This window comes from Berghia stephanieae, chromosome 4 (genome assembly GCF_034508935.2).
Source record: "Berghia stephanieae isolate SIO BIC M18660-M18661 chromosome 4, UCSD_Bste_1.3, whole genome shotgun sequence".
Classification (NCBI taxonomy): domain Eukaryota; kingdom Metazoa; phylum Mollusca; class Gastropoda; order Nudibranchia; family Aeolidiidae; genus Berghia; species Berghia stephanieae.
The window spans coordinates 94564803-94633667 of NC_088363.1; the positions used below are offsets into that span (position 1 = coordinate 94564803).

At 37.0% G+C, this 68865-nt stretch overlaps 5 protein-coding genes across 5 annotated transcripts in view; 2 read left to right on the forward strand and 3 right to left on the reverse strand.

Annotated features, from left to right (window-relative positions):
• LOC144971600 (tripartite motif-containing protein 2-like) overlaps positions 1-7498 on the reverse strand; it is an 81433-nt gene extending 73935 nt beyond the window's left edge. The window contains exon 1 of the mRNA XM_078912671.1: positions 6281-7498. The gene's annotated coding sequence lies outside the window, so the exon portion shown is untranslated. The remainder of the gene's footprint in view (positions 1-6280) is intronic.
• A 16125-nt stretch (positions 7499-23623) lies between these two features.
• On the reverse strand, positions 23624-29106 carry LOC144972128 (uncharacterized). The gene is made up of 5 exons (XM_078913208.1): positions 29029-29106; positions 28137-28311; positions 27171-27252; positions 25386-25535; positions 23624-24507 (listed from the first exon to the last, which is right to left on the reverse strand). Exons 1-5 carry the CDS (start codon positions 29054-29056, stop codon positions 23920-23922), a joined length of 1023 nt encoding a protein of 340 aa, XP_078769334.1. The 5' UTR covers positions 29057-29106; the 3' UTR covers positions 23624-23919.
• A 3206-nt stretch (positions 29107-32312) lies between these two features.
• Positions 32313-39088, reverse strand: LOC144971602 (uncharacterized). The gene is made up of 3 exons (XM_078912674.1): positions 38960-39088; positions 34975-35038; positions 32313-33743 (listed from the first exon to the last, which is right to left on the reverse strand). The coding sequence occupies exons 1-3, from the start codon at positions 39003-39005 to the stop codon at positions 33413-33415; spliced, it is 441 nt and encodes a 146-aa protein (XP_078768800.1). The 5' UTR covers positions 39006-39088; the 3' UTR covers positions 32313-33412.
• A 2220-nt stretch (positions 39089-41308) lies between these two features.
• On the forward strand, positions 41309-57410 carry LOC144971601 (uncharacterized). The gene is made up of 5 exons (XM_078912673.1): positions 41309-41409; positions 42129-42303; positions 51027-51108; positions 55370-55495; positions 57167-57410. Exons 1-5 carry the CDS (start codon positions 41382-41384, stop codon positions 57380-57382), a joined length of 627 nt encoding a protein of 208 aa, XP_078768799.1. The 5' UTR covers positions 41309-41381; the 3' UTR covers positions 57383-57410.
• Positions 57411-66115: 8705 nt separating this feature from the next.
• The window catches only part of LOC144971603 (uncharacterized), a 12091-nt gene continuing 9341 nt past the window's right edge, over positions 66116-68865 (forward strand). Inside the window, exons 1-2 of the mRNA XM_078912675.1 lie at positions 66116-66143; positions 66729-67551. Coding sequence (XP_078768801.1) covers positions 66753-67551 — 799 coding nt within the window. The 5' untranslated portion in view covers positions 66116-66143; positions 66729-66752. The remainder of the gene's footprint in view (positions 66144-66728; positions 67552-68865) is intronic.

Here is a 68865-nt window from a genome sequence, read left to right on the forward strand (position 1 = left end):
ACAGAACATGTTATTTCAGAAAAGTTTTGACTTCAAAGATCGATCTATTAAGATGACAACTTGTATAAGTCTTAAAGCCCATATTTCTATGAAATCCTGGAAGCCATCTTGATAAATCCAGATATGACGCAAATTATTCTGGTACATCTGAATTATCGTATTTTATTTTGTTTTGATTCTACATCAGTAGTTTCGCACGCAAAACAATTAAATAAATACCGGACCATCTACCGATTGAGCTATCGGGTTCCTAAATGTATCAATCTGTCCTCCCCCTCCCTCTCCTCCTACTCCGTCGAGTTCAAACCCTGCTCCATGCTATCTCCGTTATTTGTGATGTCAAGATAATTTGCCGAATGCCGATCAAAGTAAACATAAAATATTATGTGGCTGTGCTAGAAAAACAATGTTCTTACCAAAAAAAAAATAATTTAAAAAATCGGGTGCCGAAATCCTCTGGTTGAAAATCTATTTGTTTTGTATTCTATGTAGATTCCAATTGGATTGAATTCCCCTCGGGGCTTTCCAATATCTCCCTCTGGAGTTGTCAGCACTGGACTCTTATGAATAAATAAAAACTTGTCAATTAATGAAATTAGCTGTTATCTAATGGTGTCTATACAATGGTATCATTATCAACGTCATCGTCATCTAATGCTGTATGTAAACTGGTGACCTTGGATTGTATAGGGTCAATTCAGTATGAATTGTAAAGTGTAAAGGGTTAATTTGGTGAAATGGTTAAAGGTGAGTGAATGGGAGCGTGACAGTTGTCGTGCAGACAAAGTGATAGAGGAAAGAGACACTAGGAAACGAGGGGGGGGGGGGGGGGGGGGGGGGCAAACGTGGTGGCGGTGGTAGTGATGATGGTGATGACTGCGATGATGATGATGACGTTGATAATGAAGATGATGCCGTATAAATTATAACATTATATACACAACGAAATAATTGTATAGTCGAGAGGTAACGATCAAAAATAAAAAAAAATTTAAAAAAAACAACAAAAAACAAAAACAAAAACCAAGACAAAAATACATAAAACAACCAAAAGAGAAGAATTCAGCAAAATCCGATTATGAAGAGAACGACGATGACAAGGGAGGGGGGAAACCAGGAGGAGACGGAGAGGAGAAGTAGGAGGTTGTGGTGGGGAGGGTGAGAAGAAGAAGAAGAAGAAGAAGAAGAAGAAGAAGAAGAAGAAGAAGAAGAAGAAGAAGAAGAAGAAGAAGAAGAAGAAGAAGAAGAAGAAGAAGAAGAAGAAGAAGAAGAAGAAGAAGAAGAAGAAGGAGGAGGAGGAGGAAGAGGAGGAGGAGGAGAATGAGAAGGAGGAGGAGGAGGAGGAGAAGAAGTAGAAGAAAGGAGGAGGAGGAGGAGGAGGAGAGAGAGGAAGAAGAAGAAGAAAGAAGAAGAAGAAGAAGAAGAAAGAAGAGAGAAGGAGGAGGAGGAGGAGGAGGAGAGAGAAGAAGAAGAAGGAGGAGGAGGAGGAGGAGGAGGGGGAGAAGAAGAAGAAGAAGAAGAAGAAGAAGAAGAAGAAGAAGAAGAAGAAGAAGAAGAAGAAGAAGAAGAAGAAGGAGGAGGAGGAGGAGGAGGAGGAGGAGGAGGAGGAGGAGGAGAATAAATAATCGGGATAACAAATTTAAAGTTAGAATCTAAAAAGTCCTACTCTACTATGATAATACACACTACCATAGCTGCAATGGTATGCTTGGTTTGTTTCATATTAACTACTTATCAAATTTTAATATACTTTAATCAATGAACCACATGAGTGTAATCAAATACATATTATATTATGTTATATACTCAGTCAACCATCAAATTATATGGGGGGCAAATTGACCTTCCTGATAAAAACAGCTGGTTTGATCATTCAAAACATGTCAGGTTTATACGTCACTAACCGACACACACACGCTTATCATTAAAACATGTGACCCACCGCCTCCATCTGGTATGATGTCGGAGGTCAATCAGGTAGTGAGAATGTACTTTTTACAAGGTCTAGATTCGATGAGTATGTGTGACCAGATGGCTCAGTGGTAAGGTGTCTCCATGGCTGGCCTTGTCACAAAAGTCAAGCAATGTTAGTCGAGGTCGGTGGCTGGATGAAAGGCAGTGATCGCGGAGAATTCTGGCCAAAAGTTGTGTTCTTGGGTGAGGCAATTAAAACTCGACCCAAGTGAGAATGAGTACCCGACTATAGGGAATGAGATTAGCGGAAGAGTAGCGTCCCTTGATTGGACGTCACCCATAGTCTGTGACGTCACCGGCGGAAAAGTTATTAGAGAGAGAACGTCATGTTGGTTGTGCGCATGCGTCTCTCGTCCTCGCGGTGACAGGTAATACTAATTTATTTGTATTTCGCTTAACGTCCACCGATGTGCTCAGACTCAGAGGCGTTCTACAATGTAATGGTCTACGGATTTCAAACAACCAAAGACACAATCACACATACACAGAGTAGGGGTGATGTATTTATTTTCTCATCGTAGATCTTTGCCGTTGTGACAAGTGTGTAGTAGATTTTTAAATTTACACCGAATAATGGAATCGTCCAAGGCGTTGATGGATGTCACGCGACTCCTATCCCCCCCCCCCCCCCCACACACACACACAGACATATAATACCGTATTAAATCGATGGGTCACACATATATCATAAATTAGAGTTGAAAACCCATAATACCGGTGTGATCAGACATGTCAAAAATCGAAACATTTATTTAAAAATCAGATTTCTTTTTTCCAATGCTAAAAAACCTTTTCCAAAGGCCATTCCGTGAATTCAATACATTTTTGACCAGTTGGCGGTGTTGAGGGAGGGGGGAATCTTAATCTATCGACATTTTAAGTCAATTCTTTTTATTTATTTATTTCATTATTTTTATATTTTATTTTTTTCCGGCCAAAATGAAAAACAGTAAATGTGTTATGCAAGTCATTTGTTAGGGTGTGAATGTCAAAGGTCAGGCGAACCGGGTAAGGGGAAATAACCGAAACAAAGGCTGACAAGACAAATCGTATTCAAATGATGGGAGTTCATTCTCTTTAGATGGACTTCCTTACATTTATTATTTTCCCCACCTCTCCCTCTCCAACCTCGGCCCATATTTATTTCTGTTTATCCCTTTCATTTATTGTATACAAAGAAAAAAAGTGCCAGTTGTTCTACCGTATGCATTCTCAACTAGTGGGTTTGGAAAAAATAAAAAACAAAAACAAAAACAAAAACCCGTTGGCGAACTATGTCGAAAAGTGTCGTCGTACCTAGTGGTGCGGTGTCTCGCCCTGTGACAGAATCAAGCGATGCTGAGCATGGTCGGTGACTGAATGATGATATTGGTTGCAAATTTCTGGCATAAGAATTGTGTCTTTGGGTAAGAATTTTAAACGCAAACACCAAAAATGATGATGTCGAAAGTACTTTAGCCAAAATGAAAACGTCGCCAGAGCCAGAGTGTCCTAATCAATGTCATCACTCAACCATTGATGGCTCTCACAATCGCTTGATGATATTGTTACTCCACTAAACCATCATCGGCCCTAATGACAATTGTAATTGCCCAGTCCAATCGTTTCACAGACGGATTCATTACAAAGGTGACGCTTTCATACAGGGCATACAATTATCATGACAGAAAGATTACAATAAATAAAGATGCGGACAACTGTCGATATTTGACCAAAAAAAAAAAAACAAAAAAAAACAAAACAAAACACACACAAAAAAAAAAACAACAACAACAACTACACAAACATTTCTCGAGTATTGAGTTATTTAATAATCTTATTTTTAAAGGGTTTTACGGCACTTGCAACACATTTAGGTCATAACAGCGTCAGTAAAAAGTACTTGAGGAAAAAGTAAGACAAAGGGGAATTGGTTCAAATAGGGAAGGGATGTAGATTCCAAGAGCACACTATTAGTGTACTTAGTTTGAGATCACATGAAAGTCTCACCCAGACACCAGCACAAGATCCCACTAAGAGGAATACACTCAATTAATGACTACAATTCAAAGGTTAAAAATATAAACAACAGTACATAACAAAGAGATGATTTATAATTTTAAAATATCATCTCCCAAAGCTATAACTTTACGTTCGAATGTTTCCCTCCCAGCCAAGGACTCCGGCCAGGTTCAGGACAAAACTTAGTAATCTCATTCCAAGACAAAGACAGAAAGCAAGTGAAAAACATGTAGCTATAATAGGGGTATAGATGACAGCTTTTACCTCCCGGCCCACTCTTATCATTCATCATCTGGAGCAAACGTTTACTCCTTTTCTTCACTTGTACTCTCTCTCTCTCTCTCTCTCTCTCTCTCTCTCTCTCTCTCTTCTCTATCTCTCTCTCTCTCTCACTGTGAGTGTGTGTGTGTGTGTTTGTGTGTGTAAGTGTGTGTGTGTGTGTGTGTGTGTGTGTGTGTGTGGTCAAAGTCAAAAGCCATAAAGTAAGAGGAGGATGTGTGGGGATAAATAAGTTCCTCCGAACATCAGACCGTGAATTGGGGATATTATATTTATTATGTCAACTAAGCATTTTTCTGTCTAAATATAAAGAAAAAAAGGCGCCGGTTAATCGTGGCTTTTCCACTGTTTTGAGTGGCATTTATTAATGTGCTCAAACCTGCTCCACCATCGCCGATTCGAAAAAGTTCGCGTGTCATTTTGACACTCATTCGATTGGGCCACACAAGGCCTTCTCCGGGTGTCAATACTGGATTGAAACTTGGGAATGACAGCGGTATGGCCTTTCGTCTTGTAACAAAATCAAACTGCGTTGACAGTGGTCAGTGATTGGTTGAGTGACAATGATAGGAAAACTCTGGCCCGGAGCTTCGCCCTATATACACATCGCTCAACTCGAATCAATTATGAATGTGTACTTTGGCCATTGGGCTATAGGCAATGAAGAATAATATAAGGAAGATAGAAAAGGACGCCTAACAGACAGCTTGTGCTGGATGAACTGGGAATTTGTTTCCATTTGGAATACGGGGCGAATATATAAAATCTCATAAAGCGCTTTGAGTACCCATAGAAACGTAGGATATATAAGTTTTATTAATTCATTTTACGGGCCACAGCAACCTTTGCTATCGGGATGTGGCCGAGGAGTTGAATAGAAGTGTAGACAACATATTATCTTGTCCTACGTGTTCAGTGTTGCTGCTCACTAAGGACTAATTGTAAAGTGATTTGAGCACATTGCGTGGATATTACTCAACACGAAAGCTAATTTTCTCTATGCTTTTTTCCCCAGTGACAATACGAGGGAATCTCCTCTTGGCGTAAATAGAATTACAAAATGTGATAAAACAATTTGATAAAAGGCAGATAAAATATAAATAGACACAGTGAAAGTAAATATCTATAATCTTATTTCATATGTTATTACGACTCTCAATTATCTTTTTTATCATGAAAATGTGTTATCTCGTGAGTAAATAAGCAACTGTGTATGAAAATATCTAGTAGGCAAATAGTACGATGACTGTGATATCGGAGAAACTTTTAAAGGAATTACAACTAATGGCGTAGAATACAACCAATCAATTATGAACTCTCTCTCTCTCTCTCTCACTCTCTCTCTCTCTCTCTCTCTCTCTCTCTCTCTCTCTCTCCCTCTCTCTCTCTCCCTCTTCTCTCCCTCTTCTCTCTCTCTCTCTCTCTCTCTCTCTCTCTCTCTCTCTCTCTCTCTCTCTCTCTCTCCAAACTTGAAAGGGATAAGTATAAAACAATGTCCCATTAACGTATATCAAACCAACTTGGAAAAAGAATTAACTCCCCTTAAAAAAACAGACCAAAAACAAATAATATTTAAAAGGCTTTGACAGTGGCGCTGGCATCATCTCAAAGTACAAAGCAATGCATTTAAGATTTTCTAATCAAAAAGACACCAATTTAACCACAAAGATAAAACTTTGAAATTAACATAAAAAAGAAAAATTAAACGATTGAAAACGGGGGGCTCATCGGTACGGTCTTTGCTTTGTACCCGAAACGTACCGAGTTCGAACACCCGCCGTTGCGCTGTGTGGCCTTGAGCAAGTCACTTCGCCCTAGCTTTATTTTCGGTGCTGCACTGCGGCTGACGCCTGGGTTATTCCAGTTTTCCCTTGGAATAGACCCTAGAGACAAATCTCCCCTTTGGGATGAATAAAGGGAATTTTTATTTATTTAATATCATATTCGTCGTATATTGCTTAGTGGAAAAAACTTCTGAGGTAATATATATAATTTTAATAGTATTGTAGTATTGTGAAAGACTCACTTGGGCGATGCTCTCCTCCTTCCGCCGTGGTTGGTGTTGTTTTAGGATCCAGTTACTCCAAGAATAAACAACAAACAATTTAGGATACACGTTAAGACTACTGGGAAGTATAATATGGTGTCACCAGATGACCAGGAGAACCATCTATGAACATCTCATGCCACGGATATTTCACGATAAACAACACACATTGATATTGACGATACAGATATTATCATAACACTAAGCACTGGTCCATTTATTTAGTTGGTGATTTATGAAATTCGATGTGACTTTGAAAAAAAAGAAAACACATTCCAATTCTAATAATATACTCCTTCTAAGTCACTACAATGAACTCAGGTTTAATCATCAAACATGTTCTGGTACTGACTGCGTGGAATAGGTCAGGACGTGACAAACTACGTCATAGGCTATCTATTATTTCCATACACTTAAAATATTATGAAATTCGACGTACCAACAAGATCTAAAAATAAACTCGTGGTTGATAACACTATCAACATCAGTGTAGTTGAATGATGATGGAGAAGTAACAACTCCTTGCTCTAATTCTAATGGGTGATCTTGCACCCAGATCTGACACATCCCGAAGTACTTATATATAATTGTAATGCACCCCGGTACCTCATTTATATGGTACTTGGTACTGATTTGATTTATCAGTTCTTCGGACAACCCTTGTCTTAATTCAAAGCACGAGGTAAATTCTGTAAATGAGAACAAATGCTTATATTCTTAGGAAAGAATAGATTATAATTGTGGTATGCGGTGAAGTATAAAGCTCATCGATTCTGCCTGTCACAAGAATCGTAATCATCACACGTATTATGTAATCTTGTTGGCTTATTATAATATTATTATTTGAGAACAGTGTTAGAACTATGGTCACCTCTATAGCTGTCTAAATTGGACATCAAATGGACATCAACCGCATGCCCTATACTGACCAGTGGTTTATCCTCACCGGTTTGTTGACGACGACGTCATGTTATTATTACGTCATCATTGGGTCAAGTCCGTGTACAATGTCCATTTGAAACATTCACAAGCATAATTTTCTTAAATTGTGATTGTATACAATTTGTGTATCTGTGTCTAGAATTTGTCTATTTCTTACAATATCACAGTGAAAATAATTTCACGAAGGCGTGAGTTGAAAAAAAAATGATTCTCTACTTGTATGCATAGATCACTTTTTTTGTTTCTGTTTGATGCAAACATATATATATATATATATATATATATTATATATATATATATATATTATATATATATATATATATATAATATATTATAAGGTAAAGCGTGTTTCCTTTGCCAATACTTATGAAATGCACTTGAAAATTAGTTTGCATCGAGGTAAATCTGTCGGGGAAAGCCGATTGCCTTCATCACGATGATAAGCACGTTGATAAAGGTGAATATCGAATAGCGTGGCTTGATATGTTGTAAATAATAATAATAACAGGAAGAATAATAATATCTTGAGTCGGGAAGGATTCAAAACCACAAAAGTTGAAACTGCTCCTGAAAAAAAGACCAGAGGGAATGGAAGAGGGAATGGAAGAGGAATTAGAAATATTGACGTGTAACATTATAATTAATTAACATTAAAAAAAAAGAAAAAAAAGAATCGAGCTTTTAAATAGCGCAATATCCACTAAATGTGCTCAAAGCGCTTTACAAGGGGTCCCTGGTCTCCAGCAACATTTAACATGTAGGACGGGACATGACGCCTGTTAGGCGATATTACAATTGTTCGGACAGAGACAACGCTATTAACGGCCAGGTACTCGTTTAAATGTTCATTGGTTGAAACAAGCGTTCTTGTTGGCTACATGTCGTGGGATTATGGGAATAGCATTGGTCAAAGAGTAAGCGTTTTTCATGGGCTACGTGTCCTACAAGTATGGGATATCATTGGTCAAAGAGTAAGCGTTTTTCATGGGCTACGTGTCCTACAAGTATGGGATATCATTGGTCAAAGAGTAAGCGTTTTTCATGGGCTACGTGTCGTACAAGTATGGGGTATCATTAGTCAAAGAGTAAGCGTTTTCATTGGCTACGTGTCGTACAACTATGGGGTATCATTAGTCAAAGAGTAAGCGTTTTCATTGGCTACGTGTCGTACAACTATGGGGTATCATTAGTCAAAGAGTAAGCGTTTTTCATTGGCTACGTGTCGTACAACTATAGGAATGTCATTAGTCAAAGAGTAAGCGTTTTTCATTGGTTATGTGTCTGTGTCGTACAAGTATGGGATATCATTGGTCAAAGAGTAAGCGTTTTCCATTGGTTATGTGTCGTACAAGTATGGGAATAGCATTGGTCAAAGAGTAAGCGTTATTCATTGGTTATGTGTCGTACAAGTATGGGATATCATTGGTCAAAGAGTAAGCGTTATTCATTGGCTACGTGTCGTACAAGAAAAATCAGGCCAAAAATCAGGTTTTTAAAAATATTTTAATTGGCTATGAGGACAAATTTCGTTGGTAGAACAGCTAGCAGTTTCATCGGACCAGAAATTTCAATGTCGCTATTCACGGTTTTTTTTCTAAAATATGAGTCGCTATAGAGGGTTTTAAAAAAAAATACTAACAATATATAAGGGTAAAAAAGCGGGATCTGGCCGCCATGTCGCTATAACGATTGTCGTAATAGAGAGGTTGCCCTGTAGATTTAAATGGTATTGCCTACCATTTCCAATTCACAATCACAACGTTTTGAAACTCACGATTACAACGCTGACAGCTATCATGGATTATATTCTTCACACAAAATAACATTTATTTTTTTTTAAAGTAACAAATATAATACCAGAACTTTTACAATCACTTAATGCGTTATGGTATTACGTTCGTTCACACATGTGTACATAACCCAAAATTCTAATGTTTGTTTGTTTTTTGTTTTTAAGGGTTTTAGGGCGCTTGCAACAAATTTAAGTCATATCAGCGCCAGTAAGAAGGAGGAAAATGGGAAAGTAAAAAGTTCTAGAATAACAATTAAAGCACCCAAGAAAAGGGAAGACAAAGGGGAATTGGTTCAAATAGGAAACAGATGTAGATTCCAAGAGCACACTATCAAAGTACTTAGTTTGAGATCACCTAAAAGACTCGCCCAGACAACAGCACAAGATCCCACTAAGAGGAATACACTCAAATGTTTAAAAATCATGTGATAAAAATACAAAATAACAATACATAACAGAGAGATGATTTACAAGGAAAAAAATATCATCTCCCAAAACTAACCATACATTTGACTGTTTCCCTCTCAGCCAGGGTATCCGGCCACTGGACAAAACCAAGTAATCTCATTCCAAGACAAAGACAGAAAGCAAGTTGGAAAACAGATATAGAGGGAAAGAAGACACCGTAAGTGCCTCCCTGCCCCATATGGGAGCTCAGGAACCCCACCCAGGCACCGAGCGAGACTCGAACCCAGGACCTTCCGATCCGAAAGGGAGTGTCATACCATAAGACTACATAGCCGCAAGTAAGATTAATAGATATTTCTCAACCAATAAGTTATATGTATGTGCAACGGTTTCTGTATAGTACATAATCTAGAGTGTTATGACAAGTGCATCATCATAGCAGTAACAGACTGCAGTAAGACTTGGAACACTGACGTTGGACAAAGCAGCAATTGGAAGTGTATTGCATAAAAGTCATCAAGCGGTCAAAGACCCCAGCCATTCGGGTCATATGTTTCGGGCAGACAGCAATATCATTTCTCCCCTTCAACCTAATGCAAGAGATGATAAAAGTAATACTCTCTGTACAGGAAGACGACGTGCGGTCAAGACTAGCTAAGTTATTTTAGAATGGCCTTTCGTAAATGGTGGCAATAAATAATTTGTTATTTATGGCATACACACAATGCATCGTATTATAAAGCTTGGTGGTATTGGTGTGTTGTTTTAGCCATGTATTCCTTTATAGAAATGTGAAACAACATGCTTAGAGCATTCATATTTCCATTAATTATTAAGTAGTCATAAAGAGATGTTGATGTCTGTACAGCGATAAAATGCACATTATTTATTTTGGTTTGAAAACTTTTATACTTCTACTTGTCGTGAACTGTAGGAGAAGTGGCGAGTAGATGAGGACAAATAAAAGTCAAATAATTTTCACCTCAGTATAGATGTGGATTAAGATCCTGGCAAACCTGACAGATAGTAATAACGTTTTTATTTAATGAACTAAGTAGTAATGGCTCGAACCCAGAACCTTCGGATCCGACGGCGAGTGTCATACCACAAGACCACATAGCCGCACACACAAACGTATCATTTGGGGCCAACCAAAAAACAATACTATCCACCATGCGTATCAATTGAATACAATTATAAATGACAATTCATGATTGGAACGTTGAAAAAGCTGAACAATTTGAGATACTAGACAAAATAGAGAAATGATGACTCCCCCGGCCCCCCATCGTCTGTATTTCATATTATACACGACTATCATTACCACAGCTACTACTACTACTACTACTATTACTACCGCAGCTACTACTACTATTACTACTACTACTACTACTACTACTACTACTACTACTACTACGACGACGACGACTACTACTACTACTACTACTACTACTGCTGCTGCTGCTGCTGCTGCTGCTGCTGCTACAGCTACTACTACTACTACTACTACTACTACTACTACTACTACTACTACTACTACTACTACTTACTCCCACAGCTACTACTACTACTACTACTACTACTACTACTACTAATAATAATAATAATAATAATAATATAATATAATACTATTACAACTACTACTACTACTACTACTACTACTACTACTACTACTACTACTACTACTACTACTACTACTACTACTACTACTTACTACTACTACTATACTACTATACTACCACAGCTACTACTACTACTACTACTACTACTACTACTACTACTACTACTAATAATAATAATATAATAATAATAATAATAATAATACTATTACAACTACTACTACTACTACTACTACTACTACTACTACTACTACTACTACTACTACTACTACTATTATTATTATTATTACAACTACTACTACTATTACAACTACGACTACTTCTGCTGCTACTATCTTAATAACAATAATAGTTATATTTCTTCCCCTGTTTCCAAAATTTTATTCCGTATCCATTTTATGAATATTCTAATAATATAGTCTATAATTTTATTCTATTTTATATTCTAGACTTCACGACACATCCCCCTTTTTAGATATTTTCATGAATTGCACACCTTTTATTAATATTATTGACACAGACAGGCTATTTTAATTCGTGCGTCCTTACAAAGGGCCATTCTATTTCCTGTCCCATCATTATTTTTGTTTGGTCACTTTAATTAGGCCATTCACTCATATCTCATTCATCGTTAATGTTACATTCATAGTGTTTTGCTGATAAAGGGAAAACCCGAAACGTACACAGTATCTGTCTTCGTTTAATAAATTGAAGCTTACATGCCAATACTTATCATGGGAGGCCTTCCGAAAGCTCCTACATCCCCAGTGTTCTTGTTTTTTATAATGTTCTAATAGGGGATTTGGGAGGGGGGAAACTTTTTTTTTTTAAAGTCTCCACCCTCCCAAACCCCTACTAGAACAAATATACTGGGGATGTAGGAGCTTTCGGAAGGCCTCCCCTTATCATAATTTTCCACAAAATAGAGACAAGTGGAGATTTTAACACACACATAGCAAAGTCGCGGCGTGCTCATTTCCAAATGCAAGGTAACGTATTATCCGGCCAATATCAATAAAAGTGCAACTATGCTACATAAATAAATAAATAAATAAATAACCAAATGACAAAATACATAGGCGGTATCCTTGGCTGAAAATACGAGACATATCGAACAAACGAAATAGAGATCGTGGATAGCTTATACGGTAGAGTCAAGCTCTCACCGGCCAGGCGGAGTTGTCGTACCAGTAAGGTCGCGGGTTCAAACCCCCATCACCGCCAGGAAAAATTGTTATTCTCTATTGTCTTCTGGCACTTTCCGACGCACTTCATCTCTTGTTGTTATAAATAGAGTCGAATGGAGAGCTTTATCTGTAGATAAGGAAAAACGGCCGAGCTGAAGTATTTGGCGACCTTATAAGATGAATCGACGTCTACATATCTTCAGGTCTGACATCCGAACGCACTCATGGGCCCAGTTCAACATTGTTGTAATGGACAATCGTTTGCGTCATTTCTTACAATCTATTTTTTATTTTTATTTTATTTTTTAATTTTTTTTTTTTGGGAGGGGGGGGGGGGGGGGGGAGGGGGGGGGGGGGGTTCCATTTCAACAACGAGCCCATCATGAATTGGATCAAACCTGCACGTCGGACGGAATACGTTAGGTAAATCAACTAAGAGTGTGTGTGAGAGAGAGAGAGAGAGAGAGAGAGAGAGAGAGAGAGAGAGAGAGAGAGAGAGAGAAAGATCTATATATATATATATATATATATATATATATATATATAAAGAGAGACAGACAGACAGACAGATAGATAGATAGATAGATAGATAGATAGATAGATAGATAGATAGATAGATAGATAGATAGGTATGTTTATAAATAGATAGATAGATAGAGAGAAAGAGAGAAAGAGAACGAGAGAGAGAGAGAGAGAGAGAGAGAGAGAGAGAGAGAGAGAGAGAGAAGGGGGGGGGGGGAAGAGAACAAGACTCTTCATATTGCCATATTGAATAATATTAATATTGTAACCAAGACAGATATGAAAATATCTTCATGCCTATATTTACATCCGACAAGAATCTCACCCCGAACCCCTAACGTACCTGGGGTACGTACGTATTAGTATTAGTATTAGCAACCAAATACACAAAGGCCTCAATTAAGATAATCTGATGACTTACTTTCTAAGTAATAAAGCGATATTGCTCATAATAAATACATATATACATATATATGCAAAATAAATTGGAAAAAAGAGGCGATGACTCATGATACCATACATCGTCGATTAGGAAAATTGAAGACAATGGGCCGATCGCGAAATCAATAGTGGAAAACTGCAAGTTTTATATCATGCATTCATAATAGATTAAGAAAATAGATAATTCTTTGAGAGGAAAATTATAAAAGACATAAATTCTGATTAAATCTTGCTTACTGTGGAATTAAATGAACAGTAGCAATAGCCTGTTACCTTCAATATAGGACATTACTTATCGTAAAGAATTGGCCGATTTATCAGACCCAATATTAGTTTAATCGCAACAAAGGTATGTCATGTAAGCGGGGCGTGATGGGTGGTGAGTAGAAATCTCGACATCCTGGACGATGCAAATCCCTGCACGTGTGAGTCATCATATCTTGTCGCGCCAGTGAGTCAGCCAGTCCCGGGCAGTCTGGTTGCATTCCCTCAGGTCAGCATTGGTGCAGTGAGGTCCCAGCGAGCATTCGGACAGGATGTGGTCCATGGTCTGTCTGGGGTGACCGCATGGGCATTCAGTACCCGGTGAGATTTTCCACGTGTGAGTGTGAGTGTGAGACGAGCGCTCTACCACTGGGTTATTCACTCATGCCATCCTAGAGATGTTTGCTACTTTTCAAACTTGGAAAAAAATGTATTAAAAATGAGAATGTACATAGAGAGTTTTATTCAACTACCATTAACATGTAAAAACTAAAAACATTCGCTTTGATACTATCTACGCCTATAATTTGTCTCAGAAAAAATGTAATAAATAGACATGGGGTAAAAGTAACCCCGGCTAAACTACAGATATAGTCGGTGTTAGGGTTGAGTGTGTTAAGGTTTCCAAATACAGAAGATGGAAAAGTCAAAATGTCGGCGTTGTTGGTGTTGTTCTGCTTTTATTGTTGACGATAATGAAATTATTGTCGTCTCAACTCAAACGGCGGAGATCGAACATAAATATAAATAGTAACGGTAAAGTAAGGAACACTTAAAACTGTTCCAGAATGGATGGTTGTCCCTCGAGATTCTTGGTGGTGAGAAATGCATAATATTAGGCTGTAACACGTCGTAGGAATGGGCGCTAACTGATATTAGTACTTGGTACTCACTATCAGAGTTTTAATTAATACTCCATGATGATTCCAGTTTAGTATATACTAAACGAAGCAGAGAATCTATAGATAACATTGTCTTTTTCTTTATTTAAAACTATCTTATTTTTCTCCCTTTAAAACTATCTCAAAAACCAAAATTGATACGGCGGTTGGCGTCATAAATCAACGTGGCATCAAATCAGACATTATCTCATGTGTGGTTTATTTCATTCATTCATATTCATATTAATTTTGAGGCACTGCTGCCACCGCGAAGAGAAAAAAAGTATATCTGAAGTTACGAGGCCTATGGAGACGGAATTTATCCGGTTTCCGTCGGGTCGAATGTAACGAGCAGTGAGAGTTGCCTGTCATCCTTTGGATAGAATGCTTGTCTAACTCAAAGCACTTCCCATCAGTTCTAAAGACTCAATCTCGACTAGATGAATGTGGGTCAGAAAATCCTCACTGAACCCTGAACGGATATCCGTCCCATTACTTGTAAGTAATCTAGAATTTGAATCGGAATAAAGTAATTAGATTAATATATAAATAAATAAACATTTACAGAAAAAAAAGATCCCTGGACTTTAAAGTAGAATACAGCATTAGACTCTTGGAAACCTACATGAGACTCAGTAATTACTGATTATCGATCGATATATAAACTGAAAAGTCAATTCTTGAGTAGATATATTGCCGAAATCGATACGTGCTCATCCCTTATGCACATCGATCGACTTTGGGCGGTGAGCCAGGAATTTATACGGCTGACGTCATCAATGTTTATAAACAAACCACCAACTAAAATATGAACGGGACTCGCTCCGGCGTGAAAAAAAATATATATTGAGAGAAAGAGAAGAACGAACGTCAATGGGATTGTATTTTCATTTGGATGGGTGGACCGAATGAAGGGAGTTGGGGGGGGGGGGGGGGGGGGGGGGGGTGCAAAGCTGCGTAAATATCAAAAATCAAATTGGAAAGAATGGGATCTCTCTCTCTCTCTCTCTCTCTCTCTCTCTCTCTCTCTCTCTCTCTCTCTCTCTCTCTCTCTCTCACACACACACACACCCACACACACACACAAACAAACAAACACATGTATTTTTGTTAAAAGGAGGATAAAATTAATAACAGCTGTTTATTGCATAATTTTTCGATGTGATTTCTTCGACTGACATGTTGTTGTATGGTTTCTTTCTTTCAAATACGATAATTTAAAATCAAGCAGCTAAACAAAATTTGGTGACCTAATAGAAAAATAAATGACGCATATTTTGAAGTATAGGGAGTGAGATTAGCGGAAGAGAAGCGTCCCTTGATTGGACGGAGCGAGGACGAGAGACAAATGCGCACAACCAACATGACGTTCTCTCTCTAATAACTTTTCCGCCGGTGACGTCATAGACTATGGGTGACGTCCAATCAAGGGACGCTACTCTTCCGCTAATCTCAATCCCTATAGTTTATAGATACTGGTGAGTTCAATACAATCGGAAATATCCAATAGGCGTCAAGACTGTTCAGAAAAACCTAGTATATAACTATAATGGTGTGTGTGTGTGTGAGTGTGTGTGTGTGAGTGTGAAAGTGTGTGTGTGAGTGTGTGTGTATGTGTGTGGATGTGTGTGAGTGTGTGTGTGGATGTGAGTGTGTGTATGTGTGTGTGTGGTGTGATGTGGTGTGGATGTGGTGATGGTGTGTGAGTGTGTGGATGTGTGGTAGATGAATTGGATGGTGATGTGTGTGAGGATGGCTGGTGAGGCAGACTGGGAAATGAGAACATTGCTCTCGTATTGCCACCCCAGACTGACTGGCCCAACATTAGATCTGTAAGTTGTAAGTTGTAAGCACTATGACTATGACATACGGGGTAAGGACAGAACAGACTTCCTTGCCAGGAAAAAAGTGCTCACCAACAATACAATAACCTATTGAACCTGCATAGTTACATATATGTATGACGGAGTTTAAATTAAGGGAAAGTTATAACGAATTTTGGTAAAATATATGGGATCGTGCGAAGAAGACAGACAAACTTCATCCTTCAACAACATAAGATCGATCGCAAAGACCAGTTCGAACTATAATCATCAGGCCCACAACCCAGGAAACCACACTTAACCAAAAGTTGATTAAGTCCCAACAAAAACCCAACCCCCCCCCCCCCCCCCCAACCCCCAACAACCTCGCTCCTGCGTGACCATCCATATAACGTAAAAAACATCTTCTTCCTCCAATTCCCAATACAGATTTTAAAAAAAGTTTCAAAATGATCCCTGTACAATATACTACAGGGTTGCAAAAGTTCCGTATTATCGCATCAACAAAGTTACTGACATGTTCTACTGAAGTAAAAGCGACATAGCTTAAATGTGACCCATCGTCTCAGAACGGTATTATGTCGGAAAGAACCAGATGCTTAAATGCCGAATTAAATGTTAAACTGGTCCAAAATATAAATCCTTGGTATTAGCGCCCCAAAATAAGGTATCCGTTCTCCCCAATAAAACATACAAACTCAACACAAGTCTGATATTTCTGGCTATAAATTCATTTTTTTTATTCAAATCTTAACCAATCCGACTTAATACCGTTTTGAGGCGAAGGGTCACAATGTTTGTTTTTTTTTTGGTCTTTTTTTTTTTAATCATGTACTTTTAGTCAGTCTCATTAAAATATGTATGAGGATACAATGTTAATGCAATATTCATTTGTTTGTATCACAAATGCAATGAACAATTTGAATGCGTTTCCGATTATTATCACATAGGCTACATAATTTGCTTCCCGCCAAACCCCCCATCCGCTGTTCAAACGAAATTGGACCGAAGAGCATAGGCTCAAATTAATGACTGGATTCAAAACAAAGACCAATATCATCGATATTTAACGATTTAAAAAATCTTTCCAAAATAAAAGTGTTTTGTCCATATCCGACTGCATGCCTCAAATCAATAATCCAGCTGGGGTGTCCATTTCCCCTGGCTGTGGCAGGCGGGAGGATATCGATGAATTCGCACCGCATGCTCGACATTCATTATACATGGAGAATAAAGCATAGGATGCAATAGGCACACACGCTGGCCATTACACATGATGTTCCATGCCATGCTGGCGTTGATGACCCACAGATCGTCCTGTCTCCACTTTGCCAATGCCAAGCAACAAATGATAATCTGGGAATTGCCAGCTAAACTCTTCTATCATCATTTGACTATGATGAAAATAATTTTTAATTGGGAAGGATGGGGCGTTATAACTCAGATGCTTATAGAATAAATGATTTAAATTTATTTTTTAAAGAAGAGACGCGGGGAAGAGAGAGAGAGAGAGAGAGAGAGAGAGAGAGAGAGAGAGAGAGAGAGAGAGAGAGAGAGAGAGAGAGGGGGGGGGGGGGGTAAAACAATTAAAAACAATTGAACATCCCTATTTAAGCAAAGAGTGTTACAATTTGACAGTGATAAAAATATGAAAAAGGATGGTTTGACTAATGTTATGCGACCTGTCGAAAAAATCAGATGATAACATCTACTTCCTAAATTAGTTCTATCCAAATACGGGGCATATAATAATAATAATAATGACGACATTTGACAGATTGGTGACGTGGGACTCGAGACGTGTGGAAATGAAGAGAGCAGAACTGGAGTGTAGACGATGTGGTAAGTGCAAGGAAATAATAGATACCGTAGTGTGCCCTTGGCCAATAAACTCACATTGCCATTCGGAAGTATAACGGACCAACACACAAAACGGTGTGTAACCTTGATAGTCTGGTTAATACAATTTAGTGAGAATTACTCATATACGTGGATGGCAAAAAACAATAACAAAGACCCTAGTGACGTCACCCTCGTTCTATCTATATAAGGCTTGTTGTAGTCCTCGAGATTTACTGAGCTTAAAAATGTACAGAAAATTCGTAATTTTATGGATAATTAGCAAACGTGTGAAATCATTCACTTAAAAGACATATGCGGCCATTTCACATTCTATGTGTTTTCGTGTAGGTACCCCCCCCCCCCTTTCCATAATACAAAAAAAAAAATAAATTAGCAGCAACAACAAAATAAAACAAGCGCAAAAACGCCTTTTAAAATCATCAAGACAGTTTATACTCCATAGATTAAGATAGCTCCTAAATTGTCAATACATTTTAAACCATAGACTTCTGACCAGGGACCCCTTGTAAAACGCTTTGAGCACATTTAGTGGATATTGCGCTATATATATATATATATGTATATATATATATATATATATATATATATATATATATATATATATATATATATATATATATATATATATATAAGCTCTATTTATACTAAAAACACAATAATGCTATGATGAGATAAAAGTTTGCTGGCCCAAATGTAAAAAGAAATATGTCAGTGGCAATATCGACACCTGAGAGCAGGCCTGCTATCCATTAAAAGGTCTCGACAAGACATGGGAAATGAGGCATGGAGGTCATCCATGACGTGAGGTCATCCCACCAAGTAGTCTACGTCTACACATGAGCATCGACCTTAGGTGATACATTTTACACTGTATCAAACGATAGGGGAAAAACCAACAAACCAAACACCAGGAAGACAAACACACAACCCCCCCCCCCACCACCACCACACACACACACACACACACACACACACACAGAGCAAAAAGCTAACAATCCACAATTTATGATAAAAGAAAAATAATTAAAATGCATTAAGTGGATAAATATATATAATTTAATTAATTAATAAATAATGATGATGATGTGGATGATGATGATGATGATAATAATCATCATCATTGTCACTACTACTACTACAACTACTACTTGTACTACTACTAATACTACTGCTGCTGCTGCTGCTACTACTATTACTACTACTACTGCTGCTAGTACTACTATTACTACTACTACTACTACTACTACTACTACTACTACTACTACTACTACTACTACTACTACTACTTGTGCGGCTATGTGGTCTTGTGGTATGATACTCGCTTTCGGATCGGAAGGTCCTGGGTTTGAGCCTCTGCTCGGCGCATAGTTGAGTACTTGGACTCTTTATTCACATTCTATCACCGTACTCAGGTGTAAAATGAGTACCTGGCCGTTCACAGCGTTGTCTCTGTCCGAAAAAAATTGTAGCATTGCCTAACAGGCATCATGTCCAGTCCTAAATGTTAATTGTTGCTGTTGGCCAGGGACCCCTTGTACTACTACTGCTACTATTACTACTACTACTACTACTACTACTACTACTTACTACTATGATTATCATTGTAACAAATATCAAATACAGTATTCGTGACATATTTTGAATGTTTCTGCGGAGTCCACTAATTTTTGATTTAAAAAATTCATCATGTGATAAAATCCAATAACCTGCACTTAACTAGAATAAATTAGAGTTTGTGTGTTTATGTATATCAAAGAAAATTACTATTTGTGTCGTAAAAATTATATTCCATACAACAAAAAGCCTAACGGATTATACTTTGGTAGTTTATAGAAATGCCGTCCTTAATAAAAGAAAAGCGAGTAGCTAAAAGATCAAAACAAAACATGGAACGAACTTGACGTCCACCTAGCTTTTTGTTATTGTTTTTCCCTGTCTCGGAAGGAAATTTTAAAAAAGTTCTACAAAAAATCCAATGTGCCAACCTGGTTGCTACTCAAAGCATCTGTAAAATTACTTCACTCGGCGTGGACCACTTTTTTACGACAGTACTGCAGATTCATCATGATTCAACTTAATATATCATATTACAATTCAAACACACAAATAACTGTCATAGTCAAGAATCATAGTACAATCTTCCCTTTACTTTATAATAATCGTTTTTGGCCTGTCCACTAGAAAGTTTCAATACAAAATATAAATAATCCACTGTCTTGGTACATTATTCATCTTAATTAAATTATATGAAATTGGCAAGCTTTGTCAATGACATTTTTTTCTTAAAAACATGACTTGAATTAGAATTTTTTGTCTCAAACTTTAGATTATTCCAAATTGACACAATTATATGACATAGGGTATTTTTCATTATAGATTGATTACATCTTTCAATAAATATCTGAAAATTTATCTCCCCTAGTCCTAGTATATGTAATGAAACACTTTTTTTTTTACTACAGAGTGTCGCAAATGACAAATTCCCCCCCCCCCCCCCTTTTTTTTTTCTTTGAAATCTTTTTCTCTCTCTCTTTTGTTGCTTTCTATAGAGTATACAAATAGTAATATTCATCCCCATTAAGAATAATAATAAATATTGACAAACGGAACAGAACAAATGATTAAAGTAATTTTAAAATTGACAGATTATCCGAGAAATAAAAAAATTCCATTAATTTAAAAACTCCTCAGTATAAAAACAGATCAAAGGGAAAACAATCAACACCATTTGGGAAGAAAAAAAAAACAAAAAAAAAACAAATAAAAACAAAAAACAAACCAAGTGAGCGGATTCAAACAAGTGCAGCAAAAAGGAACAAAATGAAAAGTTGATCTACCCAACGGAACTTTCTTTCTGCACTGACATCTGTGTAACTTAAAATTCATATATATGTGCAAGATAATTTTCCACCAGTTTTGCTTCATTGTTTTGATATTCAGATACACTGTTGAGTCTAGTTTTGTGGAAGTGTCATAATAAATTGTATTATTATGAGGAAGACAGGAAAATAGTAGGTTTGGTCGGTTTTGGGACGAACAACAGCCTAGGGATTTGTCCACTATCAACAATATCCCCAAAATAGTGGTAAGAATATGAACAAAAGAAGATCAATAAAGTTAACAGGCAGGTAGTGAAATCTTTCATGGTTGGTGGACTATGAACCGATTTGCTGATTAACAATTTTCTTACTGGTTTAAAAAAGAAAGATGGAATCGCCAGTTTGACGTTTTCAGTTCAAAGTGTCAAAAACTTACATTTGCCTTAATGCCATTTGCTTTTTAAAAAAAGCTGGATTTGGCATTTGAGCACTATTTACTTTTGATGCGGCTATGTGGTCTTGTGGTATGACACTCGCTTTCAGATTGGAAGATCCTGGGTTCGAGGTTCAAGCCTCGCTCGGTGCATAAAAGTCAAGTCCTTAGAGAAGGCTCTTTACTCAAATTCTATCACCAAACTCAGGTGTAAAATGAGTACCTGGCTGTTAACAGCGTTGTCTCTATCCAAAAAATTGTAATATCGCCTTAGAGGCATCATGTCCCGTCCTAAATGTTAAATGTTGCTGTTGGTCAGGGACCCCATGTAAAGTAAGGGCTTTGAGCACTTTTAGTGGATATTGTTCTATATATAAAAGCTCAATTTAATTTTATTTTCATTTTGTGTTAAATATCAATTGATATAAGCTGGCTTGGTACACAAATTACCACTGGCATTATTTCAGATTATTTGTAGCCTAGATTGGTATTTTGCATATTAAAAAAAAATTCTGCCAATTTGTCTGTGTATAATTATAATAAAAAGCCTGGTATTTCATTATTATTCATTGTCATTGACAGCCACTATCTGTGTATAATAAAAAGCATGTCCTTTTCTTATTGACAGACAATGTTTGTGGATAATCGTCCATGGACATGTCTACATATTCAATAACGACAACCTGACAAAATTGTTTCGCCTGACTGAACTGATGAGAGAGTGAGTACAATCATGAAAAAAGATTCAGACCTCTCTACTTTCAGAAATCTGAAATTTAACCATAGAAACAATTTGAATTTGAAATCACCTGCTTAATCACGGTTCGAAAATCAATTAGCAAGCAAGGACTCAATAATTCACATTTTTCGAAGTACGCTAGAGATAGATAGACGTCTAGTAAAATCTTAATAATTAAGTTAATTTTACCTCAATATCAATGTTCCCTGTGATTTAGACTCGTGTTTCATTTACACAAATCTGATAATGAACAGAATTTTCCACAAAAACAAAGGAAAGATTTTCTTTTTTTTAATAACGCAGTGCAAGTGCAGCTGCCATGTCTGTACTTATTCATTACACATCCAAAGCAGACCTCGACACAGTCCTTGATCAGGCTACACAATACAAAAACAAAAACACAGTACACTTCTGACAGGATGATTCATCCAGGGGAAATCACTCGCATTATATTCAACAATTATTAACATTGGTTAATAATTGGCTTATTTCCCTTAGACTAAAAATTTCAAGTCTTCTTTCCTCTCCTGGCCCTGTACGACCCCTCAGCCAATCCGAATGAAAATGGGAGAAAGACTTTTTTTTACTCTGTTGACTTTCATTTCGTCAACACCACATCGGATGTCATCAATGCCATGCATTATGTATTTTCTTGAGCGATCGGCGTTTGGCAGTTTTTAAAAAGTGGACACTGTTTTCAAATTTTGTTGTTTTGTCTTCAGATTCGTAACCAGTATTTATTTATCTAACGCGGGCTGGGAGGAATCTTGTAGTGACACAAGTCGAATCTCAGTATCTCTGTGGCTATGCTTAAGTGATGAAGAAAGGGTGTTATAATTATTTGCTTGTTGTGTTGTGCATGATTTGTACAAACATTTTAATGTAAATTAGATACAAATGCAAAGAAAATGGACACGTAATTTGTGTGGTGGTCAGTGAAATAAATTAATTCATAACTACTGTCATTAGGTTTGTTGCAATATCATCCATGTCGCTATTTGATAACGCAACTTCAGTCTGCTTCTATTAAAGGGTGTTCTATATGTGACCCCTCGTCTCAAAACGATATTATGTCGGGATGAACCAGATACTAAAAAGCCGAATTAAATCTAAACTGATCACACGTTTGAACTATTTCTATTTATCATTCTAAGATACGACATCCATTCTCTTCAATAAAATATGCAAACTCATTGCAAGGCTGATATTTCCGACCATCAACTCTATTTTCAGCATCTTAATCATTCCGACATCATACCGTTTTGAGACTAGGGGTCACATAATATTATTTAGACAAAACTCATTTCTTTTTCCCAGACCACGCCTTTTATTGAGGGGAAAGAAGGAAAGGATTCGAGAACGTTCGGGAGCAGATCATTGATAATGAGATTAGAAAGTAGATTTCAGTTTGTAAGAAAAGGTTGGGGAGCGTCATCTTACAAAACAGTGAATCGAATGACAATTTAGAACATTGAATCACGTGAGTGAAATTTACACAAATCTTTTTGCGTTTGATATTTTAAAATTGTTGCATGTTTTAGTGGAACTTCATTCGGGTCTTTGTTTTTCAATTAAATGTAATGATTTATAAGTACTGTTTGAAAATATACTAAATATACTCATTTATATACGTGTGTATCATTTTATTCATTTTAGTCGAATGGTTATGAAGATACAACCGTTTGAAAAATGTCTCATCTTTTTGTGGCCACCCGATATATCAATTGTAAGTCAGTCTTTGATGAGGGTAATAACACTTCCACACAAATATGTATCTGCACAAAACTGGAACTATTCCTCAGTCTTCAGGGTCGACTCAAAACATTACGAGGTGTTTTCTTGAAGGAGACAAACATTTTCCCGCTAATTTCACTGTGGACTGTAATCATTGGAGGGGGAGAGCGGCGTTAAGGTTTGGCCCTGGAATCGCTGCTCCTGGAGTCATTGCCGCCCCTGGATTTGGTGCTTCAGGGTTCCTTGTTGGCCATGAGTTTAATGTCTCTCCTGGGTTTATTGGTTCTCCTGTATTCGTCAGGCCTGGGTTTATTGGTTCTCCTGCATTCGTCAGGCCTGGGTTTATTGGTTCTCCTGCATTCGTCAGGCCTGGGTTTATTGGTTCTCCTGCATTCGTCAGGCCTGGGTTTATTGGTTCTCCTGCATTCGTCAGGCCTGGGTTTATTGGTTCTCCTGCATTCGTCAGGCCTGGGTTTATTGGTTCTCCTGCATTCGTCAGGCCTGGGTTTATTACCCCTCCTGAGTGTGTTGTATCTGGGCTTGTCACTCCTGGTCTTGCCTCATTAGTACTGATTGGTTGATCCAGTCTATGCTGTCTTTGAGCAGTCGCTGGATTGCCGTTTGGAGACGCTATTTGGGGAGATCGTGCATTCTGACTCATCGCAGGAGAACGGTGAACTGGTCTTGAAATAAAGTTGTTGTTTGGATTAGGCCTGATCTCGTTATAGGCCCCGTGAGGCTGGATAGAAAGAAATTGAAAACATTTGGAAAAATATTGAAAACAATCAAATGGATAGAAATACGTCTTGTAACAGTGTCTCAAATTCAAATGAGCAGGTGAGTTATAATAACCGCATAACTCTGACACCAGAGTTTTGGCTGGTAAGGCACTTTACATACAATACCTCATTCGATTCAGGCGTAAATGAGTACCAGGAAATAGTCAGTGGCGGATATGTAAGAGTGCGGTATCAAAAAGGACGGTTCGGGCAACTTGTACAATATCAGTTGAAACGTCGGTTTTCTATGGCTGGCGGTGGGAATAAATGGAGCATTGTGAAGCATACTGGGTTTGTGTATCTGAGAAAATGCGCTATATAAATGTTCTCATTTACGAAAAATACACAATATGAACTAATTAAATTGTTACAAGATGATGCTCAAAAAGAAAGTTTTGGGGCAAAAATCACTTCCTCGTCCAACAACAAAGGCAATACTGTTAGGAAGTCCAAAAAAAAAAAAATAAAAAAATTCTCAACCACGTTGCGATTGTCATGATAGAAACGATTATAAATTTTCAAATGCAAGGATGCAAGAGTCTCTTATCATTTCCATCTAATAACTCCACCTGTATTTTGTATGTTCAACGATACAGTACGAAATATTAATGTGATCAAGATAGCATTGTAAATGTTGCTGCTCTAAGCTCGAAGAAATAAATAATAGTGTGAAATTGAATGTATGCTTCAATTTAATTACAAAAACAGATCAAATGAATGTTTCGGGTTTCTCCTTTATCAACAAAACAGGATGAATGAAACACCAAAGATGCGACAACTTGTAACATCCTGGTAGACACTCTAATTGGCCAGGAGCCAGCATATGCTCTGATCTTACCCTGTTCCGGAATCGCCTTGTTCTAAGCATCCTCTGTCTGTTGCCACTGTTACTTCTGTCACCCAAAAACTGGCGATTGTTGATGATTGGGCTATGTGTATCATCAACTTGAATCACTCGAACTTCAACTCTTGGGTCCGAAATGGTTTGCTTGGAAATGCCAAAAAGATGAGTAAAATGAACATTCGTATAGATGGTGTTGTTAAAGCACAAAAGGTTAAATCATTAGAATCATCGGTGGCTCAAGAGCACAGCAACACCTGGGGCCGTTTTCATGAACGCGGATTAGCGCTTAGTCTCGGACTATCTCTGACTTTAGTCAATGACTTGAAAAAATCGGATTTAATGTGAGTCCGGGACTAAAATCACGGAACCTTCGAACTAAGTTTTAGTCATTTGCCGAAGCAAGACTTCATGATTTAGTCTGTCTAGTTACTAGGTGACGTCACAGCGTCAACAAGATAGCCGCTATTTTTAGATTGAGTGCGCTTCGCTTCGGAAAGAAAATATGTCGGTTATGAATGACAGAGGCAAACAGTGTTCTGTTGCCATTTTAACCCCCCCCCCCCCCCCCAAAAAAAAAAAATCAAACAAAAAAAAACAAAACAAAAAAAACAAAACAACTGAATCTATCAGAGTGAATAGAAGACTCCGAAATCGAAGGGTTTGCGTCAAAGAACAAAAAAAATAATATAATAATTAGAAAGTATAGTGGAAACAAAAGTTATTCTGTTGACATTGCAATTGGCTGAAATAGAGTGATTAACCAGAACACACTTTCTCTTTTGTGTAATTATTATTATTTTTTATTTTTTATTTTTTGGTTTAATTTCTTTGAGTTTCAATCTAGGTGTTGGTCGTCTCAATGAAAGTGTCATTGGCCTAAATATAGAATTGATAGTCGACGATGGACACTATTGCAGTCTATAACAGTCGACAGTTAATATCACGTGTGTTACTAATTTCCTCTTTGGAAATTTTTTGCATTGTAAGTATGAAGGCGTGTGTATCTTTCCTGCTTTCATGTAGTAGAGAGGTGATGTTACCCGCACAAAGTAGTCGAATTAGTCAACGTCCTTACAACGCTCACTTCTAGGCAAGTGACAAGCTATTCCGAGACTAGAAAGCGTTCATGAAATTCGATTTTTTTAGACACTTGCTTTGCTTGGGATTAAGACTAGCTAGTCATTTACTAGACTAATAAATTACTCAATCTAGTCCTCGATCATGAAAATGGGCCCTGGTAACAAAAGCTAGTAATGCTATTGAAGGGTGCCAAACCTTTGACGTAATATTCCTGTCAACGGTTTGTCCCTTGATAAAATTACATGAATTAAACCCAGTTGTAACAATTCATAAACGAGTGGTAGCACAGACTAGCCGAGCTTAATTATGATAGAAAATTGTACCATAGGGTTTTCTAGGAGAGTATATGACGTATTATTAGCACATTAAGAATAGTTTATCTTTGGAAATCCGTTATGACAAATAATCATATTTATCTATAAAGTTTTAGAGCAAACAAATAAAAATAATTTCAGACACAGTTTTTCTTTCATCTCTCAACACCACCGCCACCACCACTATAATAAAAAATAAAACAACAACACAACCAACAACAACTACTACTATTACTACGTACGACAACAACTACAAACAATAACTACAACAACAACTACTACTACGACTACTACTACTACTACCACCACCACTACTACTACTACTACTACTACTACTACTACTACTACTACTACTACTACTACTACTACTACTACTACTACTTACGCCGGCAGGCCTAAGGTAATGAGGAACGCCAGGAGCTTGAAATCGTTGTAGTTGTAGTGGACAGTCGACCAAATTGGTCGACCTGAAGATTGAACAATGATTATGGTATTCCTTTTAAAATTAAATTGTAATGATCTTGGTGCTCTTTTTAATTTTGTTGTTCCTGTTCTTGTTACCGATGATGAAGTGATGATTTTGTTGTTGTTGTTGTTGTTGTTGTTGTTGTTGTTGATGTTGTTGATGATGATGATGATAATGATGATGATAATAATAGTAATGATGATGATGATGATGATGATGATGATGATGATGATGATGATGATGATGATGACGTGACATCAATGGTGGTGTTATTGTTTTGGTAGAAGTGTTGGAGCGGGTTGTGACGATGTTGGTGTAATCGTGGTTGTGGTGGTGTGGTTGTTGAGACAAAACATATGGTGTAAACAAGAATGTGAAAAGAAGGAGGTGAAGGAACGTAAGGCTCGGGATGAGAAGGATGGAGAGGAGGATGAGGAAGAGGACATGCAATAGGAGAAATAAGAAGAAACTGTGTTAAACATACGGGGGGGGGGGGGGGGGAATGAATTAAGAAGACGCTAGAACAGGAAGAATAACATAATCATACATCAAGGGTAACTGACAAAATGCAGTTCTTCATTTCAGTACAAAAAAAACTTTTTTTTTTACCCAATCAAATAACTCCCTATCAAACTTGTCAAAAAGCCTCAAACTTGATAGGTATAAAAACGCTTCAGCCTGAAGGCTTTTTGACAAGATTAATGGGGATTTATTTTCAGGTTAAAAATTTATTGACAGGTTTGTGGTCATCTAAATCAATTGATACTTAAACTAATATCCTTTTTAACTGACTGAATTGAAAACAATGTGTATTATTAATGTAATACATGTATGGTAATGTAATACCAAGATCAAAATCGCTAAAATAAGATTTGAACCACCTACCTGCATCTGGCCTGATTGAAGTCAAATACCTGTCCAGCAGGACACCTCAGAGAATACCGTCGGGACAAGTAACACCTGAAGAAGGCTGTACACGAATCGGAAGCAGGATCAGGGATATCCTGCAACTGTGGTCCACAGAATTGGCCCGCCACAATGTGGACAATGAAGATGATTGCTTTGGGAATATTATCATTATATATGTAGGTATTCAAATTTGGGTAGAAATGATATATTACAGACCTACCTTCAACTACGAAAATGTGTACATTTATAAATTTTAACTTCGAATAGAAAAGCATTATTGGGTCTTTAATATAATTAAGTAGTCCTTCATAGTTATTCGTCCCATGGCATATAGCATGCTCGCTACCCTTTGGATAGGACGCTCCGAACTTTGGCAGATCTAACAGACCCTCTACCCAATCACTGCTGGGCGGACAGGGGGGGGGGGGTGTCCGAATAAAATCTCGACTACACTCGGAGCGATCTCAGTCCCTTTGCGTGTGAAGCCATTGCTTCTACCAACTGAGGTACTGGGACCCCCTTAATTCAATATATAACATTTTGAAAAGGGAATTTAGTACCAGCGTCCCTTGCCAAGAGCAACACCGAGCAAGAGGATGAGAAGTGTAGCCTGTAAGATGCTATAACAATTCGTTTTCAGCAGGACGAGACACGCATGCGCACAACCAACATGACGTTCTCTCTCTAATAACTTTTCCGCCGGTGACGTCACAGACTATGGGTGACGTCCAATCAATGGACGCTACTCTTCCGCTAATCTCATTCCCTATAAGTCTTTTTCTATGATTAAACTTTGCACTGCTTTCACTTTCAGCGGAATCCAGAATGTATTAAACCGCATGTTAAGGTGTCGTAATGAATGTTTTACCTATTCCAAATACTACAAGTTTCGTCATTTTCGAGTGAAAAAACTTGGTCCGTGCTGAAGTTTTGCAGTCGTGAACCAACTGTGGGTGATGATTAAAGTGTAAGACGAGTACAATCTATATCTATATATATAGACGCATAGTTTCATTAAATTAAAAAAAAAGAAAATAATACCACAAAGAGAAATTGGTTGTATAAGTCGCTTCTTCTATCACGCTTGTGTATTATTATTACACTGTCCACTGACAAAACACGGTTATCTCATTTGTCCTTTATTTCCCACATTGATCAATGAAAATGACCCCCAACTGGTCAACCCATTTAAAATTCTAATTCTTTGCGGTGTCGGGTTTGAAAGCCTTGGAGAAATTATTGTAATCTTGATCAATATTTGAAGTTAAAGTTTTCCTGAGCAAAATTGAATTATTTTTTTTTTTAATGTCGGAGTACAACAGGTGTGAGGGCATAGAAAAATTGAAGAGATTTTTAAAAACCAAAAATACGAGCATATTATTATTATCATAATAAAATATAATACACCCAATTTCATCGATCAATAGGCCTGAAATACAAGATTTGTGACCAATAAAAGGTTTTGTCACAGTATGGCACAATAAGCTGATGACGGTTTACAAATGTATATTTTTAAATCTGTTGTACAATGAAAATCTATAATAGTTTACTTTGTGGTTCAACTCGTTGCGGAAGTATCTACTTGTGTCACGTGTGTGTCAATGTGTGTAAAGACGGTCTTTTTCTGATCACTGCTAAAATCCGTGTTTTATAAACATTGTCATGCACATATCATTTTATTTCTTTTCCTTTCTTAGCGTGTTCACAATTGTCGTAGCTTTCACTCTATAGAAGGAAAGCATGTTTACTTCATTAGACGTAAATTTGTTTCTGGGTTACATGTGACTGGTTGAGGAAGCGACTCAGCCTTGGATATTCAGCTCCTGTTTTGAAAATGTCACGGAGGGTCGCATTTTTAAACTTGTAAATTAAGTCTATAGATAGAACGAAATTGACGTCACTCAGCTCTTTGTTATTGTTTTTTTTTCTAGTAATTTTTATGAGTAGTTCTCACTAAATTATATTAATTAGATTATACAAAATTAAAGTTACACATTGTTTTGTGTGTTGGTGCGTTATATCCGGTTGGCGGATGATGTGAGCTTTTTAACTAAACTCAATGCATCAATAACTTATCGCCATGTTGAATTATTTTGTTTTTGTTTATAAAATGATTTTAGTTTCTTGAACAACCAAAAAATGAAATTTGATAATTGTCAATTTAAAACCAATTTCTTGTTTTCCAACATCGCTTTTTTCATTCACTCTCATTGACCGGGCCGATATATTCAGTTTTTTAAAAAGTTTTTACTCACAAAAATGTGTGCTTTCCACTTATCTTATGTTTTTTAAAAAGCCACTGTCCATGGCAACAGGACAATTTTTTGTCTCTCTTTCGAAACCGACCTTTTTTCTTTCATAAGCGAAGCGCACTCAATCTAAAAATAGTTGCTATCTTCGTGACGCTATGACGTCACCTAGTAACTAGACTCAGACTAAATCATGAAGTCTTGCTTCGGCAAATGACTAAAACTTAGTCCGAAGGTTCCGTGATTTTAGTCCTGGACTTGCTTAGTCAGCTCACATGAAATCCGATTTTTTTCAAGTCATTGACTAAAGTCAGAGATAGTCAGAGACTCAGCGCTAGTCCGCGTTCAGGAAAACGGCCCCAGGTGTTTTATCAAAAGGAATCATTATCCCCACAAAACTTGTCTACATATATAACCAAATCGCTGTCCACCATTGGTAAGAGGTACTGGACTATAGGCTATACTCCGTTCCATAATTCATATCCAAGCTTAGATATTAATCTCTCTAGAATGTTCTGTTGTATGACACTAATGAGTTGCATGTTTATTCCATACACCCATGACCAACGCGTACTTACTTGCAGGTCTGAAAACCTGGTTTTATTATTGTAATGACTCTCAATCTAACGCCAAAGTGTCAATTACAAATGTGTTAAAACAAGCCCATAATTGAGTTCCATTATCAGACCTGCAAAATGTGTGCACAACCAACAAAAATAATTTTTCCAATTTGAAAAAATGACAACTCAGATTAAGCTATGATTATTTGCGCTATTTAAAAGCTTTTATAGTTACTAATTTCAACTTTCAGATGCTTTACGGTACAATGTCATAGCCTATGAAGATTATAACATGTAATATCAAAATCCATGGCGTCAAGTGTTAACATTTTCAATGTCTGATTTTGTCCATTAAGAGGGAAGAGAAGGAAGGAGAAAGTCCATGTTTCCCGGCCAGACAATGTTAACGACAAAATAAATGGAGATCAAGGTTTATGAACGCGATACATTTATTACGGAACTAAATTACATGTAGATATAACACAAATAGAACGATACAATTCTATTTATCCATTCATCCTTTCTCCTGACATCCACGAATAAGGAACACCGCAATATTAAAGTGATAGAAAACAGGAGACTGGAAAGCGGTATTCTGTTCAGCTGGACATAAGAACTCCCCTCTGGTTTCCGGCGCTACGCTTATATAGCACCAGGCTCGAACCCTGATTGGCTAAAAACGGGATTCAAAAATGCCTAGCACCCTGGGAAGGCACGGTCAACTCCAGACTCATTCTGGTGATTTCCTAGCAACCAATGCTAGGCCATAACAGTATTTACAAGTATAGCATGTGTAAGTCATTTTTCTTCTGATTCTAGCAGCACTTTATACTGTAAGCATGCACGCCACTGACTGGTTGTGTGTTATGAATAAACGATAAGTTATAATTCCGATTTCGATTTAAGCAACAAGGCACATGAACATGTGTACTCGGTACCGATGACCTTTTGACACCAAAGTAAAATGTCGTTGTGAAGTTGGCAAGTTAAATCACCATCGTTAATTTTTACACAATTTAAATTGCTGATATCTCAGCTCTTGGAGTAATGAGAAAGTGGTTCTACGTCACAATTTAAACCTTAGAGCACGAGCTTTTTTTCATAAAAATTCCATGCTTTCATCCCTAATTTGCGCGATTCGGGGTTTTGTGTCCCTAATTACCCCTAGCTATGAGTGGGAAAATGTGTTAAGTGTCTCATGCAAAAATTTAACGCTGGGCTTAAATCTGTTCTTTATATTTTGCGACAATTTTACTAATCTTATAACTAACCATGCAAGGCGTCCCAGTATTGCTGGATCACCAACGCCACAAATGAAGTCAACTCTTATAACAATGCATGTATTCCATTCTATATATTTTATCTATTTTTATTTGAATTGTCACTCCAATAGCAATATATTGAGGGTGATATAGAAGTAGAATATAATACGTCTCGAATTAGATGTTTTGGAGATTAATTGTTTGATATGAGGCTGAGCCAAATTGGATCATTTAACTGAGAGAAAACATTTTTATAAAAAATAAACTCCTTCCATCGTTTTGTGTTTAAACATTATAAACATTATACTTGACACTTGACACAGTCTCTGTATGACCAATGAGATTTGTATTGACTGTTTATTGAATTGACACCATTATCTTGTCCTGCTTCAAACAGCCTTATAAAAATTTCAGGTATTAACCCTTTTGACATATTAGTGGTCATCTCAATTTATCAATACAAGGAGTAAAAGCTATCTGATCAAACTGAAAAGGTTGGTTTGACAACCATGACGTATTTTGAAAAAGGATGGTTCCAGGTTTCAGAGATTTTGACAAAATGAGGCTCATTGTAATCGCTCGATATTTGAAGGATGAGTTTTCTGCCCTAAATTTATAAACTGTTTTTTTTTCAGAGTACGGCAGAAAATACAGCAGAGGAGGCATTGCAGTCATTCTACTGGGAGATCAATGAAGCTCGACTCGCATCGCTGTTACTGATGTCAATGCTAGGATGGTCTAAGTTTCCTGCTGCCACAACAAAATACTGTATTATGTCAAAGAAATGTAAGTCTGGTCTGAACCCTTTTTCAAATTAGAATGTATCCCATTATTCATCTCAGTATAAGCACAGATTGTTCGTAAAGGAAACAGATAAAGATAAAGTGATGCTCTAGTCGCAGCGATAATACTGCTCCTGCCTGAACTAAAAAGATGAAATCTTCGATTCGATTCAATCAAATAATAAGAGACATTATTGTTGAATCAGATGAAAGTAAACCCAAACCCGTAGATAAAGATCTAAAAATGATTAATGTCTTTATCTAATATGTCTTCTACAGTTTTAACATTTTGGCCAGAAAACTAGATCTTCAAATATCGATTGATCAAAATGATCCTCATCTTGTAAAAAACTCTCAAAAGTGTCACTTCCAGGAAGTACGGCAGTGATGTATCTCACGTTATCCTAATTGGCCAGCAATCAAGGCAGGTAAAATATTATTATTGTTTCTGTTGTTGTTGCTGGCTCCATTCCCAAACAAGCCCGAACCACCATTTCCACCTTGGAGACTTGAGAGGACGAGGAGATCCATGAGAGAAGTTCCATCTTTGCCGTGGCTGTAGTGATCCCCGTGCATTCTACTCGGTCCCTTCACGTAATGATGGTAGTAATGACCTCCACCGTGCATCATAGAGGGGCCGGGATAAGCTCCGCTACTTTTACCAGATGGGACATGATGGACGTGAATAACTTTGGTGGGTGACTGGTGGTGCTGATAATAATAGTAGTGTCTGTAACAGATATATATATATATTATATATATATATATATATATATATATATATATATATATATATATATATATAAAAAAATTTAAATATTATTATATATATTAAGAGAGGGGAGAGAGAGAGAGAGAGAGAGAGAGAGAGAGAGAGAGAGAGAGAGAGTGAGAGAGAGAGAGTAGAAACGATACATATTTATAAATATGAATGTTTATATAGAAAATTATCTATCCAAATTAATCATGACCAATGCGCTTCGGATTACGATATATCTATTCACTCAGCAGACAGTAGGGCACAGATTTTCCATTTACTTCAATTATTTGCATCAACAATCGCTCTTTGACGTCCTTTAGGCTAATAATATTGGAATTTCAATCGGACAGGCTGGAACCAAATTATCATTCGCCTTCAGACAAAGGAGGAAATGTGAATTAAGCGTCACACCCAGAACTGACAGCCGAAGCAAGAGATTCATTGTCAACATCATTTAGAAACTGACCACAATCAATATCACTTGACCTCGTTACAAACGATGACGTTTGAGGTAGTTGATGTTGTTGTTGTGGATGATATTCATGATGGTGGTGATGATGATGATGATGACGATGATGATGATGATGATGATGATGATGATGATGATGATGATGATAATGATGGTGATGATGATGATGATGATGATGATGATGATGATGATGATGAACGGGCTTTCACATTACAAAAAGAACTGCAGATACACACGCATGCACGCACAAATACACACACAAACACACACACACACACACACACACAAACAAGGGAGTATTTATTTTGGTATCCTATCAATTTCAATTATTGTATGGATTTATCGTTTATTTTCTCTTTTATTTCATTTAAATTATCTATTTATTGTTTCATTTATTTGCTCATTTGTTATAATAAAAAAATCTTATTGCAATTTGATATAATCTTTTACTTGTACTCGCCTTTAAACGAAAAAGGGTTGCTTTTATTTCCTCGCCCCCCCCCCCCCCCCCCTCCCTTTTTTTTCTTTTCTTCTCAAGTCCATCTACTAGTGATTAGGTCGTTAACCGGCTCTATTAGATATGTCAAAAAAGCATTTCGCTTCGCTATCGTTCTGTCAAATGGGGAGGGAAACAATTACTATTGTCCGATTAAAGTTAGGGAAACCAGGATAAACTAAGTCTCTAAAGAACTACCACTAAAGAATCATGGGTGGGAATAGTCAATCTCTTACTTTTTTGGCCGATATATTTGGTACTTGGGGTAATGGCCTGGGCAGACATTAGGGATGCACATCACTGTGGAATACAATAAATGAAACACACAGACATAAGGGATGCACATCACTGTGGAATACAATAAATGAAACACACAGACATAAGGGATGCACATCACTGTGGAATACAATAAATGAAACACACAGACATAAGGGATGCACATCACTGTGGAATACAATAAATGAAACACACAGACATAAGGGATGCACATCACTGTGGAATACAATAAATGAAACACACAGACATAAGGGATGCACATCACTGTGGAATACAATAAATGAAACACACAGACATAAGGGATGCACATCACTGTGGAATACAATAAATGAAACACACAGACATAAGGGATGCACATCACTGTGGAATACAATAAATGAAACACACAGACATAAGGGATGCACATCACTGTGGAATACAATAAATGAAACACACAGACATAAGGGATGCACATCACTGTGGAATACAATAAATGAAACACACAGACATAAGGGATGCACATCACTGTGCAATACAATAAATGAAACACACAGACATAAGGGATGCACATTGCTGTGGAATACAATAAATGAAACACACAGACATAAGGAATGCACATCACTGTGGAATACAATAAATGAAACACACAGACATAAGGGATGCACATTGCTGTGGAATACAATAAATGAAACACACAGACATAAGGAATGCACATCACTGTGGAATACAATAAATGATACACACAGACATAAGGAATGCACATCACTGTGGAATACAATAAATGAAACACACAGACATAAGGGATGCACCTTGCTGTGGAATACAATAAATGAAACACACAGACATAAGGGATGCACATCACTGTGGAATACAATAAATGAAACACACAGACATAAGGAATGCACATCACTGTGGAATACAATAAATGAAACACACAGACATAAGGAATGCACATCACTGTGGAATACAATAAATGAAACACACAGACATAAGGAATGCACATCACTGTGGAATACAATAAATGAAACACACAAGACATAAGGGATGCACATCACTGTGGAATACAATAAATGAAACACACAGACATAAGGGATGCACATCACTGTGGAATACAATAAATGAAACACACAGACATGAGGAATGCACATACTGTGGAATACAATAAATGAAACACACAGACATAAGGAATGCACATTGCTTTGGAATACAATAAATGAAACACAATTGAAATATAATATAAATATACGAACGTTTTATATCGCATTTTAACGTATCCGTCATATTCAAAGCATTAACAAAAACGCTTCATTTTTTTTTTTTTTTTGGTGTGATTTACCATAATATGAATCCGAACTTTCATTCCACGTAGTACAAATTATTAAATGGTTAAGGGTACTTTTGTTGAATCCCCACAACAATATCTGTCACTGTCTATAAACGAGGTACTCAATAAAATGTGAATGAGTGGTATGCATAATGTAGTTTACCCTATCACACCAGGCGAAGGCCAGCCTTTTTGTTATAGGTGTCACCTATCCGACCATTGACCACTCTAAATTTTGCTTTACTTTTGGTATCTACGAAACACCTTTCCGCTGAGCTAATGACATGATATCCTCGAGACAGAAGGGGACAATTATTGTTTGTTACGAAAAGACAAAAATATAAAAAGTAAGTATAATTTTGCGTAACACTTGACACGATGGCTCGTGATCATCTCATTGTCATGGCCCGTGATCATCTCATTGTCATGGCTCGTGATCATCTCACTGTCATGGCCCGTGATCATCTCATTGTCATGGCCCGTGATCATCTCATTGTCATGGCCCGTGATCATCTCATTGTCATGGCCCGTGATCATCTCATTGTCATGGCCCGTGATCATCTCATTGTCATGGCTCGTGATCATCTCATTGTCATGGCCCGTGATCATCTCATTGTCATGGCCCGTGATCATCTCATTGTCATGGCCCGTGATCATCTCATTGTCATGGCCCGTGATCATCTCATTGTCATGAAATCTGATTCCAGTATTCGCTAGATCCATCCGAGCACACCAAAATCCAGCACGCTCTCCAAAACGCCCGGTGGAGCTGGCTGACCGAATTGTATCTTATAGATAGTACGCACTTGGATAATAAGCTCACAACATTGCCATCCGGAAGTATAAAGGACCAACACACAAAACTCTGTGTAACCATGAACGTTTATAGTCTGGTTGATACAGTTTAGTGAGATTTACTCATAAACGCGGGTAGCAAAAAAAAAAAAAAAAAAAAAATAACAAAGACCTGAGTACGTCATCTTCGTTCTATCTTTAGTATAATATAATAATTCGTTGTTACCTTCCATGATCATCGGATTTGCTACGCTCTCACGAGTACTGCCTTTCAATTTCTAAATGTATTACAGATTAAAGAAAATAGAGATAATTATAATCCGATTTCTCCTCAGCAACACAAAGATACAACCAAGGATATACGGGGCCACAAAACAGACGCAGTTCGAAAGTAACATCGGGACCCCCCCAAGGAGATAGTCTGAGCCCGATTCTGTTCACAATATACTTAGAACACGCTCTGAAAGAAGTTCGAAAAGTCATTCCAAAACCAACGACTCATATTGAGAATGCAATCCCTAGACAAATCGCCTATGCAGATGATGTCGATTTTATTGGATCAACACCAGCAAATATAGACATCATACAAAATACCCTCATGAAATATAACCTCCAAGTCAATGCCAATAAAACCGAATTTACAACAATATCGAGGAACAAAGAGGAATGGAAAAGAACAAAGAAAGTCGGCTCACTAATTGGAGACACCGAGGATGTACAAAGAAGAAAACAGCTATCAAACGCCGCACTCAGTAAACTCACCAATGTATGGATTAGAGGTGACAAAATAAAGAGAAAAACCAAACTGAAACTGTACCGTGCTCTTGTAAAACCGGTACTTCTGTATAACTGCGGCACTTGGGTGTTGACAAAATCCGAAGAAGAACATCTGGATGCCTTCCATCGCACACAGCTAAGAAGGGTACTGGACATCAATTACCCAAAAAAGATCTCAAATGAATCACTCTATAAGATCACAAAAGAAAGACCAATCTCCCTTGACATTTTACAACAACGATGGCAACTTTTCGGTCACATACTACGCAGGGACAAAAACAAACCAGCTAACCAAGCCATATCGGGATACTTCCAAAAACACGGTAACCTTTTCAGAGGAAGACCGATCACAACACTCCCTGTGATCCTAAACAAAAACCTCACAACACTTGGACAAAGCATTAGTCTCATAACGGCAGGGGACCTTGAAAATCTGAGAACGCTAGCAGAGGACCGGCAATATTGGAGACACCTCACACAGGAAATACTGGGAACAGCCAAAGCGACCCGATCTTTCGGTCGAGACGCGAAAGGCATCTAAGTCAGTCAGTCAGAGATAATTCCATTTTCTCATGCGAAGCGAGAGTTTGTCTTTATGTTAAGCCTCCCACCTCCCTCCCTTAACAAACAAACAAACAAACAACCAAAAACAACAAAAACAACCAAAAACGGGAGTAACCAAAACATCAGTCGGAGTGCAACTAGGTAAAGTTAGAGTTATGTTCAATGGAGAAAAATTGGTACCGTAAGGGTACTCAAATGCGGCTCCTCCGGCCATTTCGGGATAGACCCAAACGACCACTTTCTGTTACTTGCCAGGTACTTTTGCATGTAAGTGCGGTGAGAAGATGTGAGTAAAATCCCTTTTAACTTTGTGCCGCCCCTAACTAGAGACCTTCCGGTCTGAAAGCGAATTTATATTTCTTTTTTGTTTGTTTCTCAAACTTCCAGCAATAGAATTAAAATGGTTGTGTTAATAATAAAAAGAAAAGAATTTCAAATATCTATATAAATCATTACAAGAAATAAATGAAATGATTGAATGGATCATTATTTCTTCAGCGAGTTACCTAGAATTAAAATAATACAAATCCGTTTAGAAGAGAACATTGCCATGCTTGAACAAATGAACGTTTACACTTTGGAGAACAAACTAAAAGATTTGTAAGTGGCTTGACTCTTTGAATTATGTTCTTGACAAACTCATCTAAAGTGGTATGCGCTCCATTTTAGAAGATCTCAACTCGACATTTTATTTTTTAAAAAGAGGTATTGGTATGTACTGCCATTTTGAATTATCCATCATCATCACCATCATCATCATCATCATCACCATCATCATCACCATCATCATCATCATCATCATCATCATCATCATCATCATCATCATCATCATCATCATCATCGACAACAACAACAACAACATCCTTTCTATAATTAGTTCTGTTATTACAAAATATCACAAACAAAAAAGATCTGCCATTGCCTATAATACGGAATGTACACTGTCACACTGAGTCAAAGGGAGGCCACCATGTGTATAGATAATTTCGTGTATTGGTGATTGATATCGTGTTAATGACAATCTGTACCAGCACGATTCTTTTTTTTTTCTTGGTGTTCAGCATATTTTGCTAAATCGTAGTTATGTCTTTCTGTTATAAAACACAAGAAAATTGAGTTTACTAGTCGTGCAATAAATTGACAAAACGTAATTATTTGAAATAATATCGGTCTGAAAACTTTTATTTTCTATATCGATTGATAAATATAAACCACCTCCCCCCCCCCCCCCCCTCTTCGGCTTGTCAATACAAGAATTCCAATAATAATAATAATAATAATAATAATAATAATAATAATAATAATAATAATAATAATAATAATAATAATAATAATAATAACAATAATAATAATAATAATGAGTGAATTTATATAGCGCCTAGATCCACAATGTGCTCAGAGGCGCTTTACAATGCAAATAAAACACAACAATAAATCGATAATTTAAACATAAAATCTATCATATTGGAATAGCATTAATCAATTTGTAATTTAATTACCACGCACTGTGCTACAAGATGAAAATTTAGGAAGCGTCAGGTATGAGACTCTTTATCAGAATGGGGGCCATCTTAATAAATCTGTGGGTTAATGGAGTTACCGTTTCCTGGACAAAACAAAAAAGGCGTTATGTCATTGAACTGTTGCTATGTCGTCGTGGTATTAGGTTGAAATGTCAAGTTTTAATTACTGAACTACCGTACTTTGGAAAAACTCGTATTAAAAAAATTTGGCCAGAAAACTCTTCCTTCAAATTTAGATCGATTTATATGACCCTCATCTTGGCAAAAACTCTCAAATCTGGGACTTCGAAAGTTCCAGGTTTGAGAGTTTTTGCCAAGATGAAGGTCATATAAATCGATCGATATTTGCAGAAAGAGTTTTCTGGCCAAATTTTAAAATACGAGTTTTTCCCAAGTACGACACGTATGTGGTTTGTTATGTGGGGGAAAATAGGCGTTGTATATTTGTACAGGTAATAATGTTTAACCTTGGAATAAGTACAACTGTTCTAAAGATTATAGGATTAAGGACGGGAGTCACGCCAACGATTTTGGTGCTAGCCCGCTGCATAGTCCAGTGAGGAAGGCAATTGGTTTGAGTCTCATCATGTAAACTCTTTGCTCTAATCGAAACGGACTTACATTCATGTCATTTGAAATATGTTACCCACAGCGCCTTTCGGTATTATGCCAGAAGTAAGGAGGTGAAAAAAAAATGGAGGTTAAAGTCAAACAGGTCAAAGTGAGGAAACCAAAATAATATGTTGAAGTTTAGGGGGAAAAAGTCCACTCTTCTCTCTGAAGACAGTTATTGTTACTTTCACTCATTTTTCTAAAGTCAAATTTATTTCAAAATGTTAATCAACAGGGTTTTCTATCAATCGGTCCCAATTGAATGGGATTGACAAGTTATTCAAATGTGCACGAACGTTCATGTCACCATGGACGGGCTCCAGCATTATCTATCTGTCGTCTAGTCAAGTTGGTTGAATAGGATTACCTGTATTGTGGACACAGTGTTTTAGTGATTAGAATGTCCGTTCTATTTAGTGAATAGCACATATTACCGGATTAAGTCCCATGATCAGTGACTGAATACAAATGACAGGGGGCATCAATACATCGGCGACTGGTATCTGAATGGTATGGATATTGTTATCCATGAGTTATGTGATTTGAGAGTTTCGTGGCCAATTGAAATGATCTTCTTAATATTAGTTGCTTTATAATTGTGTTCAGTTTGCTTTATCCCACACAATTAATACATTCTCTTCATTAAAAAGTGTAGGTGGGTATGAGATATATATATATATATATATACATATATGTATATATATAAGAAGGTTTTATAAACACTGTCTATGTTTTCCTGTGCTCGTGTTGATTTTACTTGTTAGTAACAGGTGTCAATTTATTCGACGTCATAATGGAAATATTAATTATATTCGCATCAGGTAAGGAAATTGTGAAAAATGATAAAAATGGAGAGCAGACACTGACGCAAGAAAAAAAATAATCTAAAAGGTTGTGTGTGTGTGTGTGTGTGTGTGTGTGTGTGTGTGTGTGTGTATGTGTGTGTGTACCTGGCTGGGAACAGCGTTGTCTCTTCCAAAAACAAATGTAATAGCACCTAGCGTTTCGTCCAACATGTTGAGTGTTGCTGTTGGCTTCGTAAAACACTTAGAGCATATTTTTTCTCTCTATGAGAACGCACGTTCTTTTAAAAAAATACATCTGACTAGTCCCATGTCCAATTTTTATTTGTGACTCCGCCGGTTATAATATGACATCGATCAAATCTTAGACAAATAAAATAGTTCTGATTACATCGTCATAGACTGTCCTATCCAAGGGTAGCAGGTAATCAAGTTAATGCTACAAACACCATCATAAAAATCCTGCTACGTTGGCTATGTTGATAGTCTGAAGGACTCATTTTCTTTTTGAACAAACCGTTGAGAAGCGCTAACATTCTCTTACGCTCTTAGCAACTGGATAGAGGTGGTGGTGCAGCGTTGTGGTCTTGTGGTGTGACACTTACATTCGGACCAGCAGGGGCCTGTATGGCGCACAATCGAGTCCTTGGAAAAGGCACTTTACGGTGGCTAAAATTCTCTCACACTCTTAAAACAGCAACAATTTCAATATCAACATTATTTTTATTCAACTTCAGCAATCCTTGCCCTATCCCACACGACGGCCGGTCAATTCTGTGGTCCACAGTTTCAGGACATTCCCAACCCGGCCTCAGATTCCTGTGCCGCATTCTTCAGATGTTACCAATCTAGGCGATATTCTCTCAGGTGTGCTGCAGGGCAGGCATTTGATTTCACCGAGGCTAGATGCAGGTTAGTGCTATTACTACTATCAGTGAATGTACATTTATGACCCTTCGCCTCAAAACGGTATTAAGTCGGGATGGTTAAGATGTTGAAAATTGAATTTATAGCCATAAATATCAGTTTTGTGTTGAGTTTGTATGTTTTATTGAGGTGAATGGATACCATATGTTATGGTGCTAATGCCAACAATTATATTTTTGACCAGTTTAACATTAAATTCGGCTTTTAAGCATCTGGCTCTTTCCGACATAATACCGTTTTGAGACGGTGGGTCACATTTTACGTTCTCTGCTACTATATGATTTAGGGGCATTTCAATAGGCGAGTGGTAAGAGACTGTCTGCATTTTGTTTTCTTTCTTTGTATACAGGGTTTGTTTGTTGTTTTTGTTGTTTTTTGTTGTTGGTGGTGGTTTTTTGGGGTTTTTTTTTAAATGCTGAAAATGGCTTAAACCAGAGACTTCAATTCTTTGAATGGTATAATTTCAGAGAAGCTTTTTTTTTACATTTGTGACTCACCATGTCAAACTGATGTTAAGTCGGAATGATTCAGAGAAAGATAATTAACGTTGAAGTCAGAATAATCAGAGGTACATTTAAGTTATACTCAAGGACAGGATTGACATGTGGGTTGGATGACGATTTCAAGGAAAACTACTATAGCTAGGGGAATTAGGGACACAAAACCCCCGAATTGTGCAAATTAGTGATGAAAGCATGAATTTTTTATGAAAAAAAGTTCGTGCTCTAAGGTTTAAATTGTGATATAGAACCACTTTCTCATCACTCCAAGAGCTAAGATATCAGCAATTTAAATCGTGTAAAAATTCACGGTGGTGATGAAACTTGCCGCCTTCACAACGACATTTTTGCTTTGGTGTCAAAAGGTCACAGACTACGTCATCGGTACCGAGTACACGTGTACACTGTTGCTTAAATCGAAATTGGAAGTATAACTTATCATTTATTCATAACATACAACTTATCAAATTCATTCATTTACCAAGAGAGTAACATAATTTTAAAAAGTATTTGTTTTTAATCCAAAAGTATACCAATTTGGTTATTTCAAATTTTACCGGCATTGGAATGCGGAACATGAGATTGTGAAATCGAAGAAATCAAAGTTTTGATGGTCGAATACGAATACGAAAATTTTTTATTTTTTTTCCCCCTCTCATATCTTTTGTATAGTCCGATAGCTTTCAAAGAGTATAATCTTTATTTTCTTAATGTCTTATTAAATTAGAATTATTTGAAAATAATAGACTCCCGCTCATATGAAGATATCTATAAACAATGCATCGCATTCTGCGGTTGCTAGTTGTGTCGACTGCTTTCGGGTCGGCGAGGTCACGAAACGGTGTCTTCTTGAACTCTGTCGCCTTTTACCCACCTCATATAGAGCAGTATACTTAGGTGCCCCAAACGTAAACAAAGGTCTAGAAGCACATGGCAAACCACATGTTCCTGTCTTGACAGCTCAAGTTCCAATGTAAATTATAGAAAAAAATAACCTTTAAAATTTGGCTGTTAGGTGGCAAAAGAAACACATATTCATAAATACTCGATCATGCATCAAATAATGTCTAGATATGGATATTTTATGGAACAAAAGGTAAAATTTTCTAAAATTTATCAAAAGTTACAGTCTATCTATTTTTAGACCAGAGCAAATTATTGCGCTGGTGTGAACAAAACGAGAATTATTCGGAGCCTGATTTTCATAATAATTTAGCCTTATATTATTATTTCTGCAACTGTTAGATTTTATGTAAACATATTTTCAATACTGAAAGTGTATTGCCTACAACTCAAACTACAAAATTGGGAGACCTATATTGTGCGTAAATTATTCCGGTCCCTAACGGAAATCACTAGCAACTTGTTATTGTTTACGTTTGGGGCACCTAATTATACTGCTCTATAATAATAATAATAATAATAATAATAATAATAATAATAATAATAATAATAATAATAATAATAATAATAATAATAATAATAATAATAATAATAATCATCATCATCATCATCATCATCATCATCATCGTCATCAGCATTAGCAGCATACCGAACACCTAGATATCGCTTAAGCATCAATGTTTATGTGTCACACTAATTCAACACAGTTATGTTATTATTGTGGTTTGCGTAATAATATGGTTCAAATCAAATATCAGGTTGAAAATGTCCGTATCATCATCTTCTTTAACATGACCGTCATGAACCGCCTCAACCCCATCACCAACAATCTCGTGATCAAGTCACTTAACCCATTAAATCATGGCGTTGACAATGTACTAAATCTTGTACTAACTACTAAAAATAATATAATGGCAAAGTGCAGTATTGAGGTGGATTGGTCAAAATGATTAATTTGTCGAGAGGTAAAAAAAAAAAATTAGAATGCCCAGCTCTGTCAAAGCGTAAATATTGTGGCCAATGGTACGTGACTTTTGTAGCGTCGCGTTCTACCAGCTATGGTGTTAAGACTTTTAACGGATTAGCAAATGATAGTGGCAAGCTAGATTTGTCTGTTGAAGACCGATCTGAGGATACACTGGAGGTCCTGAAGCAAAACGATACCAAATGGCACAAATTCTGTCGCTCTTGATATACGGCCACAAAAAATCAGAAGGCTCGCTGTGAAAAATGAGAAATCACAAGAAAACTTGTCAAATTGTCCCGATCTAGACAATCTCTCATCATCCCATTGTCCAAGGAGGCAGAATATGCGTTTTCCCTCAGATGCCGTTATCACAAGAAATAGGACACATTGTATGCTTTGCAACAATAAGATGAAGCTTCCCTCCATTCAATAATGACAAAAGACTTGAACGAAAATATCCGCGTGCTGCTGAAATTATAAACGATGTCAAGATTCTCTCCATGTTCTCAAATAGCGATTTGATTGCGCAAGGAGTTCATTATCAGAAGATTTGTCATGTCCGTTTTATGAACATCAAAAAATGCTGAATATTACCAAAACAAACAAAGTTCTATTTTTGCTGTTGCTGAAATTGTTTCTTCTTCTTCCTCTTCCTCTTCAAGCTGAAACTTCCTAGTGGAAGGCTCAGCAGCAGCTTACCCAATTGTTTTACTGGGAGTTATCCAAATTGTTACTAAGTCGTGTAGTTGAGGGCAGAAACGAGTGAAGATGGTAGTCCACTCTAGATTGTGGCAACATAAATTTGCCAGGTTTCCTCTTGTTCTGTTGGAGGCCATGTAATGACACCTGACCTGGTTTTTCTGACCTTTGTAAAATACATTTAGTTTATTCTTCTCTCTCCTTTCCTTCAATGGTTCCAAATGGGGTGTTATATATGGCTTTGATTTGTTTGAGGATTTTGTTGAACGAATTTTATAGCTTTTTTAAAAATTGATTCTATTTACCAAATTTCGGATGTGTGATCGGGATCTTATACCTTACCGCTTTACTCGAGTGTTGGTCTAACATAAACTTTATAGCATATCCCTTTTATGGTTACCTTGTAGCCGAAGAGGTTTCTTCTCAAGAATCCCAGAGTGGAGTTTGCCTTCCTGTGTATGTTTGCAATGTGGTCTTTCCAGGTCAGGCGATTGTTTATCGTTACTCCGAGATACCTTGCTAGTGTGTTGTGTTGTGTATTATCTTTTATTTGTTGGTAATTTTCTGGAACCAAGGTCCCGATGGAGAATTTCAGAATCTTTCTTATGCCTTATTGGTCTGTACAAAAGGCTGTCATCCGGAAATAGTCTCAGTTGAGTTCCTAGCGACAATCTTTAAGGCACAAGAGGGGACCCAGTACGGTACCCAGGGACACACCTGTAGTACTGGAGCTGAGTCATACATTGCTCTTTCAGTTGTTTACGATTAGTGAGAAAATCCATTATCCAGTCGTGTGTGTTACTCATGATTCCATATCTCCACAGTTTAATAGCCAAAGTATGGTAATTGACTTTATCAAATGATTTACTAAAGTCTAATAAAATAGCATCTGTTTGGAGTTGTTTTATTCATGTTTTCTGTTAGGTTGTTGCAAGTTGTTATTCGTTGTGTTTCACAAAAGCGCTCCTTTTTGGAGCCATGCTATATATAAAACATTCAAGTATAGAACAGAGCAGAGAGAGAGAGAGAGAGAGAGAGAGAGAGAGAGAGAGAGAGAGAGAGAGAGAGAGAGAGAGAGAGAGAGAGAGAGAGAGAGAGAGAGAGAGAGAGAGTCCATAAATTGCCAGAATTAATCAAGATGTATAGCAAAGAATGCTGTGAATGAGGTTCCACCCAGTCGTATGTTCACCCAATCAGGTTCAGAGACAGACTCCAGCCGGTCCTACCAGGCCTCGACAGCTAACCTCAGGAAAGGAAACATTTTTAGCCTTCAATAAGACAACATATGGTTTTCTTTAACATACTGCCATGGAAAAAGCTGACAACGAGGCGTTGGCTTATCTTGCGCCGTTATACTAATTCAAAGAGATCAGGATAAATTAGAAAAGGCTGCTGTTGACTGTTGAATTCTCTCAAGACTCCCAAGAAAAATGTGTTCCACAGTCATTTGTCTAATAAATATGATGTTTGTTGGATTCTAATCATCTAAAAATGTGAATATACGTCACCAAGAAAGTCTTTCGTTTTCGAAATTAATAGTTACCAACATCACCAAAATCACTACCACTATCACCACCACCACCTCATCACCACCATACTCATCATCATCATCATCATCATCATCATCATCATCATCATCATCATCATCGTCATCATCATCATCATCGTCGTCATCATCATCATCATCATCATCCCCGCCACCATTATCAATACTACTATCTCCATAATCACCTCATCATCATCATCATCATCATCATCACTACCACTACCATCACCACCACCACAACATCATCATCAACATCATCCTGATCATCATCATCATCATCATCATCATCATCATCATCATCCCTACCAAGATCACCACCACCACCACCTCATCAACATCATCACCATAATCACTACTATTATCACCACAATCACCTCATCATCATCATCATTATCACCAACATCACTTCCACCATCATCTTCACCACGATGACGACCAACACAACACAAGTAAAACTAATACAAGCACCATCTCCTCCTCTCCCACCACCCCCTTCCAGTCCTCATAATAAAGCTATACTACCGGCCCATACGGTCCTATATCACTTATAGGCACATTTTTAACAATGATAATTATCTAAGCCAAAATAACCAACCGCTTACACGGGCTAAAAATAATATATTTTTAAAGCGCCGAATTGTCAACAAATATTTCATGGATTACGCCCCTTTGTTTTAATATAGCTCATATAGGCGGATTTTCATCCCCCTATTTTACACTGTTAGAGGAATTTCTCAATGTGGTTCTATATCAACATCGATTAATAGTGGTCTCAAGTTACTTTGTACCAAATTTGGTGCTTTCATCACTAATTTGCACAATTTTACCCTAATTCCCCTAGCTACTAGCTACTTTTCTGCCATGGTACAATTTCCTTGAATGCGCAATAATTGATTCTGTTCTTATAATTTTGGTACTTTATAATAAATTGGTTAATTGGCGACCATACGTTTTAAATAATATTTCTTATGTCTTGAATGATATGAAAATATACAAAAAGTAGTGAACTATCAACAATTTTACAGTAAAGTATGAACTATTTTTATGACGCCCTCTTACAAACTGAGTGATTGGGTTTGTTGTAATTTTTAAAAATCGAAAGTACGAATCTGCTTTCAACACTGGCACTGGGTCTAAAAAAAAAAAGAATCTGGTTTCAATTCCTTTTAATAACTATGGCTAATTTATCGAACCAGAATCTTTGAAAAGTGGTAAGTACCAATGATAATTGCATAATAATAATTATTTAAGAAATGTTTAGAATTAGCATCTGGCTGTAGAGTTCCTGCAGACGATAGTCTATAGTCTAGATAGTTGGACCCATCGTCGTGCTTGCTCTGTCGAGTCGCACAGATTGACTCCGACATCCTGATTCGGATTACTGTTTCTTATTTTATTATGGTCTGTGGCTTTATATTTATATCTCCTTTTCTATATAGTTAACTGATAAATATCGACTTTATTGTATAAGTCTAGAGGGTCCTTTTCTCGTCACGTCAACTTCACAACTTGAACTGCACTTTTTAGAAGAATTTTTTCAAAATAATCGGTATTAATTTAGCTTAGAAAAATAAAGGGGAGTGAAACATTTATAGAGTGAAAAAATTATCGCTCTATCTCAACAAGTTAAAAAGTTATGACCTTTTATGTGGTGAAAAATCTCTCGAGAAGTCGAGTGACCAAATCAGCAACCCAATGGATAATCAAGTATAATTCAGAAACGGCTTCAGATGCAACTATGAAATTTTTACATGTGGTAATTCAACATCTCTGTAATACATTACAAATAGAAAAATAATTATTTATTGAGAGAGAAAGGTATAGTTTAGAGCTGAAACAGCTGAAATCAAGGAAAAATAGATCACGACATGCAAATGAATGACCTATTGGAATTTTGGAAAAGTCAACAATAAAATATTTATTCACATGAAGATAGACCAAATACACCACTGAATCGGCGTCATTTATTTGTTTACTTTGAACTTTTCAAAATGAAAATAGACCTCATAAAAGCAAAGATATGGACTGATAAATGTTTGAGGTGGTGTATTAGTGTTTAAAAATATTGAAAATATGTGATTTTAAAAACTTCCGCTCCCCCGTTCCCCTAAATTGAACAGTCGTCCGTCAAAGAATGAAAAACGTCAAAATCAAAACAGTGAAAATCGATCGGAAAAAAAAAGAAAGAGAATCGTAACTTATAAAATGAATGCATGGACATGAAAACGCCAATTAATTGAATAATTTAAAACAAAAATAACTTACATTGATTACATATATTGTAAGAAATACAGTTGTAAAGTTTTGATGTGGATTGACGAATTATCAGTTAAAAAAAAGGCGCAGCAGACGACAGGAAGTGAATCAAGATAAGAAAGTGGCAACTTCTGCAAACAATCGAGGACAAGTTCTGTTTTTTTGGGGAGCTATAACTTTTGAGTGCAACTATATTTTGCTCTGAAATTTTTAGAGAAGCTACTTAAATATATATCTCAGAAGGACGTTTTTTTTTTATTAAGAAGGACCATCTCTGGTTTAACAATTATAAACGTTTAAACACATATAATCTCTGTTCACAAAGATTTCTCAAAATAACGATATAGGAAGATAATAATATTAGCATATTTGAATGTAGAATTTTATGCCCTTACCAATGATATATAGTACTTGCCATTTCATTTCACTGAGAAAGAAGAATTCATATTTTTTAAACATTCCTAAATTTTTTCCCCTCAAAAATGGAAACAGAAACCCTCCCCTCTTTTCAACTCGCGAGGGCTACTTCTTGCAAGTGCCTAGTTAGTGGGTCTGATATTACCATTATGATGGAACTTGGACTCTGAATATATAGTTATGCCCATTACATGGATCTGGTGTTGCTGATATGATTGTCAATCGTATGGGACTAGTACTCTGAATATATAGTTTTTCCTCATTGATCTGAGATGTTACAGTTACACTCACTCAACTCACTCACTCTAATTAAAAATTATCTCTGTGACTATGGGAGGGAATTATGGATCTGATGCTACTCCATTGACTGAAAGAAATGAACTAGCAGCCTGAATATATAGTTTTGTCTCAATGATCTGAGATGTAACTCTATTAATTAACTCTTGACTACATGGAAGGGAACTATGGATCTGATTCTGATGCTACTCATTGACTGTAAGGAATGAACTAATCAGATTTTTTATGAATGAGAACGGCGCATGTTTTTCTAGTTTTTCTCTATTAAAAGTTGTAAAACTTTGTGTCAACCTCCGAATCAATTTCTCTTAACTGAATAAAGATTGTGGCCCGTATTGTGATGCCATATATCACAAAAAGGGGTCTTCTTTACGACGTATAAAAAAATACTATAAAACCACTGTCATAAAATTAGAGATTTTACACTGCTAAAAATGTAAACATTTTCGCAACACAAAATAAGAGATGAATTCATCGTTTTTCAAAATAATCTTGTGACACGGTAGTGGTTATGAGTTCACATCATACTATTTTTCGAATAAAAGCAACACACATTAACTGTTATATAGTAACAACTTATGTTGTTTGCATCCAATTTTGTAATTTATAGCTTTTTATTTACATCACGTTAGTATAGTTGTCCTTGGTTATACTATAAATTCATAATAATCTCCAGAGAGCATTTAACGGGAGCCAAATTTTGTAAATTAATCAATATGTTGCTGACTGAAACAATACATACTAAATTGAGACGAGTGGATACTTTTCTATTTGCAATGGATCTCTTCAGCCGTTTGATTTTGGTCAATGCAATTATCGTCCGCTTGTTTAAATGATACTTCCGCTTTATTTGTGATAAAAGCCTTCTTAAGTTGTTGCGACGTTTTATGCCAAAATGTAGACAAGTTGATATCATGATTATAGCGTTTATAAGGCATATTGCTGACTATGTTTTGTCATATATTTGTGAAGGAATCAATCAAAAACACATGCAACTAGAAATGTTACATACAAGATATCATCTTGGCCAAAAAATGTTTTACTTAAAATATCCATTGATTAAGATAAGGCCAACATGTGGAAAATTATTAAACCTATTTTCTTTTATAATTTATCAATTCAGACCGGCCAATCTTGTAGACTGTCCTCTACAGCTTCAGCGATTTCAAGCACCTGGCATTCCACATTATCTTCGATCAAACACGGTAGGTTTTACTTGACCCTTCAAACCTTCACAGGTAGAAGTGTGGTGGGGGTGGAGGTTCAACTAAAATGATTTGAACTTTATAATGCAACTGCTATGAAAATCTTTTTTTAAAAAGTGTGTTGTGAAGGCCGTTTTCTTGGATTTAGTTACATGATATAGCATTTATTCTTGGCTTTGGAGTATTAGTTGAGTCATTTTCATAGCGCCACGTAACAGTATGAGCTTGCGAGTTAGTGTTATTGTGTGATAAAAAGATAATGAATTTAATAAATCTGTAGCCATGTAAAAAATACCTTTATTCCTCCCTTTAAAGTAAGATTATTATACAATTTCTTAACCATTATATTGTAGAAAGCTTTACTTTGCAATGAATTCAAGTTCTTGTGATCGTTTTAGATCTTCTTCTAACTTCTGACAATCAAAACTCATAAGAAAACCCTGCACAATTGGAATTCCCCATTTCCCATTTCCCCTGTAAATACTGATATAATTGGGTATAAACAAACACATTTGATTTCTTTGTCACAAGACAGAAGACAGAAACTCATGAGAGTGAGAGAGGAAAATTACCCAGTCTAATATCCTCCACCTCACTGTGCATTTTAGCAGAAAATGTGGTACCTAGAAAGGTTTGACATTTTTCCAGACCATTTGGCATTTTCTATTAATGGGCATGATCTATATTAACTTTCCATGTGCTCGAGGTCATTGGTCACATTGCAAAATGTGCTCCAAGTGACCCACTTAGTGAAAAGTGTTCACATCTTTTGAAATATCTAACATCACGATTGGTCAATATGTTCAGCTTGACACACGTGTAAGTTTATAACTTTTGTAAGCAAATCTGCGTGTTTACATTTGTTAAGAAATCTCCAATCGTTGGACAGCAACAAATCATGTGATTGATGACCTGGTTGGACAAAAACACTAGTAAAGATCGCTCCCATTGTTTGACATTTATTAATATTTTTTTTTTGCTAAATTAATCTGGCATCCCTGCACATTGTCAACATGCTGTGCTGTTGAGAGCCAGTTTTTATTGTTATTGTTGATGATGTTGTTGTTGTTGCTGCTGCTATATTTCTTTGCTTTGGATTTTGACATCATTTTCGTAATGGTGGATTATCAATGAAAATTGAAGGTACAATTATTAGAAGCTCAGCTTTGAAACGTTCATGTAAATGTGTTTAGGTTGTGTGAGATTGCAAACGTTCATGTAAATGTGTTTAGGTTGTGTGAGATTGCAAACGTTCATGTAAATGTGTTTAGGTTGTGTGAGATTGCAAACGTTCATGTAAATGTGTTTAGGTTGTGTGAGATTGCAAACGTTCATGTAAATGTGTTTAGGTTGTGTGAGATTGCAAACGTTCATGTAAATGTGTTTAGGTTGTGTGAGATTGCAAACGTTCATGTAAATGTGTTTAGGTTGTGTGAGATTGCAAACGTTCATGTAAATGTGTTTAGGTTGTGTGAGATTGCAAACGTTCATGTAAATGTGTTTAGGTTGTGTGAGATTGCAAACGTTCATGTAAATGTGTTTAGGTTGTGTGAGATTGCAAACGTTCATGTAAATGTGTTTAGGTTGTGTGAGATTGCAAACGTTCATGTAAATGTGTTTAGGTTGTGTGAGATTGCAAACGTTCATGTAAATGTGTTTAGGTTGTGTGAGATTGCAAACGTTCATGTAAATGTGTTTAGGTTGTGTGAGATTGCAAACGTTCATGTAAATGTGTTTAGGTTGTGTGAGATTGCAAACGTTCATGTAAATGTGTTTAGGTTGTGTGAGATTGCAAACGTTCATGTAAATGTGTTTAGGTTGTGTGAGATTGCAAACGTTCATGTAAATGTGTTTAGGTTGTGTGAGATTGCAAACGTTCATGTAAATGTGTTTAGGTTGTGTGAGATTGCAAACGTTCATGTAAATGTGTTTAGGTTGTGTGAGATTGCAAACGTTCATGTAAATGTGTTTAGGTTGTGTGAGATTGCAAACGTTCATGTAAATGTGTTTAGGTTGTGTGAGATTGCAAACGTTCATGTAAATGTGTTTAGGTTGTGTGAGATTGCAAACGTTCATGTAAATGTGTTTAGGTTGTGTGAGATTGCAAACGTTCATGTAAATGTGTTTAGGTTGTGTGAGATTGCAAACGTTCATGTAAATGTGTTTAGGTTGTGTGAGATTGCAAACGTTCATGTAAATGTGTTTAGGTTGTGTGAGATTGCAAACGTTCATGTAAATGTGTTTAGGTTGTGTGAGATTGCAAACGTTCATGTAAATGTGTTTAGGTTGTGTGAGATTGCAAACGTTCATGTAAATGTGTTTAGGTTGTGTGAGATTGCAAACGTTCATGTAAATGTGTTTAGGTTGTGTGAGATTGCGGTTGTTGTTTTTTAGAAATTCCACATGTTTTAAGTTTACTTTTTCTTTTTCAATTCAATTTGATATAATAATAATAATAATAATAATAATAACAATAATAATAATAATAATAATAATAATAATAATATTAATAATAATAATAATAATAATAATAATAATAATAATAATATTATTATTATTATTATTAATTATTATATATTATTATTATTATTATTATTATTATTATTATTATTATTATTATAACAATTATAATTATAATTATAATAAATAATAAATGAATAAATAAATAAATAAATTAAATAATAATAATAATAATAATAATAATAATAATAATATTAATAATAATAAAAATGTGTTTTTATTGAAGATAAATCAGCTGCACTGAGCTATGAGGTAGAAGGTGAGTCATTGATTCGCCATTTCCTGGTTTTTCTATGTCTGTTTGAAAGGCAATTTGACCCAGAAAAGAAAGAAAAAAACCCTTGGTATTTGCTTTCGAAGTGACTATTCTCACCCCCCGGATGCTAGTCCAGTAGTCCACAATTGTTGTATGTTTAATCCAAAGGTTGTAATGCAGTAATTTGTTAAGTTTCTTGTCACAAGTTGCACAATTAAAAAAAAAAAATCAATCAAATCAAAATCGCAAAAAGCCGGCGACTTTTTTTTCAGTAATCCAATCGGCCAGGGGGGTGAGAATAGAGGCAGCCATTTGCTTTAGGTGTACATGTTTGATTTAATATCTTAAAAGTTTTCAACATAGCATTGCTTGAGAAACATCAAATTGTTTTAAAGCACAATATCATATTTAGCATATAAAAAATCCCATTAAGAATAAGGTATCAGTTATGAAGAATCTCTCAAACAAAAGTCATAGAAATTAGCCATACATTTGAGTTGATTAAAAAATCCAAAGAGAGATTAGATTTGTCCCTTCAAGGTTAAAATGCTTTATCGAATGTGGAGTTTAAGTGGGTTTTATAAACAAAACAACATCAACAAAAAAGATATGTTTGCAGGCAAAAAATGTCAGTGTCTGAAAATAGCCATTACAAAAAATCAACAACATTACTTTGCTTAAAAGTTGCTTAGACTAAGTTGCATTCCACTGATATGATTTCTCCTAGTATTTAGCTATAGCTGGGTAGTGCTGCTCTACACTTACAAAACGCAGCTTCTTATTTTGGCCAAAAAAATCTTACTTCAAATATCGCAAAAATGTTGGCGAAAAAGTCTCTGATCTGAAACTTCAAAGAGGGCCTCATGTTTGAGACTCATTGAAAAGTAACAACAATGTGACCCTAACCGAGCAACACTTAACATGTATACTGTATCACGGCAAGACACTAAATAACGCCTATTACATTTGTGTCGATAGAGACCACACAGTAACCAGTCAGGCATTTATTCTACACCTGAGTATGGTAAGGAATTGTGAGATATGAGTTTTTCCCCAAGACTTAACTTTGCAACCCCAAAACGAGACTCGAAAAGGGGACATAAATGCTTCAAGCCCAGCTTGACCACAAAGCCCAAGGTTGCTTTTTATTACGAAAGCCTAGTGTTTTTCAGGTCTGTTTACCGAACGCAAGTTATGCAGTTGATTTCATAATTTTGTAATTGAGATTAATTTTGTTTGCTTAAGAGTATTTCCATTACAAAAAACGAGACTATGACAATTTGAGGTGTCAGACTTAAATCAGATGCACACGTCTATTTTCCCAAATTAATCAAATGAATAAATATCTTTTTTTAAAAACAAAGAAAAAAATAATGAATGAATTAATTACAACTGAATAGATAAACAAACATCTCTGTGACGTCACTATCAATCATTAAATGTCAACAAAATACCTTAATTCATCTTTTTTACAATTGACACCAGGTCTCCTCGGATCCCAGGGTTGAAGTCCGTGTGATTCAAGTTGGAGATTCCAGAAACCCCAACAATCTCAGGTTTGTGGATGGAAATGGACAAAGGGTGCCAGTCACACGACAATTCAGGAACAGGGTAAGATCAAAGGATTTGGTCCATCCTTTCATCGCTTGCTTGACAAACTGTTGTAGGTTCTAATGCTGCGTCATCAAACTTCCAATCCTGGTTCTCGATTCTGTTCTCCTACAATGACGAATAAGACGAATAATAAATGCGTTTAGGGTCCTTGTGCAGATAGCCTTATCTGGTTAATTGGTCCATATTGCTTCACAGTTTCTCATGATGGTCTTTTTCTGAATGAGTTATTGTGTTTTGTTTATTAAATAAGTAAATAAATAAACAAAAATAGCACACACAATAAACAAAACACAATATCAAAGGAAACCAAAGTAAACAAAAAACAAACAAACACCCAAAAAATAGAATGTGAATTAATGAATATAATCCTAAAACGTGTTACTAAGAGAGACGCATTGATTAGATTATGAAAGAAGAAAAACATTTTTTTAGGGAAATAATGTGATTATTGGTCATTTCAAATTTATGGTTAAATCAAAAAGGAAACTTTCAACTTTCTGTAGAGATTAATTAAATTACATGTTATCGTAGAGAATTTATTTAAAACTCCATGACGTAACTCACATACAAAATTCACTCAAGAAATTTGCTTATGAATCTGACACATCACAGCATCCTAGTCATTTCACTGAGAGAAATGAAAAAGGTACCCAGAAATAGCTTAAACTTTATTCTATATACTGATGGGAAGTTAATTATTGTTCATTCGTTCAAATCTGAATGATAACATTTTGAATCATGATATAAGATCAGCACAGACTAGAACAGGGCGAGTAAGCTCCCTTGACCATCTGTTATGGACCATTGCAAGGTAAGGTTAATTGACCGTGAATAGATGGAATGCTGGATCTTGGATGCACGGTGCTGGTGTGGTCATATCAAAGGAAACCTAAGTGATATGAAGTATTGACGAGAACCAGTTGCCATGGAACGATTTCGTTAAGTCTCCATTAACTAAGAGTTGGGTTTTGTGTTGTTGTTTTTTTGCACTTCTATTATGTATCCTCGAGTCGTGTAGTGATTCTGTTGATGCCATGCGTTTAAGTCAATTACTCACAACATCCACCAATCGGATATAACGTACCAACACACAAAAGGGTGTTTAGCCTTGAAATTTTTACTCTGATTATTAAAGTTTAATGAGAACTAATAACCAAAATGTTGTCTAAAACAAAGAGCTGAGTGACGTCAATTTCGAAAGCTAAAATAGTAATTTGAATATTCGCAGCCTTTCACTATTCCATGTTAATCTCTTCAATCTTAGTATTTGCTTGGTAACTCCTCTTCGTCTTATGAGTATTTATTGTGCTTAACATAGTCCTTTAGAGACATTTGGACCACGGAGGACGCTAATCTATCACTGAGTACTTTCCGCCATATATAACAGACCCAGCTACCCAATCACTGCTGGGTGGACAGGGGTCAGGAAATAATCTCGACTGCACCCGGGGTCGATCTCTTTCCCTTTGATTGTGAAGCGAGTGCTCTACCAACTGAGCTATCGGGACCCCCAATGGTGCAAGATACTTGCATCCAATTTTTAAAAGTGATTCTATCAACTTACTTTTACTGTTGCTGAAATGATATGAAATGATTGTAAAACCTAAATACAAATTTCAAAATAACAACAATTTTACAACCATTTCATATATACCGATTCAATTCCAGCCTCAAGGTTTCAACAGCCAGATCCAGCCTCAAGCAGGACATAGCATGATCAGGTCTCACCCAGTCAACCCTTTCACCTCAAGGTCACCTCACGATTCACCAGTCTCAGGTCTGAATACTCCAAGTCAAGGTCAAGGACTTAGTCCAAATCAACCAGCCATAAATTTTGCTGCGAATCCGAGTCCAAACCCTAACCTAGCACTTCCTATCCAGTAACAAATAAATTTGATTTATACAATTTCAATCCCGATGCAACGTGAATGATTTTTTTCCAACAACTTTTTTTTTATTGTCATGTTCAAGAAGGCTGCGGCTATTCGGTCTCGAGTCTAAATAGTCTCCTGTGGCTATTCGGACTCCAGTCTTATGCATGCGCATGTGCAAGCAACGGGTTATTTGGACTCAATAGTCTTCCATGGCAGTATAGTTTTGTTTCTTAAAATATTTTTAAAAAAATATTGATAATTAAATAGAATTGATGCCAATCAAAACAACAACCATAGTAACTTTATTTAATTTGATAAGAAAGACAAAATCATTGATCCAAAGTAACAATGTCAGTTAAAGTAACGGTGGTCTAAAGGAAGAGCTTGTTCACAACACAACGCGACGTCCAAACAAAATAAATTTTTAAAAAATTAAAATACTCTAATAGTGTTAGACAGGCTACATTCCTTCTACAGTCTGGAGCCGAGGTTATGAGACTCATGAGTCATTTTCACATGAGCAAAACAGAATTTCTTCTGAAGTCTTCTTCAGTTTCTTTATCAGTTCTGCCCACTGCCGCACTGTGTTTCACTGCGCACGCACATTGGACTTTGAGTCCGAATAGCCACAGGAGACTATTCAGACTCGAGTCCGAATTGCCACTTCAGTTCAAGAATGCTCGAAATTGCGATTATTATTTGTGTCTACAACCAACGCTATATATTCTCCTTAACAACAATATTAAAACAAACCTAAAAATGCGATTGCTATCTGTCTTATAAATGATATGATGTGATTGCAGTGATAGTTTGTTAAAACTCAAGGTTGAAAAGCTTTGGGGTTGTGAAAATAACATTCCTCCTATCCTGTACATGAAACAAAGCACAAAATACATTTGAAAAAGATTGGATTTGAAATCTTAGATATGCGTTACCTACTTAATTTGCCGTAAGGAATTGTTTATTGATGCTATGCATTTAGGTAAATGACTCACCTATTATACCCACCAGATAAATTGCACCAACACACAAAACTATGTGGAACCGTTGACGTTTATAGTTTTTTCAAGGGACTTGAGTGAGAGCTTACAATTAATTGGTGGTCTAAAAACAATAATAAAGAGCGCAGAGTGACGTCAAGTTCATTTTTCTATAAAACTGGTTCTCAATGCAGACATAAACATATTCACCAAAATGAATAGGAACAGCATTGAGACCGGTCTTCAACTTGTATGGAATTACTGTTACTGCTCTCTTGGTGAAATGATGAGGATATTTTGAGGTTAGCGGAAAATTGAACCCCTCTTGTAAAAATCTATCATAGAAATTCGATTATTGTTTTTGATCAAAGGAACAACGATGAAAACGTATCTACCATGATACTAGAGAGCGAGTATTCTCCTTACTGAAACCTGTGATCTTAAAAATACAATCGAAATGATTAAGATGCGAAGACACGGAACGAAACGACGCGAAAATAGGTGTCTCGGATATAACTATAACCAACGTATACCTATTTGCAGTTCTGGTATTCCAAATTATCATAAAATTATAGGCCCATTGTTGTAATTGAAATACTTTCAAACTAACGCAAACTATTGTCCATTAAACGATAACAAAACATGACTATTAGGGCCCTACCACACTAGGACAGGACTGTCCTGGGACGAATTTGTCCTGTCCCACTGAAGAAAACTTCTATTCAAAACAGGTATCGCACTAGGACAGGACTGTCCCAGGACGAAATTCAAAACATGTATCGCACTGCGACAGGACTGTCCCGGGACGAATTTGTCCTGTCCCACTGAAGAAAACTTCTATTCAAAACAGGTATCGCACTAGGACAGGACTGTCCCAGGACGAAATTCAAAACATGTATCGCACTACGACAGGACTGTCCCAGGACACACCTCGAGTATCGCTTGCGCAAATGCATTATCAATATGGATGAAATAGAGGTTGCATATTTCTTTGCTTTACTACTAAGAAAAAAAAGACAAATGGAAAGAGAAAACAATATTGGGTGCATCCTTTAACGACCCAAAGATTGCTCAAGGGTCAATTCCATAGACTCGATGGTGATCTCCAATCTTATCCTAAAATGCTTTTCTTGGAATCACCTCACTTTACCCAGGTGAAAATGAGTACCAGTTCGCTGATTAAAGTAATCTTTGACAGACTAGCGTCCAATCAAGAGGATAATAGAGGGTCAGCATGGCTCGGCGGTATGAAAGGTACCGGGTTTGATCACCCGCTGCTTCGCTGTGTGGCCTTGAGCAAGTCGCCTCGCCCTAGCTCAATTTGTGGCACTGCACTGCGGCTGATTCCTGGGTTATACCTCACCCTAGCTCAACTTCCGGCGCTGTACTGCGGCTGACTCCTGGGTTATTCCAGTCTTCCCTTGGAATAGACCCTAGAGAAAAAATTTCCCCTATGGGATGAATAAAGGGAATTTTTAAACTGTTATCTGTCTGCTCAATGCTACAGAAACATGGATACGTTCCGGATCTATAAGCTTAGAAGGCAGGATGGCAGAGTGGTTAGCGCATTGTACTCTGCTCTCACAGGAAGGTAAAAAGAGTAAAGGTAGACCAAGAACAACATATTTGAATAGTTTGAACAGTTGGGTGACAAAGAAAGAGAAGAGTAATATTAGTTTTTGAAGGTTATCTGAACAGAGAGATGAATACTTACTTACTTACTTAGGCCGCCTGTTGGGCGCCCAACATGAGCCACAAGTCTTCGCCATTCTGTCCTTCCTCCATAAGCGTACACAGCTCCCGGGTGTTGTCCATTCCTGTGTCATCTAGCAGACAGTCAATGTAAGTTTTATTTTGCCTGCCTCTGCTTCTGATTCTATGTAGTGGTTCCCATAGCACAAGACTGCTTGTAATCTCCTCCTTGTGTCTCCAGCAGTGCACCGCAAGTCTCAGTCTTCTCTTTTGAATCTTCGAGGTCACTGTAGAGCTCTTCATTTGATATGTGCTCTTTCCAGCTTACATTGAAGGCCATCCGCAGCATACGGGTGTAGCAGCCGTCCAGTTGCTTCTCAAGGGCTTTAGTAAGAGTCCATGTCGCTGCTCCATATAGAAGCACTGACTCTACCGTTGCCAGGAACAGTCTGAGAGATGAATGTCGTACCTTGATCACCGATGTCTGGCACAGACTTGGTACTTAAAGAAGAAGAATGATCTAAAAACGCTTCTTGGGATAAATCTAAAAAATATATTCTCATAAACGTAACGTTGCTTTTTTGTTCTTGTTAAACAAAGAAGATATTAAATCTGCAAGGTCCATTCATTGTACACATTTACGCTAAGGGTTAACCATACTCATTGCACTTCATAAAAAATCCTTTGCACCCTCATTTCCATTCGATAGAAAAGAAATACCCTGTTAAGCTTCTTTTTCTAGGAAAAGCTGCCTTAAAATAACCAGTTACTAATCCGTAGCCAGTTATTGATTCATGTCTGAGTCGAAGGAAGCTCTGTGTGTAAAATGCCCTATCCAACAAACAACGCCAGAACCAAAGTTCCCCAAGCCATGTCACCCATTATGTCTCTTATCACGTTTGTCATTGCTTGACCTGCTTTACATACGCGACATCGTGCCTATGGGTTTCAAGTGCCACTTGTTACTCTTGAATGACAAGGCGACATTTCAATATCGGACTAGTTGGCACACTCATCCAAGAATAATGGAGATGCCTTTTCACTGCATCGATGACAAACATATTCCACTGGCTTGTGTATCGCTTGTTATACTGGTTTTGGTTCAGATACCTCTTGGGCTAAGGGAACTAGAAATAATCAAATGTAGCAAGACCCGGACCACATGCCAGATGTTGTAAAGTTGGAAGTTGCATTGACATCTTGAATGCAGATGTGCTCATAGTGCTAGCCTGCTATTTATAGGGAATGAGATTAGCGGAAGAGTAGCGTCCCTTGATTGGACGTCACCTTACAGAGAGAACGTCAATTTGGTTTTGAAGCCACTTTCACCGGAAGCGAGGACGAGAGACGCATGCGCACAACCAACATGACGTTCTCTCTCTAATAACTTTTCCGCCGGTGACGTCCAATCAAGGGACGCTACTCTTCCGCTAATCTCATTCCCTATACTGCTATGGTTTCGGTGTTGCGGAAATGCGAAAGTCAAACTCAAGGTATCTTCATGGGGTTGAATCTCTCTTTTATACAACATTCCTCATATAGCCAGGGTTTTGCCCATTTCACTATTTCTTGTTTCCACCAACTCAAGAAGCATCTGAAAGGAAACCATTACGACATTAATACAGAAGTATTAATTCAGAAAAGTGAGTTGAGCAGGCACTTATCAGAAGACAATAGGCGGCAGTGATGGGGTTTGAACCCGCGACCTTATTGGTACGACAACTCCGCCTGGCCAGTGAGAGCGTGACTCTACCGTATGAGCTATCCACGAACCCAAAAAAAATTTGTATCAAACTCAGGTCATTCATTACTAGAGCCCTCTCTCACCGACTACTGGAGACCGCGGGTCCAACACACAACCACCACGAAGTTAGCTGGCCAGCAATTAAGCTTAATAGCCAATATTCTCAACACAAACATATAACATAGAAACGATTGAGACATTGAGTATGCTCCGGCATAGGGTGTGATTTTTTAATTCAGACAACTGAGTGGAGCAGGCACTTATGTTGGTAACAACAAGAGATGAAGTGAGTAGGAAAGTGCCAGAAGACAATAGAGAATAAAAAAATTTTCGCAGCGGTGATGGGGTTTGAACCCGCGACCTTTTTGGTACGACAACTCTGCCTGGCCGGTGAGAGCGTGACTCTACCGTATGAGCTATCCACGAATCCAAAAAAAAATTCGTATCAAACTGCGGTCATACATTACTAGAGCCCTCTCTCACCGACTACTGGAGACCGCGGGTCCAACCCGTGATAAACATTGGCTTTAATGATATTTATGGTTTTAAAAGACTGCTACGGATTACATGTTATAACAATATAAAGACATAATTCAAATAATTAACTTAGTCAGTATCTCAATAACATAACACTCTTTCACTTTCAAGGATTTTAGCCGATTTCACTTCAAATGGCCATAACTCAATAACCGTTGCTTAACTGGCAATTCTGTTTTCACTATGATAAAAAAAGAAAAAAACATGTTAACTATCACATAACGTAAAAAAATTCAAATCTCTACGGGGACATTTTAATACAATGAAAATTTTATTCAATGTACGTTTGGTAAAATTCTAAATTTGAGGTGCCTTTTTATTTCATACCGTAATCATTTATATTTCTGGATGACATTTCTTTATTTAAAAGCAGTTTAAAAGTAAAAGAAGAAAGATGAATCTTTAAGTAAACTGAAGAAAAACTGACTCATAATTTGAATATTTAGTCACATATTAATTTTAAAATGCATGTTTTATGCATAATTTTCCTACTCAGTGATCTCCCCTTACTCAATCGCCGGCAGCGGTCATTAATTACTCAGTGACAGCTTTATCTCATGTAATCAGCAAGCGGTACCGGGGCTTTTTTGCTAAATGTTCAGTTTCAGTACGATTTTCGGTGCCGTGGCGCGATATCTGGTTGGCGGATGTTGTGAGCATTTTACCGCAGCGCATAGCATCAATACACAATCTTCTTTCAGGCCGTTTCTGGTCATTTCCGCTCGTTTCCCACTGGTATCTATCTCCGATAATCCCAGGTGTTTTCCCCTCTGATATCCTCCCATAGTCCCAGGTTCATTGCCCACTGGTGTACACTTTTCGGAGTCCCTAGTTCACTCCACACTGCTGAAACTTTCCATAACCGTCGTCGTTTCCGTTCGTTCCCGCTCGTTTCCACTTGTTTCCGGTCGTTTCGGGTTTTACGTAACACCCTAATTTTCTTGTATTTTTATTTGTTTTCTTTGGCTCTGTGTATTTCATAGACACATTTTCAGATATTTAACTTACACAAGTGCTTTCTACCGAATTTGCCACGAGTAACAACATAGATACCACACACATAGCATCAAAATCACACAATTTCGGTATTGACCGACGGTGTACGTGTGGAAATTTGCCGATTCAAAATGTTACATATATCAAAACTACAATTGCGTTTGAGAAAATGAAATTTAGAAAAGCTAGAATTTTAAGAGATTTTGAATTTCTCTTTGAATTAGCAACGTACACATACACATACACATACACATACACACTGTCGGTCAAAACTGGAATTGTGCCGTTATGTTGTCACGTGGTATGACACTCGTTTCGGACCGGTGAGTTGAGGTGTCGAGTCCCCCTCGGTAGCGCTAAATTGACTCAATCTCATCACCCGCATTCTCTCACCGCACTCGGGTGTAAAAGGAATATCTGGTTGGTAGAAATGGTGTCTCTGTCAACAAAAATTGTAATAACGCCTAGAAGGTTCACGCCTTGTCCTAATCTACGACATATTAAGTGTTGCTGTTGGCTTGGGATCCCTTAAAACGCCTTGAGCACATAAAATGGATATTGCTCTATATAGAAAAGATTTTAGTATGTGTATATTGCGGTCTGTCGTATGCGAATGCCACCTGAAAGATCAATGACAAAAATTGTGTTTACTCATTTACCAAACACAGATAGTATCCATCGTTATTGGATTCTTTTTTCTATCAGTCTTTATGTTACGGCTCACATATTGTAACGGAATGTCAATTATCTAACGATTGGCCCTCCAGATTACAGCTTTATTGGATGATAGGAACAAATAAACGTTTCTTATTTGACAAATTCAGATCAATAATCAACTATTTAAAGGCCTTTCAATTTGCTACCACTTTATTACGACAGGGACTTTCGCTTTATAGTCATCCGATTAGGACGCCTTTACTCTCATTATCTCATCGAAAACAGATTAGATGTACGTGGATATCTGACCTGTTATAAGCGTTGTCTCTGTCCAATGGAACATTCGCAAAAGCTGTTGCTTGTGACCCCTTGTAAAACACGTTGATCACATTTGTGACAATAAGGCCTTAAAACGATATAATGTCAGGGTTGGGTTACGTTTATCTCATTCATTGAAGACAATTATATACAGTTTCTTACAGAATGAAAAACACTTCATAATTCAAAATTCACTTTTCAGCACCTGGTTCATACCAACACCGACGTGTTCTTTTTACAGGCCTTACTTATCCGTGGCCTGCGTTTGCATGTACGTTGCCGATCATAGGCCTCCACAATGAGCTATCCTCTGCCTCCCTCGTGTACTCGGAGATTGTAGGGATGTTGCTCGTTAATATAGCCTCAAAATGGTCAGGAACGTCAGCCTCTGACAACCACGAGCTCTTTTTCATTCCCTTTGTTGGTGAGGTGAAAAGATCGATATTGATTTTGTTGGCTAACGACCATGCACTCAGTTTTCTTAACATTCAGCGAAAGTCCCTTCTCTTCGCCACCAACCACTAATTTGTCAAGCAGGATCTGAACGTTTTCTGGTGTGTACGCTATAAAAACTACATCGTCCGCAAACCTCAGGTCCGTCAAATTCTCACCTCCCACGCAAATGCCTATAATTCCACGGAAGATTATTTCAGTGGACATGTTGAAAAGGTCTGGCGACAAAACATATTCCTGCCTAACTCCTCTTTCAATATCAGAAAAAAATAAATCGGAAGTCTCATTGTCCAATCTTACACATGATGTTTGGGTCCAGTACACATTTTATTTTTCAAGACGGAGGTCACAATACTCTATTCCAATGGATGTGGTTCCTTCAAATAGTTATTTATATTTAACCGACACGGAGGCTCTTCCACGAAGTAAAGGTATAGGCTTTTTGTTTCTCAATAGACCTTTGTATAATTGTTTTTAATGTAAAGGTGGCATCCACATAGTACCTTTGTCTCTCACGATTTGCCCCCTCCCATTATCTGGTGAAATCTTATTTCTTATTCTTTTCATTATGATGCCAAAGAAGATCTTTGTGATCTGACTCATGATGCTGATCTTGCGGTGTTGATTACAGTCTATTGCACCCGCTGTTTTTGGGAGTGTGATAAAGACGGACTGACAGCTCATTTGGCACGATGGTTTTGGACAGGACGCTAGTCTATCGCAAAGTTCGTTCCACGGTCCTTATACAGACCCAGCCACCCAATAACTAAAACTGTTTGATGGACAGGGGAGTTGGGCAAAAATCCCGACATTATCCGGGATCGATCCTGGTCTCTTTGCGTGTGATGAAAATTCTCTACCAACTGGGATATCGGGACCCTCAATCCATTACTATACGGAGTAAAAAAGAAATTGACAATAAATAAAAAATGTTTTTTTTTTGTCCGTGTAGGCAGTTCTCTCCCTTGATTGTCAATTTCATCCCGATAAAACTCAGATTCCAATCGAACCAACTGTTTGGACTCTATTCATCAAAGTTTCATTAGAAACTAGACTGACATCTCATACGCCATATATTATATTGACGAAGAGCCTCTTTTATTTTAGCCAGAATTTCTAAAAACCCAAATATCCCATATGGATGAAAATACACAATGTCTTGTTAATAATTCTTAAACCTGAGAATTATCTGAATTCTCTTGTTTAATATTTAATATTTAAAACAATATTGGAATTGTCTTAATTCATCGATATCTGAGATAAAATGTTTTGGCCAAAATGGAAAAAAGTGATTTGTCAGCAGAACATTGTTTAGGTGTTAATGATATAAAAGCTGTGAGGATAACAGTTCTGTCAGTTGACCACACTCAGGGAGTTAAACTAGCACTTTTTCTGTAAGGCAGAGTTATTTGCCGCTACTTGGATATTTATTTATTTTCCCCAATCTGAAAAAAGGTTAAAAGGGAAATCTAAAATGTCTACATCATTTTTCTCTGTTATTTATTTATCCGTAATTGAGCCAAGTTCACCTATAAATGTTTACAATCTAAAATAGATATTAAATAAGAATGCTGTTTTAAAAACTCATGTCTTTACGAGTACGAGTAGGGCGTTTATGATGATGATGTTCTGTTATTAATAATGATTGTAGTAACAGATCTGAAAAAGTCCGTGTGGAACAGGAGAGGTTGAGGAAGAGGCAAAGAAGACTGGTTGTTTAAGATGGTATTTTTTAAAAATTCTTCTTTCTTGTTTTGTCTTGTCCTGTTTCAAACACACTTTTTCATATCTTTATCTTGCGACAGTGCCTGATCCCTAATTTCTCACTTCTTATTGATAGTGTGTGGTGGTGGTGGATTGGCCACCACACCGCCATTACCACATCATCATCATCATCATCATCATCATCATCATCACCATCATCATCATCATCATGACTTGATGTTATCCTTTGTCAAAAAAATAAAATATACTTACAGATTGGCTGACATCAAAGTTCCTCTATGGCTGGAATCGAGTTCAAGACACCGATCATCACTTATCACACCATGACACCTCTGTGGCTGTTTTCTTTGTTGATCTTCTCTGGTGAAGTCTTCGGACAAAATATGTCAGAAGGTTTTTCATCTTACAATACGACAAACTCCATACCAAATATATCTGATCAAACGTTTGAAAGTCATCAACTGGAAGTGCAACGAGTTACGATGAAATTATCTATAATCAGCAATAACAGATCTCAAACCACGCTTCCAACTCGAGCTGTACATCAGACAAACAAGCCACTATCTCATCCTTTGATAGTCGAACCTTTCATCGTAGTCCCTCCGCTAAATAACAAACCAAACACCAATTTAATCATGGAATTAGATCCCAAAACAGGAGAGTCGGTATTCACACTTTCACACGCAAAGTGGATGGGCCAATATCTTATCCGTTGCGAGGCCGAGTTTTCTTGCCAGCAGTCATGTGGGGAGATGGTCTCCTGGCTGGAGTCTCGAAAACGTGAGTGTAGCTGTGACAAGATGTGCAGGAATTTTGGTGACTGCTGTCAAGATTATTTCTCGGAATGCGAGTCTTTATACTCAGATGAACTATTGGAACGGTTTTTAAACAGCAGTCCTGTCTTATCGACAGAAAAATCGAATCTTGTGAACGAAGAGTACTCTAACAAGCTCTTATTAAAACATGGATCTTGTGAAACGATCCGGGTGTACCAACATAATAAACATGATTTAATGGGAGCTTCTTTGTGGCTCATCAATAAGTGTCCGGAGACTTTCGAAAAGATGTCTGGGTTTGGTGAGTAAAGATTACATTTCATCAAAAACTTACGTTATTTATGAGTTATAGAATTCTATAATTTTTGCGTCTCGAAGTCTGAATGATTTCCTAACCGCAAGAAAAACATTGGGAACGCCGCATTGGGAATTTGTTCAATCTGTAGAGATCTCTAGCCGTAAACAATCGTACGGCTAGTGCACAAGAGTTTAAGAGTCCTTTTTTATAACATATCCCTTCAATAACTCCCATCATGTTAGAATTCATTAATCGGATTAGTCTTTGTTTTTATTATTATTATATTTTTATTGTTTGCCATATTTTGACCCGATTGCAGATTTGTTGTCAGTTTGAGAGGGTAGAGAGGGTTGTTTTCCAGACAGTGATAAAGTATGACAACTGTTTTGGATTTGACTTTTTCCTGTACTGGCTGCCAGTGGGGGCTTTGGAGTAGAGATGTGGCAGAGTCAAACCCGGGGCTTTCGAAAGACTAACCAGGCAGCAATATTCTGGACAATGTTTCGTCGCTGAAGCTTATTTCATTAGGCGCTAGTGTCATTTCTGTCAGAATGAAAGGTCTGTCTCCGATATAACGAGGCAGTGTGTATAACATGACTTCCTTTGGAGGATGAGCGGGGTGCCTACTGGGCTCGAACCCTAGGTCGTGCTGTGATTCCAAGAATGGTACTCCATACAACAGCAACCAGAGTTTACACATCTCTTTCTTTTACAAATGTGACCCATCGCCTCGAAATGATATTATGTCGGGATGAACTAGATGCCAAATAGGAGAGGGGGCTTAAAGCTAAAATGACCAGAGTGTAAAATGTTATTTTTGCCACTTTTATAAATTTCATTCATTCTCCTCTTATTTAATTTGATGTCAATTTAATTTTTAGCTTCTAAATCACCCCGACGTCTCTATTCTATATGGAGGAAGTGGGTCACGAATTCAGCTTTATTATTTTTTATTTTAATGTACATCCCCCCCCCCCCCACCCACACACATATATATACAGGTGCTGTGCTGTATATATATTGTATATGTGGTGTGACCAACAACTGGTTGTGTCCCTCGTTAATGTTCTCTTGTTTGGCGTTTCGCAAAATAATCAGGTCTATGACACGGCTATGTGGTCTTGTGGTGTGACACTCGCTTTCGGATCGGAGGTCCTGGGTTCGAGCCTCGCTCGGCGCATAGTTGAGTCCTTTGAAAAAGACTCTTTACTCATATTCTCTCACCGTACTCAAGTGTAAAATGAGTACCTGGCCGGTACCAGAGTTGTCTATGTCGGAAAAAATGGTATTATCGCCTAACAGCGTCATGTTTCGTTC

Coding starts and splice junctions, on each gene's coding strand:
- LOC144972128 (XM_078913208.1), bottom strand. CDS start 29,056: ATGACGAAACTTGTAGTATTTGGAATAG. Junction 27,253..28,136: donor TTCAATCAGGCCAGATGCAG/GTAGGTGGTTCA, acceptor TTCAATCTTCAG/GTCGACCAATTTGGTCGACT. Junction 25,536..27,170: donor ATTACCTTAGGCCTGCCGGC/GTAAGTAGTAGT, acceptor GGCATTTCCAAG/CAAACCATTTCGGACCCAAG.
- LOC144971602 (XM_078912674.1), bottom strand. CDS start 39,005: ATGGCAATGTTCTCTTCTAAACGGATTTGTATTATTTTAATTCTAG. Junction 35,039..38,959: donor TTGTATTATTTTAATTCTAG/GTAACTCGCTGA, acceptor TGTATTCCACAG/TGATGTGCATCCCTAATGTC. Junction 33,744..34,974: donor CAAATATATCGGCCAAAAAA/GTAAGAGATTGA, acceptor TATCTGTTACAG/ACACTACTATTATTATCAGC.
- LOC144971601 (XM_078912673.1), top strand. CDS start 41,382: ATGGAAATATTAATTATATTCGCATCAG. Junction 42,304..51,026: donor TTCACCGAGGCTAGATGCAG/GTTAGTGCTATT, acceptor TTATCAATTCAG/ACCGGCCAATCTTGTAGACT. Junction 51,109..55,369: donor ATTATCTTCGATCAAACACG/GTAGGTTTTACT, acceptor AATTGACACCAG/GTCTCCTCGGATCCCAGGGT.